At 37.6% G+C, this 64,493-nt stretch overlaps 1 protein-coding gene, 1 long non-coding RNA gene and 1 pseudogene across 4 annotated transcripts in view; 2 read left to right on the forward strand and 1 right to left on the reverse strand.

The window, feature by feature from the left end:
• The first annotated feature begins 230 nt into the window (after window positions 1-230).
• Window positions 231-58,365, forward strand: LOC139983331 (uncharacterized). Of its 3 annotated transcripts, none has more exons than XM_071996840.1 (9): window positions 231-380; window positions 13,930-14,008; window positions 15,934-16,239; window positions 16,845-17,186; window positions 21,154-21,501; window positions 22,924-23,274; window positions 24,939-24,989; window positions 35,368-35,437; window positions 58,163-58,365. In XM_071996840.1, exons 1-9 carry the CDS (start codon window positions 378-380, stop codon window positions 58,191-58,193), a joined length of 1,581 nt encoding a protein of 526 aa, XP_071852941.1. In that variant the 5' UTR covers window positions 231-377; the 3' UTR covers window positions 58,194-58,365. The 3 variants fall into 3 exon arrangements, with proteins under 3 accessions (XP_071852941.1, XP_071852942.1, XP_071852943.1); XM_071996841.1 differs by lacking the exon at window positions 58,163-58,365 and adding an exon at window positions 52,457-53,161; XM_071996842.1 differs by lacking the exon at window positions 58,163-58,365 and adding an exon at window positions 45,264-45,307.
• Window positions 31,399-34,449, reverse strand: LOC139983440 (uncharacterized; annotated as a pseudogene).
• Window positions 58,366-63,845: 5,480 nt separating the features above from the next.
• The window catches only part of LOC139983364 (uncharacterized), a 4,210-nt gene continuing 3,562 nt past the window's right edge, over window positions 63,846-64,493 (forward strand). Inside the window, exon 1 of the long non-coding RNA XR_011798632.1 lies at window positions 63,846-64,493. This exon is cut by the window's right edge and continues 622 nt beyond it. This is a non-coding gene — a long non-coding RNA (uncharacterized lncRNA).

The following is a 64,493-nucleotide window of genomic DNA, read 5'->3' on the forward strand; positions in this document are numbered from 1 at the left end:
TTATCCAGAAAATGCCTGCGATTGGCTGAAACCCTAAATCTTCTCTGAGATCTATTTTGATTGGTGCTAACATTCTGTGACAACGTCGTAGTGCGCCGCACAGCGTAATTTTACAGAGTAACACGCATGCGCGAGGGTCTGGATACGCCTATATATGATAATTACCCCTAACCCTCCTAGGAAAAAAAATTACGCACCCCGTACAGGCTAGGACAGTTTGAGAACGTAAGCGTACAAATTGTCCCAACTGGGTGCCATATCTCCCAACGAAAAGCGCAGATTACCTTAAGCCTTTATTCAGATCGATAAGTTTGTTTCTCTTTTAGTATGGTCACAGCAAGTTCAGCAACAGGTTTGGTGAAGGAGTAAAACATTGAATGGTAAGATTTCTGACACCTTTATCTGCCGATGGCGACTTGATTCTCGCTGAACATCATTAGGCAGTGTTAGTAGTACAGATAGTTTATTATTGTTAGTGTGGTAGAATTCCGTTAAGGCCTAACTAAACGTGCGGGTGATGGTTTTACTACAGTACCAGGGTGGGAATTTTACGGTACGCCGGTACGCTAGCGTACTGGAATGAAAATATGGCTTACCAAAATAAGAAAATCAAATGAGCCTAGTACTACACACCCTTGTAATGAGCGTACCAACAATTCTGACCGTAAGTGACTGCATCGGACTGTAGTAGGCTTATCTGTAATCTGCTTCTAAGTTACGGAGGATTAATTTGTCGCGCAGCTAGCAAAAAGCACCAACGAACAGGTCGCACACAGCTGGCTTCACACATGAACTACGCAATTGCCGACGGCAATTGCGAAAATAACCTAAAATCCTCACAAATCTCCGACCACATGGTAGCCTTACTTCACACTAAGTCAACTGCATGGAAATCTAACCTTGCCATCTGTTTATTCGCTTTAGTTGTGTCGCAAAATAAAAAATAAAAATATCCACGGAAACTGCAATCTTCGACCACATGTTAGCCTAACAACCACACTAAGTCAATGGGAAATGTAGCCTAACCATCGGTTTGCAAAAAAAAAAAAAAATGCGTAGCTTACTTTACAACTTTCAATTTGCTGGAAATCGGCATTTGTTTGGAAGGTACTGTAAGTGATATTTCTTATAGAGGGTATGTTATATTTTATATTGGAGTAGTTTCTAGTTGTTATTATTTCTTTACATCAATCTGGTATTACATTTTAAAGTAATTTTAAACAAGTTACGATGGTACAATTTGCTTTTCAGTTTGATTGGCCTAAGCTTACATTTTCTAATTGAACCTGAATGGAGTTAAATAGGTAACGAATAGGTATGTTTAACTTCAAGTTCGTAACATTTCTATTTGTTCATAAACGGTATAATACTGAAAATAAGTATAAAATAATGTCGGAATGAAGGCAATATGTCATTAAAATTTACACTTTGGCAAAAATTGAAGATGGATGGTTTGTATGAGATACTTTTTGAGATGGATATTTTGAGTAACTATTCTTAGCCCATTTCAAGCCATTAACAGGTGACATTCACGTCGAGGTGGTTAGGCCATTCGCTTAGCACAGTGCTGACTAGGTAGGATGTCATATTTCCGTATTTTGGAAATTTAAAAAAAAGAAGAAAAAAAAACTTTTCTTTCTTTCCGAGAAACTACAGAGGTAATTTGGTACAAACAAAATGATACCTTAGAGCCTTGTATAACAACGAAGCAAAAGGAAACAGGGGAAAATCACAACAATAATTGTTTCTGTCAAACTTTATTGCCAATTTCGTATATACGAGATATTTTCTCATTTTCAAATAATCGGAATCGGTACGATTATGAAAAAAATAATCGGTAATCGGTATTTTCTGTTATGCATAATCGCTTGAACACTATATGAAAGTAAACCTTGTAATAAAATATGTTTTAGGCCACACGGCATGATTAACTAATGCTTAAAATTATTTCTATGTTCTTGTAGAAAACGTCAAGTTCGCAAAATACAATTAGTTGCAAGGGCGTAGGAACCGAGGGGGCTGGGGGGGGGGCGCCAGCCCCCCAGTGAAAAATATGGGGGGCGGAAGTATCATTCCGCCCCCCCCCCCCCGCTCCGCAAGTCAGAAAACCCCTTTTTCATTTCCAAATGAGAAAAAAAAACTCATTTGGAGCACCAAATTGCATCTAAGGCCAGGTGAAAATGCAAAATTATTTACAAAATGGAGTGGGTGTTGAAGTGTGCTATATTGCACCAAATTGCATCTGAGGCCACCTGGAAATGCAACAAAATATTCAAAGGGGAGGGGGACACCCCTCCTCTTAACCCCTCCCCCAGGCCGGCCATCAGTCTTCAGCCCCCCATTCAAATGTACCTTCCTACGCCACTGATTAGTTGTGTTTATGTAGTTACGTGAGATCCGTAACAGACGAGGTGGTTAGGCTATTTGCTATACACTTAATTCATGGTAGGACATTATTTTTTCCGTATTTTTGGAAATTCTAGAAAATACTTTCTTTTCCCCCGGTTAACACCAGATGTGGTCTTACGGTTTATTCATTAATGGGTGTACTAGAGCCTTGTTTACATGACATTAGTTGCATGTAGCACGATATGCCAGTTTTGCGTGAATTTTTCGAGTGTTTTGCTGGATCTTTCGGAAAATTTGAAAGGACCGAACTTACTTTTCGTACACAATTGGTAATTTCTCTACTGATTTTCAGAGTTTTTTTTACGATCTCCAGTCGATACATTTCCATTGATCATGTATTTGAATAACTAATACCAAGTCGAGTGAGTATTCGACCCGGTATTGTCTGGTCGGAGAGTTCAACGTGATGGACAGGGATTGTAATTATTTCGATCGAACTGACATGCATTGACTGGATTATCTGCGCCGCCGCTGTCGGCTCGATATAAAGTACACTTGTGCCTCGAATCAGGAAGTTTTCACAAAAGGATAACAGCGTTCAGGTCATTGTGCTGTGCTTACCGATTCATGAATTGTGCTTACCAACTCAGAAATCTTGGCTCATGTTGGTAAGCACATTTCATCAAAAAATGAAAAAATGCTTACCAACTTTTTTTGCCAAATTCCCACCCTGTACAGTACACATACGAAACAGAATAAGACCGTAATTTGAAATTGTAGAGCCTAACCTGTTCCGTACTTGGATGTATATCGACTGCGTCGATCCATTTACGAAGCATCGTCGGTTATTTAAGCTGTGTGCGGACTATGGTGAATGCTTTTCTGTTGATAACTTGTTACTTACACTGTTAGAGTGATGAAGGCAAAGGTACTGTAAAATTCATTGAGAGCAGGGTGGGAATTTGGCAAAAAAGTTGGTAAGCATTTTTTCATTTTTTGATGAAATGTGCTTACCAACATGAGCCAAGATTTCTCAGTTGGTAAGCACAATTCATGAATCGGTAAGCACAGCACAATGACCTGAACGCTGTTATCCTTTTGTGAAAACTTCCTGATTCGAGGCACAAGTGTACTTTATATCGAGCCGACAGCGGCGGCGCAGATAATCCAGTCAATGCATGTCAGTTCGATCGAAATAATTACAATCCCTGTCCATCACGTTGAACTCTCCGACCAGACAATACCGGGTGGAATACTCGACTTGGTATTAGTTATTCAAATACATGATCAAAGGAAATGTATCGACTGGAGATCGTAAAAAAAACTCTGAAAATCAGTAGAGAAATTACCAATTGTGTACGAAAAGTAAGTTCGGTCCTTTCAAATTTTACGAAAGATCCAGCAAAACACTTTCGAAAAATTCACGCAAAACTGGCATATCGTGCTACATGCAACTAATGCCATGTAAACAAGGCTCTAGAACACCCATTTATGAATAAACCAGTGTATAAATTTAAGAAATTTGAAGTGGTTGTCCCCAGGACAACCAGCTCACCAATTTTTGGTTGTCCTGCTGAAATTTTGGTCGTCCTGTAAAGCTATAGTAATTTATGTTCGGAAAAAAATACTTGTTTGGGACTCCTAAGAAACTGTGAATGTTGAGCGATTTCATGGGTTCTAGATCAAATCCTGTGTTTCTTTCCGCGGCCTTGTTGGATTTTATTTTCTATTAATGCTGACTGTAGCAAAGATTGTGTACATTTGTACATCATGTTTTGCTGCAGGTCGTAACGATACAATAACCATGTGGTAAGCTGTAGGTGCGTCATAGTACTGGTCTAGTGTTTCAGTTTCAGTAATGTTATTAGCGAAAAAAACTTTGCGTCCCAGGGACGCAAGCCCCCGGAAAAGTTTGCGTTCTGTAAAAAAAAGCTTGCGTCCCAATCGAACGCCAATTAAGTTTATTGTATGACCTACTGTACTAATACAAGTGTAGTATCACTGCCTATACTTTGTGAATGTTATACACAATATTATAGGGCAGATGGCTCAGTGTCTTAGCTTCGGTGTTTGACAGGGGCGGCCCAGCCCACTCCTCCTTTCGCCCACCCTGCCGTTTAAAAAAAAAATTACCCCCAGCCCCCTCCTTCATCCGCCCTTGTACTTCCCTACTCGCCAACTCTGCAGTACTTAGCTCCATGCTTTGACCTTGCAGCGCTTCCAACAACCAAACTCTTCAAAATCAATGTACCTTCAGTGTGAATATCTCTTGCTAAATTCCACACTGTACTACTGCATTTGCATAGGCCTGTTCGAACTTCATTTTCAACTACACTTGCGCAAATCATCAAAACCTGATCCAACATTTATCCTGGGTTCTTTGCAAACAATCATCTGTGCGAAAATTACAGTAGGCCTATGTGAATAGATTTTTACGCAATGTCGATTAAAAAATCAAACTTCAATGTTCTAAAGTACAGAAGTTTACACACGAATGTTGCTCCAAAATAAACTTTACTGAAGCACATGGTCAATTGAGCCGCGAAAAAGTTTGCAACAGAAACTACTGTATGGATGCACATTTCACATTAGCAACTCTTATTGCAGAGAAAAGAAACATACTGTGAGATAAAATATCCTTTCAGGATTAGATATGTAAGCTTCCCACAAATGTCATAACATTTTCTGATCAAGCAATGATTTAAATATTACGTGATAGTCTCAGAAACAATTCAAATGCATCTTCGTACCACCAGTGATTGTTGTCAAAATGTACTTACAAATATGAGGCAAGGCCTAACGTTATGATATTTGAGTGCACACATATGATAGCCTTTACCACAAACTTTGTTATCTCTACACAAGGGAAAGTAAACGTTGCAAGTAATTGTTGTTAAACAACTTCGTGTTCATTGAGCACTGAAAATGCAAGAATTAATGTTTGCAGACAATCGGTAGGGACTATTAGCCAATCAAATCACGGGAATCTTGGTAAAGCATCATTGTCTATTTTTAGCATGAAAATCTCTGTAATGAAGTTTTGGTAACCCTGTACCTTGCAGTTGATTGTTATGATATATTTATTTTCAAACAAATTTAATGATCTGTAGGAGTAGGAGAACTTTTGGTTCTTGACAGAAGAAGTTGTGGTTTTTTGAAAAGAAATAATGAAAGTTGTCGTTCAAATATGTGTTTTGTTATGTTGTCCGTTGAAATAGTTGCGAGGGTGTAGTTGGTGGTTGTTTCTCAACAAAAAAAAATGTGGTGGATGGGCGGGGTCTTTGTCTGTGGGGGTAAACCTGAACTCTGATTGGCCTTTGTTGACAAACGGACGGAACAGAAAATACCATGAATCTTACTCAGGCTGTATACAGTACGTCTACGTGTATTATTTATTAGACGAAGGTGGAGTTTGGAATGAGTTTCCTCTTATGTGAAATGTCATTTTTTGCTTTCACGCTTGTTTCCGTGTCTTTTCCGTTTGTTTCACGGAACATTAACCAGCCTTTTCGATAGTTTTTTGGTTGTCCGCCGGGCAACCAGTACTTCACGATTTGACAAGTTTTGGTTTTCCGGCAGGTAATTTGGTCGTCTCGGACGACCGGACGACCGCTAAATTTACACACTGTAAACCGTAAGACCACATCTGGTGTTAAGCGGGGGGAAAAGAAAGTATTTTCTAGAATTTCCAAAAATACGGAAAAAATAATGTCCTACCATAGTTAAGTGTATAGCAAATAGCCTAACCACCTCGTCTGTTACGGATCTCACGTAACTACAAAAACACAACTAATTGTATTTTGCGAACTTGACGTTTTCTACAAGAACATAGAAATAATTTTAAGCATTAGTTAATCATGCCGTGTGGCCTAAAACATATTTTATTACAAGGTTTACTTTCATAAAGATGGCCATAGCTTGATATCTTGTGCTGCGTGTATGAACTGTGCCTCGTGTATCATGGGGAATACTCCATGAAACGTTTCTTGGAAACGTGCCAAAAATGTAAACAAACAGGTGTTAGACAGCGGATGCATGCGCGCACAGTTGTTTGGCAGGGTACCTGGGAAAATTCTGAGCACATGTACAGTATGAACTACGCAATTGCTGTCGGCAATTGCCTAGTTCATGTGTGAAGTTGGAATAATTTGCGATGCATACACAGTTAGTCGTAGGTACGTGACGGTCCAGGCACGATCGCTGAGCTAGCAGCCAGCTGTGTGCGGCGTGTTCGTTGGTGCTTTTTGGTAGCTGCGCGACAAATTAATCCTCCGTAACTTAGAAGCAGATTACAGATAAGCCTACTACAGTCCGATGCAGTCACTTACGGTCAGAATTTTTGGTACGCTCATTACAATGGTGTGTAGTACTAGGCCCATTTGATTTTGTTATTTTGGTAAGCCATATTTTCATTCCAGTACGCTAGCGTACCGGCGTACCGTAAAATTCCCACCCTGATTGAGAGATCAATGTGAATGCCTATGTTGAGTGAACCGTTAAGGGACCTTCCCACTAATGGGACGCAATCTTTTAGCCAGGGACGCAAAACCTTCAAATTGCGTGCGTCCTGCAGACGCAAACTTGTTTGGGGGAAACAAACCCCAAGCACACTCCACAACTAGGCCTATATGTAAAGCATAACAAACACTTTCTTGAATGAATATCTTTCTTTGTCATATTGTATTGCTTATTACTACTAATTCTAGCCAACTACTAAGAGTGAAACAGTAATTACGCATTGCAAATCACAATTTGCACGACATGGTATTCCGGATGTCCTAATTACAGACAATGGACCTCAATTTACAAGTGTTTTCTTATTTGTTTCAATTTCACGACACGTACAGACGATAGTTTTGTAGGCATGTATATATTGTAATGAGGTGGTAAAAGTTTCACATTTTGTTACTTGTATATGGAATATGGAATCTATCAGGTGCTTTGTTTTACCATGGTGTTCCCTTCGCTTGTGTATCTGCTCTTGGGCAGGGCCAAGCTATTTGCACTGTGACGTACGGGACATTTCAGAGACTTAAATGTGTCTAAAAGTTATAAAAAATCTATTTTCCAGAAACTTTTTCAGGTTTTCATATTTGTTATTGCTGCTACTGTATTACAAACTCATGAAGATTTCCTACACTTGCTTTAATTAGGTCCCATCTTAATTAATGTACAGTGTGACGTACGGGACCAGAGAATTTTGTGTTTTTTTTACTAACGAGCAAAGCTGAAATCCCTCTGAAATTAGGAGGGCAGTGATCAAGCTGTTATAACTAGTGAATAGCCTAACCTTCCAAGGGCTAAGCTGTAACATATTAGAAAAATATATGAAGCCATTCCAGTTCAGGGATTACACAAATGATAATTGTCCTGTGACGTACGGGACAATTTGTCCCAATAAAAATTGACTATGAAAACTCATATTTTTATTCCTGAATATACCATAGCAAGCTGATTTCTACATAAAAACATTAATTTGGATATGCCAGAACAATGTCATTGGTAATTTCATGCCATATTTCCTTCTTTCGGGGATCGAAAAGAGCAGTGACTGTACTTTGAGATCATTCCACTACATAAAACATGGAATGCGTAAAGTATAAATCTACTCTACACATTCATCAAATACTCATAACATCAATTTTAGCTTTGTTAGACCACAAATGATTCAAGATGCAAAACTGTTTTGGTGCAAAACTGTTTTGGTATACTGTACAACACTGTATCATACTCCCCACTATTGACCCTCAAGTTGAAATATGATCCATCCCATTCAAAACATATCAAAATGTCCACAGTAATGTCCACATAATGTCCATCTATGAAACTAATACAACAAAGAAAACTCTATAGACCTAACACTGGTTACCAGACCTAATAGTCATAACATCAATTCTAGCTTTTTTGGACCACAAATGATTCAAGATGCAAAGTTTTGGCACAAAACTGTTTTGGTATATACTGTACAACACTGTATCATACTCCCCACTAATGACCCTCAAGTTGAAATATGATCCATCCCATTCAAAACATATCAAAATGTCCACAGTTACATCAACATAATGTTCATCTATGAAACTAGTACAACAAAGAAGACTGACATAATAGTTGAACAAACTCATGAGTGATTGTCCTCTGCAAAAATTGGGCAAGCGAAACTCTACACTTGTAACTAAAAATCTCAATGTCTACTATCTAAGTTCAGGACACAAGAACATTGTTGCACAGTCATGATAGTCACACTTCACAATAGGCCTACAAAATGTTGAAATGCAAACTCAACATTCTTGAAGTCGTCCTCATTCAATGTCAATGTTAAATAGCATTGTAGATGATTCTGTATCCCACATACACACACAATTGACTTCCCGATAGTTTATTGAACAACACCTGGGCAGTTGGTGGTCATCGGTCAATAGTTTATTTGAAGCCATGTTGTGCTCTTCAGGCATGCAGGGATTATAAGTTGCAACTACCAGCTTTCAACAAAATAAATTTGTAAGCATTGGAAGGTTTCCAGTAGAGGTCCCCATTGGAGCCCATGCATGTTTATTATGTATAAATACAGGGTTTCCACCACACTATGTCCCGTACGTCACATTTTGTCCCGTACGTCACATTTTTAATTTTGATAATTATATTTTCTGTGAATATTATTTCAATTTTTTTGGGATGGATTTTGTTGAACAATGTTTTTAATTAGAACTTTACAGAATATCACCAAAAAAAAATTGTTCGTCCATATCAAAACTTGAAAAAAAGTGCTCAAAATTGTGACGTACGGGACATCAGTATTTGGACACTAGCTAATGAGCATATTTAATTAATGAACCCCCAAACATAATATGTCAAAATTATTGGAAGGAAGGGTGTATCATGTCCCACATAACTTATATTCAATAAGTTCATATTGCTGACAGGGAAATAGGATTCCAAATGTCCCGTACGTCACACTGCAATTTGAATTTATGCAAATTAGCCGGCTGTAATTGTTCGAATAGGCAAAAAAGATTTTAAAAATTATGAAAATCTGAAACTTCAATAATTCAGCTTTAACATGACACCAAATTTAGGGTGCTTCAGTAAAGTTTGAAATTTGGCTTCTAGGGATACAATAGCTTGGACCTGCCCTCTTGTGGAGTTGTGACTTTCTGAAAGCCTTATATTATGGCAGCGAGACTGAGACATACCCAAAGCTTTACATTTTGTGGATTTGGTTAATATTGCATTCACTGACTGGAAACAAATGAAGAAATACTGGAGATGTTGACATATTTCACAAGGTAGGCATTTCAATTGCGGCAAGACCTCAATATCATACAGCACAGTATGTATACTGACCTACTGTACCTGTATAATAGCAGCGAATCTTACAAAATATGATTAGACGTTGAGGCAGTTCAACCATAATTTACTTTAATCGAAGAATTGCTACCCAAAATAAGTTAAAAAATGTGTGAACAGTTCTAACAACCATTTCTTTCTCTTGTAGAGCTGCATGTTTATTGGAAGAAGGAAGTTAATAAATGGTTCACTTTCTTACAAGGGTCAATCCGTGCCAAATCAACAGTGGCCTCCACGTCGACCCTCTCAGAATCGCCTGAAATTGATATGGTGTCTTGCCATATGTCTCAAAGGATGAAATTGGGCTAAAAAAAATTTGAAAACTTTTTTGTTGCTAGGATACGGCCCAGCCTAGCAACCAAATCCAGATTGCATTTTAAGAACCCTAAATTTGTGGCAAGTTTAGAGGCATCTTTTGCATAAATGTAAAGTATTTTATGTCTGATATTGCAGATATTGTGGAAGACATGTGACCAGTCTTTGAATTTAGCTAATTTTGAGGAAAATTTACGGTCTTAATTTTACGTAACAGGTATATAATTAAAATTGCAGAAAATGAGATAGGGGCCTTTTCTGGCCCTACTTTGAGCGTGTTCTATATTCACAAGCAAAGGCATGTTTGAGTTTTAATTTGCATAGGATCCTTGTCCATTGGTAGTTGTACGGGAAAAGTGCAAAAAAAAAGTCAAGCGGGTCGTACGTTTTACGAACAGTGCCCTCAAACTTAAGAAATCTCACTTCTGGCCCTAATTGGGGGTCCATTTTGGGCCTGTGGGTACATTTCAATTTTTCTTTAAATACCATTTTTCAAGAGTGTATTGACCCTATTTTCAAAAACTCAAGTCAAAAAGTTGTGTATTTTGTGTATTTTGTTGTATTTTGTTGCCCTCGCAAGCATGTTTCTGTAGAGCTGATGTAACTCTCATATACGCCACTTTAAGCTGCTCATCAGAGCATTAATAACTTATATAAAATATGTTTTAGCTCATTCTTTGCATCATAAATCTACATATCTTACTAGTTTTGTATTAAAAACCAAAAAAAACCCTTTTAATTGTGACCAAATTTGACCTTGAAATGCCCAAAATAGCCCAAAAGATTGGTAAAATGTGATCTTTGAGGGCGCTGATCACAGGCATCGTTGGGCATATGACCTTGAAAATGCAGTTTATTTGTAGTCCTTATGCTAGTGGACCACTCTCTTAATTGTTAAGCACCTGTACAAGAAGTTGTTGTCATTTGAATTACTCAAATCAGCTTGTGCAAGCATTTTCATACATGTATATGAACCAAGTGATTTTCGCAATTTTCGAGTCGTAAATTTGAGTAAATAACTCAATTGTTAATTTTTGGAATCAATTTTTCAATGCAAACATTCCCGCATCAACAGTGACCCGAGATATCCGGTGACCGCATTATGTCACCTGCGTAATTCCCGTTTTGATCGCTGGATTTTTCCTTTCATAGATATTTGTAGAAGCTATTAAGTTAATTTGAAATTCGTCGTACATCATTTAAATGGCATGTGATCCCAGTTTGCAACTGTCCTTGGTTCCATCCACCTTGCCCTCCGTACAAAGTGTTGTTCTACCACCATGGCTGCCGCAAGTACAGTAATCTCTGAAACACTTGAATCATGTAAAGAACATCTTCTTGTCTAGATGCGAAGGACAGCGCAAGTCTTCGCCTTCGATTTTCTTTGTCAAAATTTGAATCCTGATTATCTCGCATGGTACAATATAAGAATATAATATAAGAATCATAAATTTGCCATACAGTACACGTAGCAACTAGCCTTTGAATCTCCATCTTGCTAGTTGAGCTAGTGTTCCTGCCTGTATCGTGCATTTGCTAATTCCTACATAGATTGAGTGTGTGTGGGCCGTGCATAGCGTAGTATTGTCACCCTAAGTCTATGCAACCATGACAACAAAAGTTTTAGAGTATATTACCTACTACACGATCTCGGCTCACATGACACATTTCCAATCCAATCCTTTACCAACATGCGGTGAATAGAGAGTACGACTCAAGTGTTAATGCGTCCTGATCAATGCATTTATAAGTTCACCCCAAGGAGAGATGATCTTCTGATAACATCAGGTGATTTGATCTGGATCTAGTGTAAAAGCACCCAATGTAATGTAAACAGGGAACTGTCATTGAAGTTAGTCCATACCTGTGTTGTCAAGTCATTAATATTAGATATTTATATACATGAAAAAAAAGAGTTGTTTTTGCTGATTTAAATGTTATACAGTATATATTGAAACCTCACTCAAATTATATATGACTGCATCAGAAAAATGGGAGATGTAACATACTGAATGTAAACCTTAATCTGGAGATATTCCCAGGCTTAAGTGACCCTCACTGCATCACTTTGAAATTCCACCACTTGTCGCCACTGTGGCATTTTGGCATTTTCTTGACTTTGGAGGTCTCATTTCTCAGCAATTAAACATCCTACAGTACTACCTTTCTATTACAGAAACCTATAGAGTCTAGCCCATACAACAGGAATATAAAAAATTAGGCTAAATATTGTCTTGTGGAGTTAAGTCAACTTAAAAGTCAAAATATTCGATTTTTGTATTTTTCACTAAAAAATATGCTATTTTTAGTGATAAATTGCCCCTAAACCATTGCTTTAGGGTACTTGATTCTTTCAGAGGTTATTATGTCTAGTACAAACAATACAAAATAATGATGATAATGATTACAGTAATATGTCAGTCACTAATATCATTTTAATTCTGCTTTTAACCCCTTTCAAACTATTTGTTTTCTGACAAAGAAAACTGACAACTTTGTGTCAACACAACAATTCATAACAGGGAGTTTATGTGATATGATTGTTCAAAGAAGATGGTGAGATCATCCTCATACACAGTCTTGAAAGCCTGGTCATATTTTCTTACAAATTGTTGCAGCAAGGGAACAACCTAATATTTTACTCCTGAAAACAATGACCTAAAATCACATAATTTTCTGCAATTTAATATTCAAACTCAGGGACTTTGTAAATGTTGCAAGAATCCAGCTGTTATTCAGCCATGATTCTAAGAAAAATTTGGCTTCAGAAAATTGAACAGGTCGCTAAGCGAAGTTATTTCAAAGTAAGAAAATATTCCAACAGTATCGAAGAAAACATTCTCACACTTGTGACACATTTTATTTTGAAATGTATTTCACTTTTCTTGTACGATGTGTAAAGTTGAGACTAGTTTTTAGCATCTTGCTTACTACACTGTTTACAGGTACAGCAAAATGAGCCATGTCCAAAACCAAACAGCCTACTTTAGACCGGAAAGGTTCCAATTCTTTTTATGGGGATTATAAAGACAAATATGATAATTATGGCGGAAGAAATTCCTTCCGTTCTCATCACTTTTTATTTCAACATAAATTGCAGTACTAAGACCACAGATACAGAACTAACTTGGACGTCCATTGACATACACAGTGAAACACATGCATGTATCTTGGTTTCCTCAGTATATACTTGTTATATTTTACAAACAGTTACTGTAAATTATGATATCACACGTGTAAAACTTTGTGGCCAATGTCACCAAGTGGTCACTGAATTAAAATAGAAGAACCGGAGGGCGTTGTGGTCAAGTGGTTAAGGCAGTGGACTTGTGATCTAAGGATTACAGGTTCGAGCCCTGGCCAGATCATTGCGTTGTGTCCTTGGGCAAGGCGCTTTATCTCCATTGCCTCTCTTCACCCAGGTGTATAAATGGGGACCTGCGAGGTAACTTGTAAATATAGTTGCGTGCGCCGGTTTGTGGCTGCACCCTATGGGAAGTCCCCCGGGGGACACGTGGTTGTGGTGCACTGTGGTGCCCCAGGAGAGATTGATTGAATTGTGCACACTTTGGTGTGTGGGTGTGACAAGTTACCAATGACCAGGGGTTAAGTTGTAAAGTCGTGTGAGGAGGCATTAGCCTCATACAAGACTGTAAACCTTCAACTTTAACTTTAACCCATGTATAGAAGAGCTACAGTACATTACTGTACCAATTAAGTCATAAGATTCTTGTGAGTATGAATTTCTTCAGTATACAGTGTGTGATGCTTGTAAAAGCAATAGGGAATATGTGTGCAGATATTGCATTTTGAAAGCGGCTGCCCCAAGATGATGTATCTTTTTCATCTTCTTAGGAAGTCATTCTCATCAAATAGAAATGAAGTATGATTTAAATCTTTTCTTTTTCGTTTACTGTACAGTATATACAGAACATGGCACAGAGCAAGGTTCGATTGTGTATCTTCAACGTTGTTCTCCTTTTTCAATTTGTGAATACAAGTAAGTACAGTACCTTTTTATTTTAAACCATCTGGTATGAGTTACAGATGACATGAGCCCAGGCATCATTTCTAGAAGTATGTTCATGATGATATTTGCTATTGAGGTTTGGTTGTACAAATACAAAGTCTGGAATTTTCTATTAACTGTCAGGGTAAGACCAGTAATCATGTCATTTAAAGTGGTTACATTTGGCATAACAAACTTCACATACCCCACACCTCAACAAAACTTTGAAGATATTTATTAATGTAAAATATGAATGCAGGTTCTCTGACACACAGTATGGGTATAATTTGGACGAATGAATTTATTAATATGAGTTGCTTGGTGATGTTGTCCATCATGCAAACTTACTAGCTATTAAAGATGGTAGCAATGAGAGTGGGAGTTTAGAGTCACATTTTTTTTGTTCATATTGTTTCTTTTTTAGTCATTGCAGTATAAATATATAATATTTATATAGAGGAGTCAAAAATACATTAACAGGAAGAATAACTAATATAAAAGCAACATAATAAAATAGTTAAGATGATAGGATATCATTTAAGATACAGCTACACTTACAAAAGTCTATACATAAAACAATAACAACATACTATAACAAAGATTTTAAGTGCTTGGATTGAATGTATAAAGCAGCACATTATGTAAAAGAGTATCACTACACTTGACATTTACAGTGTGAATTGCAGTTTGACTCACTTTTCAACAATCATGCATGCTAAAGTTAGAAGCATGAAGACAACAATAACATCAAGAAGGAACAAAATGTTTCAATAACAGAAACTTTGCAAAGAGCAGACTTTAGTATTAAGTTAATTTTACATCTGCAACATTGTATAACTGTATAGCTATCATACCTACTGTACATTGGACACCAATGATTCTGCATGTTAATTCAAAAGGAAATACAGTATATTGGGAAAGAAATTCAGAACTGTACGAAAACTCAAAATTTGTTAGTTTCATGAATATGCAAATAAAATAATGTTGGTAAAGGTTATACTATTTTGATATCACTGAAGTTAAAACAGGTCTGTCCACCGGGTGTGAACAACACATTCTCCACAAGTTGATCTGGATTGAAGACCATGGTTAAGAAAGGGCCACTGATTATTTGCTTTGTTATAGTCAAGGAGATGTAACCTTACAGTACCTTTGTTTAATTGGCACTGGATGTGCATCAATTTGTGCAATTTACTGTCCTAACCATTTGAATTCAACAAAAATTAAAAATTTCTGTAAACAGTATTAAATTACAGGTTCTAATAGAAAATGTGGCAAGGAACCACTGAGCATGTTGGCCAAGAAACGGGGAAAATTTTGTTAATTTGTAATTATAGATCTTTTGAAATTCCGCAACTTGTCGCCACCCTGGCATTTTCTTGACTTTTGAGGTATCATCTTTCAGCAGTAAATACTGTACATCCTACTACCTTTCTATTACAGAAGTCAATAGACTATATCCCATAGAATGGATAATAAACTGAAATAGGCTATAAAAAAGCATTGTCCTGTGGAATTAGGTCAACTGTTTCAAAGTTGTTTCAAAGTGTTCAAGTTTGAAATTTTTTGCTAAAGCATGAGCTAGTTTAGTGATTAATTGCTCCTAATCTATTGCTTCTAGGCATGTGATTCTTGCAGAGATAATTACTGTATGTAAAGTCCAGTGTGATTAATCGGCCAATTTTGAAGCAATTCAACTGAAATTTTGATTATTTCTGCATGCTCCAAGCATGCAATAAATTTTAGAATATTTAAAAGAGGTCAAACTACACAACATACTCTAGAATTTGGTAATTTTGTGTGGAATGTCCCATTTGCTTACCAGTACTACTAATTTACTTCGTTCCCCACTTACCTGTCTCCGCACAACCTATGCACCACATTCTACCAGTACTACTATTCTCCACTTCTTCTAGCTGAGTTTTGTGATCAGAAGGAATTATACCTAAGACTGGGATCCAGGGGTCTGGTATCATGTGACTTTGGAACATTTCGAGTCATTGGATGGCTTATAGGAGAGGATGTAGATGACAGAAGTCCTTTCATTTATGTGGAGAATTCTCGAATACAAGGACCAGGTTATGAGAGTGGAGAATATGACATGTTTCAAAATGGTTCCTTGATAATCAACAAAGTAGCACTCCAACATGAACAAATGTTTACTGCTAGGATTCTAAGAGGTTCAGATGTGGAGCACTACACAATTGAAGTTAAAGTGTATGGTAAGAATGAGTTTCATATGGATTAATTTTGTTTTATGTTTTTCGGTTCGTCGTTGGTCACATGACTCAAGTGACACTTTCAGCAACTAAGTCTATCACTGTTGGTTACTTAAGCCAGAAAATCTATAGCCTTGAGTCTGCTCAGTATTTGTGTTATCAATTTCCAGAATACTGTTAGTATCCCTAGTGCTTTACTCAATCCAGTACTTTGTACACACAAAGGTGAACACAAAAAGATGAACACCTTTAAAGGCAAAACTGATTGGAAAATATTGAACTTTGCCCTATAGATCACAAAAACAAAAAAATGCTGCATTACTTAGCATTAGAAAGCATACCCAATGAACAGTGTTATATGGAATATTTTGCATTTCTCATTATTATGATTCTGATGTTTGTAATTTTGTACTGTCACTGAGGGATATATTGCTGTTTTAAAACATTACAAGGATGGATGACTGCCAAACATTAGACTTCAAAGAAAGCATTTCATGAATGTGAGCAAAGGTTTTTGAAGAACCTACGTAGTTGTTCTTTCACAACGTGAACCTTTAACTGTTTTGTCTACTTGATTATTCTTTCCATTTTATTTGTTATAATTCTAGTCCTTCCTGTTCCTGTCTATCCTGTGGTCAATGGACTAACCAACCAGCAGCACGTTGTGATTAATGATTACAGCGGTGGTCAGGTGAACTGTGCCATGGACAGAGTCAGACCTAACATTGTTCTTGAACTAGTTTTTCTGGACCATGTCCCACAAGATGTTTCTTTGAGCAGTGTCCATTCCAGTATAAATAACACAGATGGGACATACAATGTTTCCCTGGTATCTAATCTTGCAGTCGGCAGCAATTTAATTGGAAGGCTAACACTGCAATGCAGGGTTGCTGGTCAGATGACAAACTATTTACCATCAGTGACTCTTATTGATGTTCTTGTTTTAAGTAGTAAGTTGAATTGTTTTAAAGCTAAAACTTGCATTTGATTGATTAGCTGTTTTACATACAGTAGCTTTGTCTTCTTATGTCAATTATTTACACCCTGTCCGGGACAAAAGTGATAAGGAGTTACTTGTGATGCAGATGCCAAACATAACTTCACCATTGGTGCAATTGATATAGTACTGATATTTAAGGATTAAAACATTTAACACACATACAGTATATTCTCTAAGTACATTAGTCTGATAGATTGTGGATTATATACTACTAGTGTATGTAGGCTTGCACGGTAAACCGGTTTTAGTATCGAAACCGGTTTTTTCGGACCGAATTTCGGTACTATTTTTTATTTTAAGAAAACCGAAAAACCGAAAAAACCGGAAAAACCGAAATGTGAATTGCAAATACTGGAAAAAAAAAAGTTTGTTGACTTTGGTTTCTCCTATATACTGTTCTTTTTGCAATATGAAAGTAAATTGCAACGAGAGAAAGCTTTTCTGATAGCCGACATTGTCAGCTAAGATCGGCACACGCCATGACCAGTGCTTGAGGATGGATAGCTAGGCCTAACATTAGGCTATGCATCCCTTATATGCGTGCATCAGTTAGGTACCTTGTAGTATTGAACTGACCTTGGTGGCCAACGTTAGTAGTTGTGAGAAGTACACACTCAAATGACGAGATGCAGTTCAAAACAAATTGTTATATCCAACGTGTTTGTCCTCTTTGTGTTGTTCTTATTATTTAACTTTGATTTAATAGTAGAGGATACGGAGAAAATCTTTTCAAACACATTGATCACAGTTCGTGTTCAAAAAATGAACGTTAAAACTTGAAAGGTACATTGCGCAATCCACAATACCATACGACATGTACAGTCGCAGGAGGGGGGCTCTGTGAGTTTAACAACTAAGATGCAACAAGTAACATCAGAACAATCACGGGGGGGGGTCTCTGAGTTTAACAACTAAGATGCAACAAGTAACTTTAGAACAATCACGGGGGGGGGGGGGGGGGCTCTGAGTTTAACAACTAAGATGCAACAAGTAACATTAGAACAATCACAGTCCGTATTCACAAGAGACACCTGGCGTCAGGCTTGAGTCAAGGAATATTAAAGGGGTAAAAATGTTGCATACATGGCTGGAAATTACAGATGTTGCTGTTGGGACAATTCTTCTTTGTACGCTAATAGATTTTATTTTCTTTGTAAGTTTCCTTTAAACATTTCTTCTTATCAGTTATCAGACAAGGCGTCTCTCAGTTGGTTTTTCGTTTACGTTGAAGAACACATGTTTCCAACTTAAACGTTAACAATTTATATTCTTTGCCGACCTAATCCCCGCTTTTGCCAGCGATATTTTTCAACTTGTACTTGAAAGTGTAGACAGTAAATTCTCTTCACTCCTTGAAGAGAAATGTATTTTACCGCCAAGATACCACCCGGGAACATGGCTAGAGCCTCGTGCAATTTGGTACTGTACCTTCATTGGACCAATCATATTGTAAGGCATTTTTGTACGATCTCAAATTGGTCATAATGAGGTTTACGCTCGGCCCTCATCTCCGAAAATAAAACATGTAATTTAACATGACCGTTAAATTTTTTTCTGAACACGAATTTGAACTTTGTGAAGTACAGTAAACACAAGACAAACAATACGTGTACGTGATGTTAAAACTTTAAGAAAATATTTCACTAACACATTTCTTTTCGACATATTTACTTCAGTTTAGTTAACGTGGGTTATAAAATGAGAGTCATGAAGGCAGTAACATTTCTTGAATTTATTCTTCTTATTTTCAAACAATTTACTGCGAACGAACAGACTTGAACTCGCTGTTGGTAAAGCTTCAAAAATACGCATCTTAGCGATCGAGATTTGGATATTTTCAATGCAATTTGGGAGGGGGAAAAAACCGGTTTTTGAGCCAGATTCGGTTTTTGGCTAGAGAAAAACCGGTTGTAAGTTTTTACGAAACCGTGCAAGCTTAAGTGTATGCACACTGCGCTTGAAAGTCTCAAACATTAAAGATTTTTCTTTCAAACTTAGGCAAATTACCCTCCTGAAATTGTTTTCACACACAGGATAGTACTAGATTGCTTTCAAAAAAATATGATTGGTTATTTTCAACCTCACCCATTTTGACTTTTTAGCTGTCAAAGAAGACCTCTTTTGCACATCAGATCGACTTTACAGCCCCATATTAAACTTATCATGGAAAAAAGCGAGAACCCTAAAATTTGGTATATAGTTAGAAGTTGAAGTTCACAACTATCACATGGTTACAGAATGTCGGCAACAAAAACCCTCCATTGTCCTGAAACACAGTATGAATTAGCAACTTCGGAGAACTCTGAATACAAACTTAGCTTAAAAGCAAAAACAGGACATTATTGTAAACTTGTGATTGTATGGTATGGTTAATGCATATTGATAACCTGAAGCAATACTTTAGGATCAATTAATCACCAAAGTATGTCACATCTATTCCTTGATCTGGTATGTACCTTTAATGATGGCTGTAGAATATCTTCTCGGTCACTGACATGACCACAACTCCAACTGGAAACGAAAATGAAAACATTGATTGATAGGCTCCCACTGACCAAATTCATCACTTTTTGGTTTCCATGATAATTGTAACCTTTGCATTCATGATGGCGTAGAGTATGTGTGTGTGTTTGTGTGAGTGCGTTTGTGACGCCCAGCTATAAAACCCGATATCACAGTAGGGAAGTGCAGACCAATTTCATATGTAGTGTGTAGAAGTACAACATTGAGTACAAAAAGCCTCTTGCTTTTGTGGACGTTAAAGGTCATTTGGGGTCACCAGGGGTCAAATTATGAAAACCTTGTGAACACGATAGCTCAAGATGGGAATCATGGGCAGACTTCATATTTAGTGTGTAGAAGTACCACATTTAGTAAAAAAAGTCCATTTTTTGTTGTGGTCAAAGGTCATTTGGGGTCACCAAGGGTCAAATTGTGAAAACCTTGTAAACACGATATCTCACAAAGGAAATCTTTCGAAGACCTCATATTAAGTGTGTAGAAGTACCACATTGAGCACAATAAGGCTATTGTTCTTGATGGAGATCGAATGTCTTTTGGGGTCTCCAGGGGTCAAATTGTGAAAACCTCGTAATCACGATATCTCAAGAAGGGAATCATGGGCAGACCTCATATTTGGTGCGTAGGAGTACCACATTTTGTAAAAGAAGCCTTATGTTTTTGGAGGAGGGCAAAGGTCATGTGGGGTCACCAGGGGTCCAATTGTGGAATCTTGTAATCAGGATATCTCAATACTGGAAGCTTGGGCAGACCTCTAATTGATTGTGTACCACATTGAGTTAAATAAGCCTTTAATGTTGTTGATGGAGGTCATTTGGGCCATCAGAGGTCAAATCGTGAAACACTTGTAAACATGTACTGTTACACCCTCACCATACATTACGTCAGATTCATGAGGAAAACTGCTCAAGCTACATCATCAAATCCACAATGCATTTTCGCTTTCTGGTTTAGAATTCCATACATTCCTTGATTAGGATTAATACTTCCTGATGGCAGCTAAATTACCAGCAGGTAAATGACAGGTAAATTACAGGTATATGAACAATGGTCATACCAAGTGATCAAAAAATTGACATTTCTTCATGAATAGAGATGAACTCTCACAGGTAATTTGTTCTTGACAATCCATTGAGCTCCATGTCTTAACTCTACAGGCATGATATGTGTACAATCATATACATGTACAGTATGTAGTGATGTACCCATGTGTGCATGTGTTCTGCGTTACACTACTTGACTACTGTAAGCCATGGTCGTTACTTGTAAAATGTTACTATATCATAAAAAAATTACATACTTCATGAAATTGTTGCCAAAATTACTCAATAATGCATCCTTTCACTTGATTCATTAAATCTGTATTTAACCAAGTTTGGAATTTTTTTTTCTTGTAGATGGACTTTGGCAAAGTTATCCTACAATTAATGGATTGACCAATCAGCAGCATGTTGTCATAGATATCAACAGAGAGGATGAACTGACTTGCTCTTGGAATGGAGTACCAAAATATGGGTATCTGAAATGGGACATCATCAACCCCTCATCTGATGGGATCATCATGACTGATCATCACACTCACACAAGAGACAATGGTGATGGGACATATGACCTCGCACTTCACTCCACGCTGAGTGTCCCCAATCCATCAGTTCTACGTGTTACTGTCCATTGCAAGGTAGCAGCGCCAACAGATCAATGGTACCCAGAGATCACCACAGCAGAGCTGCTTCTTCCAGCAAATTGTAAGCTTTATGAAAACCTATATCGATGTAGATATAATCTGTTACTTAGATTTAAACACAACAGCTGCAGTTTTTTTCCATCCCCAATAGACTTAAGTTAGGATGCAGTGTGATTTATCCTGTATTAATGCTGATAGTTGTCATTAATTAATTACCTGTAGTAGTGATTACACTTTGGAAGTTTGATTAATCGCACTCAAAACCTAAGTTGCGACTACTCAACTACAAGCTAGCACTGTAGACACATAATCTCCTTTTGAAAATTGGCCTAACCTATCAAAACAACACTAAAGCAGTTTTTCGGCAAGCACCTGCTCCGGTTAGATTCATGCGTTTGCTTGTCAGTAATATGCTTGTTCTGCAATGCAACATTCAGTCCTTGCAATGTTTGATCATTGCGCATAATCGCAATTTTGCAAGTCCTTAATCATTTACAATTGCCAAAGTATTTGTAATACATTCAAACATGTTTACAGTTACTTCTTTCATGGCCTGGCTCACATTTATCGTATGTCTTACTGAGAGTGATTGTACTGTAGTTTAATTTCAATGTGAAAAATGTGTGCCTGCTATGGCGCTAGGCTAGAGCCCAACCTAGAAATTTGAACGTCCTTCTACAGAAACTCTTGCAAACTAATCATCACACCGCTGGAAGGTGTTTGCACATTCATTTTCATTAGTGCTATTACTGTAGTTGTAGTAGCCTAGTAGATTCATTTGAAAGTTTTTGATTTACAAGGAAGAATTGTAAGAAATGTCATAGATTGAAACTTGTTTGAGCACAGATTTGTTTGGTAGATGTTTCAGGTAGATGATATAGAAAAATCAAACATATGTATAACAATTTAAAGATAAATATACTCTAGATAGTGAAAGGAAAATCCATTTAATGGAAACACTGTCGGTTGCATAAATTTGCACTCTGGCAGTAGCCCTCCTCTGCTCAGACACTTCTGGGCACCTGACAAGTCTGAGAAGACATCACTGTTTCCACAGTAACAAGTCTGGCATCAATATAGAAAATGGTAAATGTCCTGGGCAGTGTCTCCTTTTGCTAGCTTTCTGAACCTTTTTATTTTCATATGTTACTGCATTCTAGTTAAGATACATGAAGAGGCAAAGTACTTTAATTATTTAATATTTTTTCGACATTAGATGGTATATTACCAAAATAGTGGCCTGGTGGTGGTCTTGCAGATGTACCATCCCCTTTTGGTTGAATTAGTGTGAAGTATCAATTAGATAAGTTATAAGAGAAGTTACAAGACCTTGTACTTGATAACATATTGAAGATAAATAAAATGGAATAATTTAACTACAGATAAACAGTATACTTGCATTTGCAGTTCTACTGTCATGAATTGGATATGTAATCACTTTTCACTTTCTTCAAGAATTGTTTTTATCGTCTTGTCCATTTAGCTGACTGCCTTCCAGCATTCCCAGTGATAAATGGATTGACTAGTCAGCAACATGTAGTGTTGGATGTACAGAGAACAGATGTACTGACTTGTTCCATGCATAGAGTCTCACAAGAAGTTTCTATTCAATGGTTGATCATCACTCCTGACTCATCAGAAGATATATCTCTGGATGATCAACTTTTCAGGAGCAATAACGAGGATGGAACTGTTAACATCACTCTTAAATCAACTGTTACAGTTACTAGTCTTTCAATTAACCATGTGACTCTTCAATGCAAAGTATCTGGTCTTCCAGCTGACTCCCCTCAAGTGTCTTCAAGTCAAGTAGAACTTCTATTACCTTCAAACTGTAAGCAATATCTACTATTACTATACGTGTTTTTTCCTCATTCATCTGATATTGTAGGCAGGCTACATTTGATAGGCAAACATAATCTATTCAGCATTAATGGTGTGTATATCCTTGGCATGTAAACCATAAGGGACACAATGAGTACATGATGTATTTAGTGCCCGCTCAATATGTGCATTCCTTCTTAAGGTTCAAGGTCCGTATTGGTTAACATAGGACTGAAAGGTCACACAAGGTTTCCAGGAGAAAAACAAAAACAAATCTTGTTAATGTAAAGAAATTTTAAGTTAAGGTTGGGAAGTGTCTGTCTTAGTCATTAACAGACCTTTTGTCTTTGTAGAGTAGAAAGGTCATCTGAGGTCTCTGGACACAATAAATTAAAAAGTTAAATTTGATCATCATCATACTGAATCTGTGGATCCAATTCTTCATGACAAATATGGTATTGATTGTTGTAGAGGTCATATAGTTAGTCATTTGAGTTCACCAGAAGTCTGAAAACCCTGTAAACATTTTTACTTTAAATCTTGAGCTTCATAATTAATTTGGGTATCCACATTATTAGGTAAATAAATCCAAATGTTTTGTAACAATGAAGGTCATCTGAGGTCACCACACTGGTTATCTGAGGTCACTGTTGGTCGAACTTTGAAAACCTTGTAACCAGGACCACTTGAGTGCGAGAAACTTGCTGATCATGCAGATTCAGCAATGACCGAAACTTGAAGTCTTATCAGCATGTTGCATTAAATTCTCAATTTGCCAAGGCTTTAATCCTTGTTTTTGATTTCTTGTCGAAGGCAAAAGGAATCTATGTGATGGTGATGGCATATATTTGTTTGTGTGTGTGACGCCTTGGCATGTAAACACTGTAACTCCAAAATATAAATTTGTATGAATTCCATATTAGGTATGTTGATCCACCTTAGTACAAAACTTCTATCCTTCTTTGTGAAGGTCCATGGTTATGTGAGATTGGTAGAGGTCAAATCTGAAACCTATTAAAAAGCATCAATAGCAAAGGTTTGATGAGTCTCAGTGAGTATAAAAATACTACTTTTTTGGTAAAGGTCATTGGTTATATGAGGTCAACAGGTGAAACAAGATAAATAAAAAAGTACAGGTTTAATGAACTTCACACTTGGTATGTGGATCCACCTTAGTCAGAACCATATAGTTTCCAGATTGTTTTCTGGAGAAGATTCTGAAGAACCAGATTGTTTTCTGGAGAGGTCAAAAGCCATGTGAGGTCAACAGGTGTCAAAGGCTGAAATCCTTGTAAACATGTTATAACTTTAAACTTGTATCAAACATCTTTTATAAATTATAAATATATGGTATGATTAAAGGTAAAACCATTTAATAGAAACAGTTGCATTGGGGCACACTCCAATTTAAATTTATGCACGCTACCTTGCTAGACATGCAGTTCTTATAACTTATTACACAAATGTTTTTGAGCATATTATTTTCATATATATGAAAATACCTTGTTTTGCAGAGAATGCTTTCTCTTCCTTGGAAGTAGTATGCACCAATATTACTTAAGCATGAAGAAATGCTTTTACTATTAATATGCATTCTTATTTGTTTTAACTTGTAGTTGTCTGCCATTACTTTGAGCCACCCTTTATCAGTATATGTCATGTTGCTCTCTGCAGGTAAAGATGACCACTCCCAGTCAAATGGCACATCACTGTACTTGCTGATTGGTGAGTAAATTGCTAAATAGCATGGAACTGGTTGTGGTGGTGGGAATGCTTGATTTGGAAGTCAATATAGCATTAAACAGAGATTCCAAAGAAACAGTAAGATTGTTATCAGTGACTGCATGTTACTGTAACCCCTCCTTTCCTTCGGTCAAGGTAATTAGGACAATGGGTCAGCAATATGTGTATCAAGTGGGCCTAGGCTTCAAGACAGGATAAAATTGTCTCCATGTCCGAATGGTTCAATGCTGATATATTCAAAAACAACTGCTGAGTCAGTTCTACACAGGTTTACAATGAGAGACACAAAACACAAAGAAATGTACCATGAACTACTTATATTTTCAATCCTCCAATCGTGAGAAATGGGGACGTTATAAGGCTATCAATGGCACAAAACAATAAAAAGTATCTACATTACAAAATATGTCAACTCGACCACACTCTTAGATATTAATTCTTGCAGTTACATAGAACATACTGGTTACTGTGGTACTGAACACTGTACATCAAGATGCAGCACAGGTGGTAAAGACAATAATAACAATAGTAAGGTTACAGTGTGCACTGTACTATACACTGAACATTTAGAACTTAGAAAACTTAAAACTTATTGTCTATGGCCATGACAAAGGTTACAATAAAAGAATACTTAAACTTATCTGGTTTTACACTGGTGCTGTCGCTAACTGCTCGCTTTCTTTCTTCAACGCGGAAAGTTCATTTTCGCGAATTAAGGTTCCGGTGTACATCAGTGTGCTCCATAATAGACTCGGTAATATACTGCAGTCCAGCGATTTACAAAACGGTATGACAATTTAATAAAATAGTTAGGGTTATAGTGACGTCTACAGCTCGGTGGTAGCATCCGGTTCCTTAGATAAATACAAAGTACAGGTAGGCTCCAAGAACAGCAATTAAGTAAAATATGAAAAGTCCATGGTAACCATCTCGGCAAGATCCAGAACAGTGGCCACAAAGATACTAATATGACATTCTCATCATAATTTAAGAATATAACTTTACATGATGAACATCTTAAAACTCCCTATTTATACAACACTTTTTCCTTTAATAAAAATATTACAAGTACAATAGATCAAGCAAGAGAAGTCTTGCTCTCTCCAGGTGAAGAAACGAATTCTAACTATATCAAGATACAATGTTACCAGAACTATGTGACAACAACGCTAGGCCACATGGCTTCCCCACATCCTATTCGTTACTTCTAGCAAAGATGCAGTCCCAACTAATATGATGACCAATCAGTAATTACATGATGGATTAGTCCTTATAAATATTCATGTCACCATGTGCCTTCCCTTCCCCAGCACTGGGCTATTTTGTAACCCTTTCCCACCATACACTGTGACTCTAAATACTATTGTCCCAGGTATAAACCACAAGCGCTATTGTCTAGCAGGCACAGTTTATCTCAGGAGAGATAAGCAGCAAAGATACATACAAAAAGGCTTTGTGAAAGTAAAATAACCATCACTAATCTGCAATATACTCAGCAGAGGCAGGAAGTATCTGTTTACTCTTTTTAATTAAAACTATCTACACTATTGACAGAAACTGCTTCTACTAGCAAGTGAAAACAACAAACCCACTGTGTCATTCATGACACCAGGGTTACACCTTCCTCTTCTGAACATAACATCGTCCCGATGTTCACATGAATATATCCTCAAAACGGATTTACAACAAAACAAATAATAAAATTAATACATGCATAAAAGAAAAACAGTAAACAAAACATACGTAAGAATTAAACTCAACTCAGCACTTGAATGAACTCCAATGCACAACAGAAACTTAGATGCCTGTAATGTTACATACACACCAGAAATGGAATTATCCATTTTGCATAACATTTAGTATTAACTTGACATAAGGATCATCAGGTGACATATGTGCCAACTTCTCTTTCACCATTAATATATAATCTACTTGATGTTGCCAAGGTAGTTTATCCTTACAAACAGTAGTAGCCTGATGAGAATATGCCCATCTATCAATCTCTTTGGTTTTCCTACTAGATCTTCTAACATATTTACAAGTTTCATCATCATGCTGTTTAGCATCATCAGTATCAGACTCTATAAGTTCATCATCAGCTTTGTTGTCAGTAGATATGACAACAGCCTCCTGTGGAGCTAGGCTCACATCAGGTACATAACTTACATCCCCCTCAAGAGGTTCACTTTCAACTCTCTCATCTGCAACTATCTGCTTACTTTGCTCCAGTGAGCTGCTTAAAGAGTCTTCCTCTTCTGACTGGGACAGAGGCAGCTCTTCATCCCTAATACCCAAGACACTAACTATCTCAGAGGGGGAGTTTGGGTACTCCTCTACGAATGGTAGCTTTTCCTGGTGAGGAATAAATACTGGGGCTTCTGGATTGAAGTTAATAGATGGACAAGTCTTAATCTGATTCTCATGTGTCGGTTCATACCCTATAGCCCACAGAGGAGTTTCTTCTTCCTCAATACTGTGAGGCACTTCCTCCATCAGATCAGAGGATCTAGAAACCACCTTTCTGTGAGTACCCTTCCTGGTACGGGGAGCAGGTTGGGGTGTTAACCTAGGTCTGGGAAGGGACTGTAAAGGGAGCAGAAGATTCCTGTGGAGGGTTCTTTCAGTACGATGGGAATTTCCCTCAGGCCTTACAACATAGACTGGCATGTCTTCCCCTAGCCTTCGTACAATTCTATACACCTCCTTCTCCCACCTATCTGCAAGCTTATGTTTCCCTTGAAATGCTACTTTCTTCACGAGGACTCTATCCCCTGGACGTAACTGCATTTCACGTAACTGCTTATTATAACGTCTAGCATTACTATTTCCCTCGCCCTGTGCTTTCTCTGAAGCAAGCTTGTAGGCATGTTCTAACTTTTCCTTGAGGGAATTAGCATAATCCTTGCAAGTTCTACCCTCACTAGAAGTCGTCTCTACCCCTAAGTAGAGATCAACGGGTAACCGTGGATGCCTCCCAAACATAAGGTAATAAGGTGAAAAGCCTGTTGCATCGTTTTGTGAACAGTTATAAGCATGAACAAGCGGTGCCACATAGGATTTCCAATCAGCCTTCTTCTCCTCAGGGAGAGTTCCTAACATAGACAACAATGCTCAACGCTCACACTGCCCATTTCCCTGGGGGTGATATGGTGTTGTCCTGGATTTGATAATTCCAGCCATTTGACAAAGGTGTTTGATAACAGAGGATTCAAAATTCCTACCTTGATCAGAATGCAATCTTGCTGGGAAACCATAGTGGACTATAAAATTTTCAAATAGAATTTTGGCTGTGGTTTGGGCTGTTTGGTTCCTAGTTGGGAACGCTTGTGCATATCTAGTGAAGTGGTCGGTCAATACAAGAACACTTGAATAACCTCCCTTAGACTCTTCCAAAGATAAATAATCCATACAAATTAGTTCCATTGGTTCAGTGGTACTAATGTTTACAAGAGGTGCTTTGTGATATGGAGGCTGAGTAGCTTTTCTCCGTAGGCACCTGTCACAATTCTTAACATAATTTTCAATATCTTTTGCCATACCTGGCCAGTAAAACCGTTCCCGGGCAAACTGAAGGGTACGTTCTAATCCCAGATGACCCATGTCATCATGTAACAAATATAACGCTTTCTCATGGTAGGTGGAGGGTAAGACCAACTGGTAGGATACAGGATCGATTCCCTTTTTCCTGTATAAAACACCACCTTTGATACTAAGACGTTTCCAATCCCTAAGGAGAAGTAGAGTTTCATTAATCTCTTCCCTACGTTCTGCCTTATTGGGACATCTCCCAATCGTCAAGTAATGTAATACCCAAGTAATCACTGGGTCTAACCCCTGATGCTCCTGCCATTCCTTAGGTGTAACCCCTGGGAAGGAGGAGTCATCAACACTATCTAACAATACATCGGGTACTGCCCCTTGTCCCATAGCTACAGCTTCTACAACAGGCCAATGAAATGACTGTGTGTGGATGTAATCAAGATCCACTCTATGAAAACTACATATTGCCTGTATAGCCTCTGGTGTCACTTCTGTAATACTGTTGTTGACATTGCTTTGTTCATCAATGAACATCCTAGAAAGTCCATCAGCATCACCATTCTTAACTCCTGCCCTATAGTTTATCTTGAAGTTATATGCACCAAGTGCAGCTAACCATCTATGACCAGTTGCATCTAATTTGGCTGTACTAAGCACATAAGTAAGGGGATTGTTATCAGTCAGTACAGTAAACTCCCTGCCGTACAAGTAATCCTTAAATTTTTCTGTTACTGCCCACTTTAGGGCAAGAAATTCTAACTTATGAGCAGGGTAATTTCGCTCTCCTTTTCTCAAGCAACGGCTGCCATAGGCAATTACCCTTTTCTTTCCCTCCTGGATTTGGTACAAAGCTGCCCCGAGTCCACCTAAGCTGGCATCGGTATGCAGTTCAAATGGGATTTCATAATCCGCATATCCTAAAATTGGGGGTCTTGTTAATTTCTTTACTAGTTTCTCAAATGCTTCTTGGTGTTCCACACCCCATTGCCATTCTGGTTCGTTTGTAGTGTGCATACGCTTTCCTCTTTGTTGTTTTGGTCTGTTACCAGTGAGCCCATGGAGTGGTGCTGCAATATTGGCGTACCCCTCTACAAACCTACGATAATACCCAGTGAAACCTAAGAATGACCTCAATTGTTTGACATTCTGTGGCACAGGCCACGATTTGACTGCCTGGATTTTTTCAGGATCAGTCTCTACTCCATGTTCGGAAACTACATGCCCCAAATAGGTGACACTATTTTGAAGGAGGTTGCACTTCGATGGCTTAAGTTTCAGGCCAAAATCAGTCAAGCGTTTCAAAACAGCTGATAACCGTTCTAGGTGTTCTTCAAATGTCTGTGAAAAAATGATAACATCATCCAGATAAACAAGACATTTCTTATAGTTCATGTCACCCACACAATGCTCCATGAGCCTTTGGAATGTTGCAGGTGCATTTGTCAAACCGAAAGGCATACGATTGCATTCGTAAAACCCCATTGGTGTTGTGAAAGCAGTTTTTGGTATATCTTTCTCTGCCACCTCAATCTGCCAGTAACCTGATTGAAGATCTAATGAACTGAACCACTTAGCCCCCTTCAAAGCATCTAATGATTCTTCAATACGTGGCAAGGAATATGAATCTTTAACTGTATCTTGGTTCAGTTTCCTATAACCAATGCAGAGCCTAATTGAGCCATCCTTTTTCTTTACAACAACTATAGGTGAGGCATAGGGGCTATGTGATTCTCTGATCGCCCCAGATTCTAACATATCTTGTAAACATTTCCTTACTTCATCATACTGATTTGGGGGTATGCGTCTATATCTGTCTTTGAATGGTTTATTGTCCTTTAATGGAATTTCATGCTTTACTACATTGGTATGTCCCAACTCATTTTTGTGAAGGGCAAAAGCCTGAATATGACTCTGTAGTAAATCTCTCAACTCTTTTATCTGGGTTGGAGTGGCTGGAGATTTGTCTATATTTAGTTTCTCCCAAATTTCATTGTACCTATCATTTATTGGTGAATCCCCACTATTGTTAATTACACTCCCAATGGTGTTCATGGAGTAAACTGACGGCCTAGCCAAGTGGAGATCTGCAATTATACTCTTTGGTTCTAATGTAATGGGTACATCAGACGAATTGTGAATCGAAATTGGGATCTTTGACCTTGCCCTTTGTTCAAGATGCATAAAGGCTGAATTAACACTTAAGCCTGTGGGAAGAGGGTGATTAGGTCCCTCAATAATTACATGATAGGCCCCCTTTTCTCTTACTCTTACTTCACCCCTAACAACCACCGACTCATTAGGTAATATAGTGACAGGATGCTTGATTTTAGCCCTTACTACTCCAAGTATTTCATTTCTTTTTGCAATCCTGTCCGTGTCACAAAGGCTTGTAAATGCTAAGCGCCAAGCAGTAGACAAATTGGCTCGTTGCATACAATGTACTGCATACCAAACTTTACAATCCTTCCTACATTCAGTTATTAAGTTAGTTCCTACAGTGATAGGCACTTTACTGTTGTATGTGGTATCTGGTACAAGTAGTGCTACTACGTCATACACTTTCTTTCCGAAGGCTGGAAAACTTATTTGAATTTCCAAATAACCTAGGTAAGGCACTTTCTGACCACCTGCCCCTTCAATGTGCAGAATATCATCAAGTGGGTATATCGGAACATTCTTCAAGTACGTCTCATGAAAATACTGGGAGACTGTCGTAATTTGTGAGCCTGTGTCGACTAGACAGGGACACAGATTATCATTAACTAGGACTTCATCCTCATTAGGGGTACCAAGAATCCTATCGAAAATGTTTTGACCTTTGGAGTCGTCAAATACTCTAGTTGACTTTTGAACGTGGCACCCTAATGTTGGTCTACCTTTAGGGTGCCCTGCTCGTTTAAATAGGCCCTTTTTGTTTGTTTACGAAGCCATTCTTCAGTGGGGGGATTCCTACACCCTTTCACAATATGGCCTTCCTGCCCACATCGATAGCATACAAATTGTCCCCTTGGACTAGCTTGTCCTCCCATTTGCCTAACTGGGTTTCTTTTAGCAGGGTGCACCTCTTCCCTTTGTTCTAGTTTGTCCAACCGTTTCATGAGGCGGTTCATGACATTAGACGAATCATTAGGTTCTGAGCACTTGGGTTGTTTTTCAGTATTTTCTTGCACAGATTGGGATTGAATACGCTTTGGGGCCTGCTTAAACCTAGATTCATGGAATTTCTTAGATTCCATAATTTCTTGTTCAGCCCCCCGTATTATACACATAACTTCTCCAAAGTCCTGAGCTTGTTCTACCTTATGTCGAGTGACATTCTTAAGGTGCTCATCATTTAAACCTTGCCAGTAAGTCATTCTAAGGGTGCTGTCCTGGGCCTCTTTGGTGATACCACCCCTATCACAAGCTCTTAAAATGAGCAATTGCAGTCGACGGCCAAAGTCAGAGGCACTTTCGTTACTTTCTTGCCTACTTAAATAAACCTGTTGAAGCAGGACCGCACCACTTTCCACAGTTCCATACAATTGTTCTAATTTCGAGATAATTTCTTCAATTGTGGAATCAGGTCCTAAAAATCTGACCACCTCCCCAGGCTGTCCTCTAACTGATCTCCTCACAATGGGAGTAAGAAGTGACGGTGAGTACAACCCCTCTTTACTAACTCCAAGGACCTCATATTTCCAAGTTTCAAAGGAAACCTCACCAGCCTAGGCTTTGATTCTCCACTAAAAATGGAAATCCTGGGAGGTTGAAAATTAGTTTGGGGGTGGAGAGCTTTTACAGAATAACCCACAGCTGAGCTTTTCGTTGTTGATTCTGAAGAATCACTTACATGAAAACCAGCTTGTTTTAACTTATCAATCATACTTCTATATCAATACTACCAGCCTGAGCAGTACTAGTTTCAGGTAAGTTATTTGAAACCATAGGTTGTTTGACAGGTGCAAGTTTAACACTAACCACCTTCCCTACAATCTCCGTGTCATTATACATTGCAACTGCTAACTCAGACTCAGAACTATAAACAAATTCACAAATGGCTGATCCAGTTTTCTTATTAGTTAATGGGTCAATGCCAAATTTCAAAGTTTGTACATCGCCAGCCTTGCTTAATAAGTCCCTAAGTATTGCCTCTTCCAAATCTGAGTCCAGCCCTTCAATCACAACTCCATGATGAGCCATGATGACAATAGGGATTATTAAATACTACAAAATCAAGTCAAGTAGCCAAATACACTATAACTATAAAGAAAAGTATCAAACACTGAAAATCTGTGACGAATATGACTCAGCAACTTTAACAACAAAACTACCAGAAAACAAATATCAGCAAATAAATGATTTTGGCCTAGTCAAGCCCCAGAGTTGGGCGCCAGTTGTAACCCCTCCTTTCCTTCGGTCAAGGTAATTAGGACAATGGGTCAGCAATATGTGTATCAAGTGGGCCTAGGCTTCAAGACAGGATAAAATTGTCTCCATGTCCGAATGGTTCAATGCTGATATATTCAAAACAACTGCTGAGTCAGTTCTACACAGGTTTACAATGAGAGACACAAAACACAAAGAAATGTACCATGAACTACTTATATTTTCAATCCTCCAATCGTGGGAAATGGGGACGTTATAAGGCTATCAATGGCACAAAAACAATAAAAAGTATCTACATTACAAAATATGTCAACTCGACCACACTCTTAGATATTAATTCTTGCAGTTACATAGAACATACTGGTTACTGTGGTACTGAACACTGTACATCAAGATGCAGCACAGGTGGTAAAGACAATAATAACAATAGTAAGGTTACAGTGTGCACTGTACTATACACTGAACATTTAGAACTTAGAAAACTTAAAACTTATTGTCTATGGCCATGACAAAGGTTACAATAAAAGAATACTTAAACTTATCTGGTTTTACACTGGTGCTGTCGCTAACTGCTCGCTTTCTTTCTTCAACGCGGAAAGTTCATTTTCGCGAATTAAGGTTCCGGTGTACATCAGTGTGCTCCATAATAGACTCGGTAATATACTGCAGTCCAGCGATTTACAAAACGGTATGACAATTTAATAAAATAGTTAGGGTTATAGTGACGTCTACAGCTCGGTGGTAGCATCCGGTTCCTTAGATAAATATAAAGTACAGGTAGGCTCCAAGAACAGCAATTAAGTAAAATATGAAAAGTCCATGGTAACCATCTCGGCAAGATCCAGAACAGTGGCCACAAAGATACTAATATGACATTCTCATCATAATTTAAGAATATAACTTTACATGATGAACATCTTAAAACTCCCTATTTATACAACACTTTTTCCTTTAATAAAAATATTACAAGTACAATAGATCAAGCAAGAGAAGTCTTGCTCTCTCCAGGTGAAGAAACGAATTCTAACTATATCAAGATACAATGTTACCAGAACTATGTGACAACAACGCTAGGCCACATGGCTTCCCCACATCCTATTCGTTACTTCTAGCAAAGATGCAGTCCCAACTAATATGATGACCAATCAGTAATTACATGATGGATTAGTCCTTATAAATATTCATGTCACCATGTGCCTTCCCTTCCCCAGCACTGGGCTATTTTGTAACCCTTTCCCACCATACACTGTGACTCTAAATACTATTGTCCCAGGTATAAACCACAAGCGCTAGATTGTCTAGCAGGCACAGTTTATCTCAGGAGAGATAAGCAGCAAAGATACATACAAAAAGGCTTTGTGAAAGTAAAATAACCATCACTAATCTGCAATATACTCAGCAGAGGCAGGAAGTATCTGTTTACTCTTTTTAATTAAAACTATCTACACTATTGACAGAAACTGCTTCTACTAGCAAGTGAAAACAACAAACCCACTGTGTCATTCATGACACCAGGGTTACATTACATAAGGACATTTTTGAAGTGGGAGTGAGCATGTAATGAGTGGGCATGTGGATTTATAAACTATACATCTACAATGCATTTAATAATGTAAAATGCTAAAGGCCACGTGATCACATGGTCATGTTTATGGAAATTGAAACCTACAAAACATTGAAACTCAGCAAAGGATCTTCAAAAATTGCTTCAGAGAGGTACCTCACAGTAGTTTAACAACCAAGATGAGGTTATAGCTGTGTATTACTTGATGTTGCAATTGCTTGGAAAGTAGGTCAAATCCCACTCACCTCACATTGGCCAAACCATTTGGATAGAAATGTATAGTTGCACTAGTACTATTAGTTAATTGTTGCTAGGCCTAGATTATGACAGTTGAAAACCACTTTAACTTTGTACGTTCAAGAATTAACCAACAAATTACAAAAGGACAGTTTTTAGCAGATTACTCCATAAGTTCTATTCCTTATGATCATAAATTAACTCAGATGAAACCCTGATGACCATACCTTAGAGAACTATGTTTTTCTTTTGTGTAAGAGCATCAGTGACTGGAAGAGTTACATGTCTGTTTATTATAAGTGTTGCTTCCTCCCACTACTTGTTCTACTTGCTGGACATATGAGCTTCTTGAGAGATAAAGGGAGTGACCCAAGGATTTGCACACAGGAAGTAAGCTATAATCCTCAACTCCTTGATAAAAGTGAATCTGTGTTAGAATGATACTATATAAGCCGTATGCTGTGAAGGTATTGTACAGTGCAGCAGTATGTCATAAAATGTACAAGGTGTGTGGAGGGAAGGGGAAAGCTGACTATGTATTCAATGTTCACTCCACTACAATATGAAAACATTCATAACTACAGTACATTGAATGTTCATGATTGTTTCATGTTATTACTTACCCTTTTGTTTTGCATTTTACCTGTTCAGGTTTCTTGATCATCATCATCATCTTCTGCATCCTCATCTCTATCACCTGGATTAGACTAAGAAGAGACAGGTTTGTATCTTAACCATTTTTTGTCATCCCTTGTGTATGGATTCAAGTATGTGTTTGAAACAGAAAATCATGACACTCATCCACTAAAATGCAAAATGAACAGACTTGAAGCTATTGTTTGTATTATTGTACATGTAATAGAACTCTTGTGTGACCAATTTCAACATTGGTTTCTGTGCATTATGCTCTTGGCAAAATGTCCTCTAAAGCACACAGGAAACAAACAACACAAGTTTTGAGCTTATTGAAGAGAAGGACGAAAGGTCGCTGAAAGTTCAAATTGTTGAAAAGTTACACAGAGCCATCCCTTGAATCTCCTAATTGATGAACATTTCTAACTTCTTGAATGTAATTTGCCATAGATGTGGGATCAAACAGTATACTATGAGGGAATTTGGAACTACAGTACCGCCCAGATTAAATCGGCCGTGGCATCGTGTATCGTAACAAAATATGAGGAGACTTGAGGAGTCTATCGTGATATCGTTTCCATTACGCCTATAGCAAGTACCTAACGTGATATCGTGCGTCGCATCGTGGTCGTAATATCGTGATAGAGTGTTCATCATTTCACTGGCACTTTATACTATCGTAATGTTATCGTTATAGCGTGAATCACGTTGCAGAAAGATCGATCGTTTCATCGTGATTTGAAAGAATTGGGGTAGGCTTCTTCCCGCAGTAGATGAAATCATCAATTCAACGCATTGTGCAATAGATTTATTGCAAATTCTGATCAAAAAGTTCGGTTTGTCACCAAAATTAAGTGTCAATCGACATACAAGTTTCATAATCGCAAAACTAGTACGATAGGCCTAATGAACACACTGTAGGCCTTCTCATCCAAACTCCTTCATACAAACCCCTTCTTTAATAAAAAAAAACAGCGGTCGCAAAATATTTTCTATTCGAACAAAACATTCGTTCTGAACTTCTTGTATGCAAGAATACCAGCCTAGGCTTTAATTGCACTAGCAAATCGTCCCAAATGTTACAATAGGGTTAATATGCATTGTAACGCTAAATATAGGCCTACAGTAGCTTTTTCACCGTCCGGGATGCATAGGGTGGCATACTTTAGTTTGTTTGAACATTGTTTTCACGAGAATTTTGCAAGATTTTCGAGAAAATTGTTTGCTTGAAGAATGTTTTTCCGCACCATATGATATGCTCAAATAAGCAGTTTCTTTTGCATAGCATCAGTAATCAATATGATCCTGATGGCAACCCGTATTGACACGCACATTAAAAATTATACAAAATAGGTCATAACTTCTGTTAGAAGCTTTTTTTTTTATTTAAATGTCATAAAGTCATTTAATTGCTTTTGGCCGGACAGTTTTGTATGGTAGCAACCTTATTTTCTGAAAATACTAGATATGGTCAAGTTGATCACGAACCTCGTAGAATTTTCAAACCAGTCCAGACATTTTTGGTTTCACCAAATCCTCCATACCATGCAACAAAAGTATATTTTTTTAATATTTATGTGGTAATACTTGAATTTTTCATTTTGTTCAAACATGTGTTTAAGCATCATGTAACGTAGTTAAATATACATTCGCCCAAAATGCAATGATTAGGGGTAGACCCAGTATATTTTATGGGTTCCGGCATGTCTACGTTCCGACAATTGTTTTTGACTCTGAAGTTCTTTTGACCAATATTTTTGACCAATATGTTTTTGGACCAAATTTTTTTAAGACCCATATTTTTTTAGACCAAAATATTTTGATGAGACAAATTTCTTTTACTCTAAAATTTTTGTTGACCAATTTTTTTCGAACAAGCACTATTTGGGTCATAAAAAACTTTGGGCCCTTTTATTTTTTGTTTCGTAAAAAAAAATTGGCGCGTCCAAAAAAAATGAGTCCCCCCAAACAAATCAGGTCAGGAAAATTGTGGGTCCAAAAAAGTTGATTCCACAAAAAAAAATTGGGTCCAGATAAAATTGAGTCCCCCCCCCAAAAAAAATTAGGCCGGAAAAAGTCCCCCCAAAAAAATTGCGTCCGAAAAAAATTGAGTCCCCCCGAATAAATAGTTAGTGAGATAAAATTTGGGTCTAACAAAATTGATTCCACAAAGAAAATTTGGGTCCAAAAAAATTGAGTCCCCCCAAAAATAACTTAAGCCAGACAAAATTTGGGTCAAAAAAAAAAAAATGAGTCCCCCAAAAAATTGGGTCCGAAAAAATTGAATCCCCCCAAAAAATTAGTCAGACAGAATTTGGGTCTAACAAAATTGAGCCCCCCCCAGAAAAAAATTGGGTTCAAAAAATTGAGTCCAAAAAAATTGTCGGAACTTAAAGAGAAGTCGGAACATAGAGACGTCGGAACATAGAGACGTCGGAACATAGGGTATGTCACCCTCTTAATACATTGAGAAAGTACTAGTCAAAAATATTTTCTGAAGAAAAACCGTACGATATATTTCACAGATATTGATGCTTAGATAAGTGCTTCCTCACAATCAACGAGCCGCCCCGAAATTCACTCCGCTTACCTAAAACTTCTATATATATAACACGTGGAAAAACACGAGTTTTTACACACATAATTCCCGTTGACATTGTTTACAGAACATAAGTAGGTCAACGACATTCGAACTTGGCAACTTGCCCAAGTTCATTGCACCGTGGGAACGACACAACAAATTGTACATGATTGTACATTTTCCTGCCATCTGGATGCCCGAGTGTAACTTTTGATGTAATATGCAAATTATTAATGGTACTGTGCGGTTAAAACTTAACCTATTGCGACACATACAAATTTTGGGAAGTTGTTGTAGATGTTACTTTTGTATCACATGTAAAGTACTGTATGGTACTATAATTTATAAAAGACGCTTTTCCTCAGGTGGTAGGGAAAAGGGGTGTTTCGGTGAACTGATCTCTTTGTATAGTATTTGGATACTTAAATTGACCATGTACTGTACATGCGGCTTCAATTCTATTTAGTAAGCTGTACTTCGCATTTTTGGTTCCTTGCTTTAGCAAAAGGAACCTATGTAGTCAGGTTGGCGTGTGTGTGTGTGTATGTGTGTGTGTGCATCTGTGACACTTGCTTGGGTACGCTCTATCTCAATAAGGGAATGTTGGATTGAAGCCAAACTTGGACTATAGATCCGCCATATGGAGAAGGTGTGCCCTATTGTTTTTGGTGCCCACAAAGGTCACCAAAGGTCAGTTATGGTCCAAAAACCGAAAATATTAAAACTGCAATAACTCCCAGTGCCAATGTGTGACAAGGTTGATATTTTGGGACAAGTTGTGAACTGGTTAGGGGAACATTTTCAAACTTAACGGTCATGTGATCCGAGGTCACCAAAGGTCAAATAATGATAAAAAACTAGTATTTTTGCGATAACTTGAGAACGAAATGTCCGTTAGGGTTGGGAGTTGCCTCAATGTAATCCAATTGTCGACCCGCATCTGGGTGACCCTTGACCTCAATTTGACCTCTGGTGACCTTTACATGTTTTGGGGGATTTTTACAGTTTCGATGCTATTTTCAGATGTCAAAGGTACCTTCTGATCATAAATGTCAATAGGTTGACCCCGTGTGACCTTTATGTGCGAAGTTATATGGGGTCAAAGTTTTTCGGTCGGAGTTAGGATGGTTGTACAGACCTGTCATTTTGTTTTTTGGAATCAGGAGATTAAACTACATCTGAAACCAAGGTCAAAGGTCACATTAGAAAAAATGTGCTTATTTTGGGAGGAAATGAGCAAAAAAGAAAATGTTTGGTTTTGATGCTAGATTTGGATACCAAAGGTACCTTCCGATCAAAAATGTCAATGGGTTGACCCCTGTGTGACCTTCGTGTGCGAAGTTATACAAGGTCAAAGTTAATTTTCAGACATTTAATGCAATAACTCCCAGTTCCAAGGTGTGATATGGTTGATATTTTTGGACAAGCTGCAAATGGTATAGGGGAATATTTTCAAACTTAATGGTCATGTGATCCGAGGTCACCAAAGGTCAATAAATGTTAAAAAACTAGTATTTTGGGAGGAGAAAATGGGCAAAGAAAAAAATGTTTGAATTTGTATAGTTTGATGCGCTATTTAGGTCTCACTGATCAAAAATGTCAATAAGTTGACCCAAGGTGACCTTTGTATGTTAAGTTATGAGGTCAAAGTTAATTTTCAGACATTTAGTGTAATAACTCCCAGTGCCAAGGTGTTACACGGTTGATATTTTGGAACTCGTTGCAAATGGTATAGGGGAATATTTTCAAACTTAAGTGTCATGTGATCCGAGGTCACCAAAGGTCAATAAATGATAAAAAACTAGTATTTTTGCGATAACTTGAGAACAAATTGTCCGTTAGGGTTGGGAGTTGCCTCAATGTAATCCAATTGTCGACCCGCATCTGGGTGACCTTTGACCTCAATTTGACCTCTGGTGACCTTTACTTGTTTTTGGGATTTTTACAGTTTCGATGCTATTTTCAGATGTCAAAGGTACCTTCTGATCATAAATGTCAATGGGTTGACCCTATGTGACCTTCGTGTGCGAAGTTATACAAGGCCAAAGTTAATTTTCAGACATATAATGCAATAACCCCCAGTGCCAAGGTGTGACACGGTTGATATTTTTGGAAAAGTTGCAAATGGTAAAGGGCAATATTTTCAAACTTAACGGTCATGTGGTCCAAGGTCACCAAAGGTCAATTAATGATAAAAAACTAGTATTTTTGCGATAACTTGAGAACAAATTGTCCGTTAGGGTTGGGAGTTGCTTCAATGTAACCCAATTGTCGACCTGCATCTGGGTGACCCTTGACCTCAATTTGACCTCTGGTGACCTTTTTGTGTTTTGTGGATTTTTACAGTTTCGATGCTATTTTCAGATGTCAAAGGTACCTTCTGATCATAAATGTCAATGGGTTGACCCCCGTGTGACCTTCGTGTGCGAAGTTATACAAGGTCAAAGTTAATTTTCAGACATTTAATGCAATAACTCCCAGTGCCAAGGTGTGACAAGGTTGATTTTTTTTATCAAGTTGCAAATGGTATAGGGGAATATTTTCAAACTTAATGGTTATGTGATCCAAGGTCATCAAAGGTCAGCTAATGTTAAAAAACTAGTTTTTTGGGGGGGAGAAAATGGGCAAAGAAAAAATGTTTGAATTTTTACAGTTTTGATGCTATATTAAGGTCTCACCGATCAAAAATGTCAATGGGTTGACCTATGGGTGACCTTCGTGTGTGAAGTTACGTATACAAGTTCAAAGTTAATTTTTAGACATTTAATACAATTAAATCCCAATGCCAAGGTGTGACACGGTTGATATTATGGGACAAGTTGTGAATGGGATGGTGGAACATTTTCAAACTTAAAGGTCATGTCATTTGAGGTCACCAATGTTATCATATCTGTTGACCCGCTTGTAGGTGAACTTATTCTTACATTTTCGACGCCATATTTAGATCTCAAAAGTGCCTTTTGATCAAAAATCCGATCACATTTTGTGATCACAAAAGTGTTGGCTATAGTGTTGGTTACTTTATGGGTACATGTAGGACCACAATTACTTGGACTATTTGAGCCCAATCTTGCTTGATAATATTATGTGTATTGTCATATAACCCAAGCAAGGAACCACAGTGCCCTTAGGCTCTTGTTATCCTTAGTGGATCTTTATTGGAATCAATACGAAATGTATTTTTTGACGCCAGAATTTAACGGTAAGCATTTTTTAAATTGTTGACTGAGCTTCAAAATCCATTTTCTAAAAAGTCGGCTTTCATGAAGGTTTTATAAAATATAGCTAGGGTAGGAAAATATTAATTAACCACATTAAAGAAAGTTTTTCTATTATCCAAATAAAATACATGTTTCTCGTACTGAGATCTGAAAAAAAAAACAGGCTGATGTTTTTCTTCTTTTCATGCGCTAATACTAGTTTGGAATATGTGGCAACCTTAACAAAATAATTTTTAAGGTTAGTTATATTTCTTGAATCTGAATAGAGACTCGGGAATCAGGAAAAGGGAGGCCCCTTGCGCAGACGATAAACATGTTTTGTTTTAACCGGCCTTGCTTCAAAGTTGTTGGGTGGAATTTTTTTCCTTTTCATTCTGTTGGAACCAACGATAAATTATATAAAAACTTAACACAAGAAAGGCTTAGTAGTACTTTATTATTCTTCAAAATGTTGCCAACTATTCAAAGTAACGTGGAACATAAAATCTACAACTCACACTAGTAACAGAAAAGTCGCTATCCGTACGTAACGTTACTGTTGTTAAATAAGAAGTTAAACTTGTAAAGTTGTGAGCTGACTTCAAAAAAATTTCAAGGCGGTACTCCTGTAAAGATCGATTTTCGCACAGTAGAGTAGGAATTTCCTGATACACGATATTATGACCTAACGAAATAGCGTGAATAATAAAAATCCAAAGCCCAAACGAAGTTACGAATCGTGACGCACCCGGCTTGAAATCACGATCTCACGATATAACGTGTTAGCGTGAACATAGCAGTCATGTTTGCTATTGTGAAGGCTTGGTATCAGGATATAGCGTGTGATCGTGGTATATCGTTACATCGTTCTAGCGTGTACAAAAAATTTACAGTAGTCAGGTTTCACGATAGAAAACGATAGAAAAAGGGCATCACGATACACGATGCCACGGCCGATTTGATCTGGGCGGGACTGTAATTTAGTAGATATAAGATAGCAAAACGTGTGTACCTATGAATGTGTATCTCAGAGATCATAGCAAGATTATATTTCCAACTGTATCTATACTTAAAAAACATTTTAAGCACAAGTTTAGAGTAAACATACAGATTTGAATATTAGTACAACGGTATGGCAATGCTAAGTGTACCCTGGATAGCTTTAATTATAAATACTCTTGTTTATGTCGTTGCCCCTTTTCCGCATGGGGGGGTTGGGCAAACAATTAGGGTCTGGGGCACTTATCTTGTTAGTGCTGGCTTATAAAGGTTAGGGACAACTTCTCTATTAGGAAGTTGATTTAGATCAATAGCGAACAAAATTTGGAATTGATAATATTATAAAAAATGCAAATTATATGCAAATTATAATATGCAAATTAGGATGCACATTTGTTTTTAATGGAAAACACCAAAATACAATAAAATCACTAATGACTTCAAAATTGACTTCAAAATATATGATAAAGGTTCTTCTGGGGTTGTTCTTTCAGATGATACCAACTTTTCTGAAATCTGTTGAGTACGGCATGCCATACGTTTCAAAAATGTCCAAAGCAATATAAGCATGTCCAAATTAATATAAGCATGTCCAAATTTATATAAACATGTCGAAACTAATATGAGTATGTCCAAAAATAATAAGAGCATGTCCAAAATAATATGAGAGTGTCGAAAGACTATATGAGCATGTCCAACATATTAAAAGAATGTCGAAAAATAATACAAGAGGGACAAATGTAACTGCCTAATTCAATTTTGTTTTGAACATTTTGGCGTTTTAAGTTACGCCATATGTTGCAAAATATCCCAAAAAATATAAGCATGTCCAAACTTATATGAGCATGTCCAAATTTATATAGACATGTCAAAACTATATGAGCATGTCCAAAATAATACGCGCATGTCCAAACACATATAAGTATGTCAAAATATAATATGAGCACGCCCAAAATTATATGAGAGTGTCGAATAATAATATAGAAGTCTCGAGTGTAACTGCTAACTTCAACTTTGTTATGAACATTTTGGCGTTTGAAGTCACGCCAAATGTTTCAAATATCCAACTTTTATATTGGTATGTCGAAAAAAATTAGCTTACAATACCTTCTTTAGAGGTAATTTGTATCAACTGACACAATGGTTATCATTATGACAATATATTATTGAAACATTCTTCTGTTTTTGTGACGCAAATAATTCAAAATATGTAAAAACAAGACCATCACCTAACATTTTTCCTTTTTACATCCCTACGTAATGTGAGTGGTTTCGCCCTGCCTAGAGGTGCTGAGATTATTCATATATTGTTGCAAAGGCAAAGAAGTTCACGTGCGAAAGTACGTACAACATGCACAAGCGCTAACAACGTACAGTAGTTATCACACATGCGTACGTTGACAGTGAAAATGAACTACTATACTGTGTTACTTTTTTAACGGAAAATTGTGACACTTAATTACGGTTACCAGGCGAAGTCGGACACTAGCCCAGAATTAAAAAAAAAATAAGCCTAGGTTAGGGGTATTCAACGTTTAATCTTCACTCTCAACTTTTAACTAAATTTCAAGATGGAAACGTGGGAAGAACTCGCCAACTACATATTATTGATTAAACCGCGTGGAATGTTGGACACAGTGGTTCTTCGTATTAAACTCACTGATAGTTACAGCACCTTGGGGCCAGGTTGATCACTCGCGCTACGAAACAACTCAACTAATATTTCCTCGAAAATAAAATCGTTCTTGATCGAAATATCATTAAAATATTAACACACACACTAATACGGTAATGGATGAACTGTATATCGTCTTAAGTTACGCTGGATATGGTGTTTTTGTTTTCAGCATACCAAAATAAAAAGTTTGATATTTGGAACATATGGCGTAAAATTCAAACGCCTGACTGTTCATTACAAAGTTGAATCGAGCAGTTATGCTCTAGGCTTTTGTATTATTTTTCGACACTTTTTTATATTTTGGACATGCTCTTATAGTCTTTCGACACTCTTATATCATTTTGGACATGCTCTCATTATTTTTGGACATACTCATATTGGTTTCGATATGTTTATATAAATTTGGACATGCTTTTATATTTTTTTGGATATTTTGCAACAGATGGCGTGAATTCAGATGCCAAAATGTTCACTAAAAAGTTGAAGTTAGCAGTTACATTTGACATGTTCATATAATTTTTCGACACTCTCATATTATTTTGGGCATGATCATATTATTTTTGGACATACTTATATTAGTTTCGATATGTTTATATAAATTTGGACATGCTTATAGTTTTTTGGACATGCTTATATTTTTTTGGACATGCTTATATTATTTTGGACATGCTTATATAGTTTTGGACATTTTTGATACATTTGGCATTCCGTAGTTGAGGATTGACAGAGTTATGACTGATTTCATTCTAGTACACATGTTGTTTTCTTTGTTTACATTCTACAATTACAGCCTAACGTTGGCATAACGTTAGGCCTAGCCTAGCCTTTGTTGTAAACAACGCTATTGACTTACAATTTCTGGATCCTCCAAAAGGACAGAATCTTGATAAACTGGTTCGACCAGAACGTCCTGGTCCTCATGATCAATGGTATCGGTATCTGACCAATTGTCCCACATCTCTAGGACCTACAGTACTACTAGTCCTACTTGAGTCATACAAACGAAAAGCACACATCACAGTCCTGGCTAGGCTAGATTACAGACGCACAACTACAGCATCAGGCCAACATTAATAGATCCTTCAATTAAATAAAGTAGGCCTACACATAAAATGACAATTTATGCTTCACTGATCTTTTCAGGTTTGCCAAAATTAGTTGTACCAGAGATCATTGTATTAAACTCCAGAAGTTACATAGGCCTAGTAGGATTAATATTGGGCATAACTTTTTCTCTAAAGTCTAATACAACTTATACAAGGGTTGTGAATGGATGGAATGGTTTGCCTGAGAAGGTTGAATTGCAAGTAGTGTGAATGGGTTTAAGAATACTTTGGATGAGTACATTAAGCATTGTAATTGGGTATGACATTTGATGTCCAAAGGTACTGGAATGCAAGCTCTGTTGGGTGAATTAAAAAACCCTCATTGTACTCTTTTATTATGGTCGGCGTAGCTGGAACCAGCAATGATGGTGATGTGGATTTGACAGTACCTAGAAAAGTTTGTGTTGAAGTGGGTTCAACTTGCTCAAGGCCATGACAGGATGACGACTAGACATCAGGATGAATTATCTGTTGCAGAGCTCTATAAACCAGGCAGTTGTTAAAACATCCATTGGGTGACCCTCACAGTCTACTAGGCACTGCATCGCAGAAGCAAAATGAAGTGTGTGTGATACCTTCATCTTATGAGAGTGGAATGGTATCAGTGTGGCCTCTGTCAATTTGGCTTCAAGTCTTTGTTTTCTTGAAAGCTGAGAAGATCTTTCAGTGGTTTCACACTGACCTCTGTACTTGACAATTCATGTGTATTTGCCAGCTCAGGAGGAAGCCAGATTTTAATTACATTAACCAATGCTGACTTTTTTTTGGACATGTGGTACATCTGCAAGGAGGTGAAGGAAGCAGTTGGAGTTGCATGGATGTGGAATCTTGTTGATAGTCTGGCAGTCTTATCCACAGATTATCCCAAAGCTTCTCCACATTGCCACATTCAGAACTTATTACATTGATAAACTTGAAAATTGCAGGAATCTAATGAAGCACCCATCAAGGGAATTTGTTTGTATAATTATTGAAAGCTGTGACCTTCTGATGTGACAGACTAATGTGAAATAAAGGGCAGTAGATTACCTTGTAAATGAACCTTGTTATTGTTTGATTGTATCTAATGTTTGCAAAATTTTAAGTTGCATGCTACCAATTGAAACATAATTCTTTCTCTATTAATGGGATATAAATACTTCTCCTTCAAGGGTGTGAAGACTCCCGCACAAAGAAACATCTCATGCCGGTTATCTGACCTAGTTTCGAATGCGGTGTAACAGAAGTGTTAGACACCACCATTGATCCCAGAAAATACACACACAGCTTGCTACCATCTGTAAATAGACATTAGTGTACAGTCAGTACATACAGCTGCGGTCAATACCCACAGCACAAACAAACAATACAGCGATGGACATCTCAGGTCCAGCTAAAGATAACAAGGTATCAGGTTTCATTACTGTCTGCATTTTGTAGCGACACAAAAAAAACTTCACTTGCAAGCAACGGAAAGTAAACTTTTTCAGAGCGCGGCATGCGGTTTAGGGCGAGTCTTCAATACCTTTAAATATACTGCATCGGTTGTTGTCACTAGATCATTTGCTTGTGTGTGAGCTAAACAGCTTAAATAATATGTAAAAAAATAATACAAACTTTCAAATTGCCAGATATTTACTTGCTCAAAATCATTATCCAATCATGATTTGTTGCCATCCTTGAGTCCATTATTCAGATGATGAGGCAGATTCCCTTCAACTCTCCATGATGAAGGTAAAACCTTATATCTTAACCAACTGCCATTGAGTGTCCATTTGAAGGTTTCAAACACACAAGTGCATTGATTAAAACAAAGACTTTATTGCTGTGGTTGCAGGAACTGGATTTCAGTCTAGTAGTCACTCACCAGGTTCGTCTTTATCACAGTCTGCTAACTGTGGCTTTTTGGTTCCTTGCTAAAAGCAAAGGAACCTATGTATTCAGGTTGGCGTGTGTGTGTGTGTATGTATGTGTGTGTGTGTGTGTGTGTGTGTGTGTGTGTGACGCTTAAGCTTGTATGCACGATAACTCAACAAGGGATTGACTGATCATGATCAAACTTGGTGGGTGGGTGGCCCATAGTGAGTACATGAACCCTATTGTTTTTGGTGCCCACAAAGGTCACCAAAGGTCAGTTATGGTCCAAAAACCCAAAATACTAAAACTGCAATAACTCCCAGTGCCAATGTGCGACAAGGTTGATATTTTGGGACAAGTTGTGAACTGGTTAGGGAAACATTTTGAAACTTAACGGTCATGTGATGTGAGGTCACCAAAGGTCAATTAATGTTAAAAAACTAGTTTTTTTGCGATAACTTGAGAACGAATTGTCCGTTAGGGTTGGGAGTTGCTTCAGTGTAATCCAATTGTCGACCCACATCTGGGTGACCCTTGACCTCAATTTGACCTCTGGTGACCTTTTCATGTTTTGGGGATTTTTACAGTTTCGATGCTATTTTCAGATGTCAAAGGTACCTTCCGATCATAAATATCGATAGGTTGACCCCCGTGTGACCTTTGTGTGCGAACTTATATGGGGTCAAAGTTTTCGGTCGGAGTTAGGATGGCTGTACAGACTTATCGTGTTGATTTTTGGAATCAGCAGATTAAACTACATTTGAAACCAAGGTCAAAAGGTCAAAGGTCACATTAGAAAAAATGTGCTTAGTTTGGAAGAAAACGGGCGAAAAAGAAAATGTTTGGTTTTGATGCTAGATTTGGATATCAAAGGTACCTTCCAATCAAAAATGTCAATGGGTTGACACCCGGGTGACCTTTGTGTGTAAAGTTATACAAGGTCAAAGTTAATTTTCAGACATTTAATGCAATAACTCCCAGGTCCAAGGTGTAACAAGGTTGATATTTTGGGACAAGTTGCAAATGGTATAGAGGAATATTTTCAAACTTAACGGTCATGTGATCCGAGGTCATCAAAGGTCAATTAATGTTAAAAAACTAGTATTTTGGGTGAGAAAATGGGCAAAGAAAAAAATGTTTGAATTTTTACAGTTTTGATGCTATATTCACGTCTCACCAATCAAAAATGTCAATAGGTGTACCCCAGGTGACCTTTGTGTGTGAAGTTATATGAGGTCAAAGTAAATTTTCAGACATTTAGTGCAATAATTCCCAGTTCCAAGGTGTGACACAGTTGATATTTTGGGACAAGTTGCAAATGGTATAGGGGAATATTTTCAAACTTAACGGTCATGTGATCTGAGGTCACCAAAGGTCAATTAATGATAAAAAAATAGTATTTTTGCGATAACTTGAGAATGAATTGTCCGTTAGGGTTGGGAGTTGCTTCAATGTAATCCAATTGTCGACCCGCATCTGGGTGACCCTTGACCTCAATTTGACCTCTGGTGACCTTTTCATGTTTTGGGGATTTTTACAGTTTCGATGCTATTTTCAGATGTCAAAGGTACCTTCTGATCATAAATGTCAATGGGTTGACCCCCGTGTGACCTTCGTGTGCGGAGTTATACGAGGTCAAAGTTAATTTTCAGACATTTAATGCAATAACTCTCAGTTCCAAGGTGTGACACGGTTGATATTTTGGGACAAGTTGCAAATGGTATAGGGGAATATTTTCAAACTTAACCAACGGTCATGTGATCCGAGGTCACCAAAGGTCAATTAATGATAAAAAACTAGTATTTTTGTGATAACTTGAGAACGAACTGTCCGTTAAGGTTGGGAGTTGCTTCAATGTAATCCAGTTGTCGACCCGCATCTGGGTGACCCTTGACCTCAATTTGACCTCTGGTGACCTTTTTGTGTTTTGGGGATTTTTACAGTTTCGATGCTATTTTCAGATGTCAAAGGTGCCTTCTGATCATAAATGTCAATGGGTTGACCCCCGTGTGACCTTCGTGTGCGAAGTTATACGAGGTCAAAGGTAATTTTCAGACATTTAATGCAATAACTCTCAGTTCCAAGGTGTGACACGGTTGATATTTTGGGACAAGTTGCAAATGGTATAGGGGAATATTTTCAAACTTAACGGTCATGTGATCCGAGGTCACCAAAGGTCAATTAATGATAAAAAACTAGTATTTTTGTGATAACTTGAGAATGAACTGTCCGTTAAGGTTGGGAGTTGCTTCAATGTAATCCAGTTGTCGACCCGCATCTGGGTGACCCTTGACCTCAATTTGACCTCTGGTGACCTTTTCGTGTTTTGGGGATTTTTACAGTTTAGATGCTATTTTCAGATGTCAAAGGTGCCTTCTGATCATAAATGTCAATAGGTTGACCCCCGTGTGACCTTCGTGTGCGAAGTTATACGAGGTCAAAGTTAAAAAATATTAATGAGGTCACAGGTCAAACGTGAAAAACTCCCAAGTTGCAATAACTTGGCTACTATGTATTGGAATTTCGTCAAACTTGGTATGATATTGGTAGATAGTCTCCACACACTGATGTGTGTTGCAATTGATATCATGCATGTTTATAGGGGGGGGGGGCCTAGCATTATTTTGTTATGAAAAGTTTGTATGCACAATAACTCAACAAGGGAATGACCAATCATTACCATACTTGGTGAGTGGGTGGCCCATAGTAAGTAGATTAACCCTGTCGATTTTGGTGCTCATTTCATGAATATTAATGAGGTCATGGGGTCAAACGTGAAATACTCCAAATTGCAATTACTTGGCTACTATTACTAGTCAGAATTTCGTCAAACTTGGTATGATGATAATGGTAGATAGTCTTCACACACTGATGTGTGTTGCAATTGATATCAGGGCTTAGCATTACTTTGGCAACAAAAGTTTGTGAGCATAAATTACTGTTGTTGTATTAGGGCTTTGTTAGAAATTTCCCTATGAATGGAACTAATGAACAGCAGCAAGGAACCATGAAATGTTTTCATTCTGGTTATGTTAGGAGTTTTTCTTCAGAGCACATGTCACCTTTGATTTGTGAAAAAAGTCCTGAAATTCAGGGAGTTAAAATTTACTGTCTAAAGATAATTTAAAAAGATTTTTTTTAACTTCAATCATCAATGTGGGTGTCAATTAAGGGAATAAGGAGGTACTGATGCAACTTTGATAAATGATAGTTGACTGCATCCAAATTAAACCAAGGCCTAGGCTATACTTTTGAAGAAGAAGAAATTAGGCTGAATTCATGTTAGCCTAAAAAGGCTAGGCCAATGCTGACAATTAACACAAACCAAGATCATTTAACCATTTGGGCACTTGTTTATGGCATACTAAAAAGGGTCTATATAATTAGGCCTGTATGTGTACACAACCCACAAGTTGCCAATGAGTATAGACCTAGCCTAACTAGTTTAGGCCTAGGCTACTTTGTTTTCCTTAGACCTAGTTTAATTGGGCCTTATACTGTGCCATATTATGTAATGTGCTATAACAGTTGTAGTAATAGAAGGAATGGTCCAGGTCTAACTAAGCCCAGGCTTAACTTATACTTCGGGCTTAACTAAGGATTAGGGCTTTATGTGATGCCTAGAGGCTAGCCCACCCTTTTACATTAAACTAAAAGTGATACTTTTTTAGGCTAGGCATAGCCTAGGCATACAATAACTAGGAATTAGGATAACTATATGTGCGACTGAAACTGCCATGCCTATGATTATGAGAGCTGGCATAATGAAATCGAATTTGTGGATCGTAAAATGAGAGAGAATAGCCATGCATGTAATTACAGAAACCAGTCTGAACGTAAAATTCTCGCATTGCTTGTACATTACTCGTATTACACTAGGGCCTATGGCTAGTACGGGCCTAGGCTACACAGACTTTTTTTCATTAGATCTCCATCTAGTTCTTTCTACTTCCAAAAAATTCCTCTTCTTTTATGGTCAGTCGGATAATCAAACAACAATATCCATGTTCTGACCGATTGCAGCATCCCCAGCACCATTTCTCTCATAATTTCGTACTTTTTTCGTTTACACAAACGATAGTCTATACACTGTGAGTATGCGTGTCGTCTGCTATAAAGTTCTCAAGTGGACCTATTTTACCACCCTGTGTGGGCGTTTTCCCTCTCGACCAATCCAAATCGGTTACATGGTTGGCCAAACTCTCTCTATATACGGCTCTGCTTACATTCAGAGCCGTATATAGAGAGAGTTTGGCCAACTGGCGATTTGTGACGTCACACGCAAACCATGGGCATCAAAATAGGTCCAGTTGTCGTTACCAGTTGCGCGAAACACGAAAAACACGACACACAATATATAGCAGCTTTGCACACTGTGCTCGTTGCGAACAAACGAAGCGACTCAGAATGTCAGATTTTGACAGGCATACGAGGAACAAAATGGATATCAGGTAATGAATTAGAGTATGCGTTAGTTAATGACATTTACGTTTATCTTCACACCTGAAATGCATAGAAAACTAGCTGAAAACCTGTCATTACACTTGTTTTATTTTACGCCTCATACTACTAGTCCTACTTTAGTCATACAAACGAAAAGCACACATCACAGTCCTGGCTAGGCTAGATTACAGACGCACAACTATAGCATCAGGCCTACATTAATAGATCCTTCAATTAAATAAAGTAGGCCTACACATAAAATGACAATTTATGCTTCACTGATCTTTTCAGGTTTGCCAAAAGTAGTTGTACCAGAGGTCATTGTCTTAAACTCCAGAAGTTACAAAGTAGGATTAATATTGGGCATAACTTTTTCTCTAAAGTCTAATACAAGGGTTGTGAATGGATGGAATGGTTTGCCTGAGAAGGATGAATTGCAAGTAGTGTGAATGGGTTTAAGAATGCTTTGGATGAGTACATTAAGCATTGTAATTGGGTATGACATTTGATGTCCTCGGTTGTATTCCTCTCATATAGCCTTAGGGTCCTTAATGGGGACTTGAATGTCTCTCCTGGTCTTTTTTTCTACTAAACTAAACTATATACTTGAATGTAGGAGTTAGCAATAGTTGGGAGTCTGTGGGCAAACCTAAGACTGATATTGTGGTGTTAATTTCTCAGGAATGTACTTACTAGGCTATAGTAGGTGCAACAGATTGAATGGGTCTGTCGAGAAAAAATAACCCTGCAACAACTGAATACTGGTGTATGTTGTAGCTTATGTATTTTCCATTAACATATATGCTATACGGTCATGTCCTTAATAAGGTTTCATGGATCACACTGACATAGTGTGCCTACTTTTCAGTGTTGTCAACTGAGCACAGGGCTGATGACATCATTCAGTTTGTTGTTATGCAGACAGCAAATGGCCATAATGATAATTATTAATTGTTACTTATTCTTCATACTGCCCTTACCTGAACAGTGATGTATAAAAACACAAGAAGTCGTTAAGCTTTTCATTTAAGAATCGTTTCAGCCTGTCCTATTTCAAACATATGATTGGCAGGTTTCCACGTTACATAGCTTATCAAAATGGAGCTGTTCTGTAAAGCAAGAAAATCACACATATGCATGCATACAAACACACTCATATAACAATTTCTGAATATCTTTTCAGCTGCCCAAAGGTACTGGAATGCAAGCTCTGTTGGGCGAATAAAAAAACCCACATTGTACTCTTTTATTATGGTCGGCGTAGCTGGAACCAGCAATGATGGTGATGTGGATTTGACAGTACCTAGACAAGAATTCAATAGCTGCTTTGTGTTGAAGTGGGTTCAACTTGCTCAATTCCATGACAGGATGACGACTAGAGATCAGGATGAATTATCTGTTGCAGAGCTCTATAAACCAGGCAGTTGTTAAAACATCCATTGGGTGACCCTCACAGTCTACCAGGCACTGCATCGCAGAAGCAAAATGAAGTGTGTGTGATGCCTTCTTCTTATGAGAGTGGAATGGCATCAGTGTGGCCTCTGTCAATTTGGCTTCAAGTCTTTGTTTTCTTGAAAGCTGAGAAGATCTTTCAGTGGTTTCACACTGACCTCTGTACTTGACAATTCATGTGTATTTGCCAGCTCAGGAGGAAGCCAGATTTTAATTACATTAACCAAAGCTGACTTTTTTTTGGACATGTGGTACATCTGCAAGGAGGTGAAGGAAGCAGTTGGAGTTGCATGGATGTGGAATCTTGTTGATAGTACGGCAGTCTTATCCACAGATTATCCCAAAGCTTCTCCACATTGCCACATTCAGAACTTATTACATTGATAAACTTGAAAATTGCAGGAATCTAACGAAGCACCCATCAAGGGAATTTGTTTGTATAATTATTGAAAGCTGTGACCTTCTGATGTGACAGACTAATGTGAAATAAAGGGCAGTAGATTACCTTGTAAATGAACCTTGTTATTGTTTGATTGTATCTTATGTTCGCAAAATTTTAAGTTGCATGCTACCAATTGAAACATAATTCTTTCTCTATTAATGGGATATAAATACTTCTCCTTAAAGGATGTGAAGACTCCCGCACAAAGAAATGTCTCATGCCGGTTATCTGACCTAGTTTCGAATGCGGTGTAACAGAAGTGTTAGACACCACCGTTGATCCCAGAAAATACACACACAGCTTGCTACCATCTGTAAATAGACTTTAGTGTACAGTCAATACAAACATCACGGTCAATACCCACAACACAGTGCACATAGCAGCGTGGACATCTCAGGTCTAGATAAAAGATAACAAGGTATCAATCACGTTTCATTACTGTCTGCATTTTGTAGCGACACAAAAAAAACTTCACTTGCAAGCAACGGAAAGTAAACTTTTTCAGAGCGCGGCATGCGGTTTAGGGCGAGTCTTCAATACCTTTAAATATACTGCATCGGTTGTTGTCACTTGATCATTTGCTTGTGTGTGAGCTAAACAGCTTAAATAATATGTAAAAAAATAATACAAACTTTCAAATTGCCAGATATTTACTTGCTCAAAATCATTATCCAATCATGATTTGTTGCTATCCTTGAGTCCATTATTCAGATGATGAGGCAGATTCCCTTCAACTCTCCATGATGAAGGTAAAACCTTATATCTTAACCAACTGCCATTGAGTGTCCATTTGAAGGTTTCAAACACACAAGTGCATTGATTAAAACAAAGACTTTATTGCTGTGGTTGCAGGAACTGGATTTCAGTCTAGTAGTCACTCACCAGGTTTGTCTTTATCACAGTCTGCTAACTGTGGCTTTTTATGTTAGGAGTTTTTCTTCAGAGCACATGTCACCTTTGATTTGTAAAAAAAGTCCTGAAATTCAGGGACTTAAAAATTATTGTCTAAAGATAATTTAAAAAGATTTTTTTAACTTCAATCGTCAATGTGGGTGTCAATTAAGGGAATAAGGAGTTACTGATGCAATGACTTTCTGGCATAAGTGCATTTATAATGTGTTAAAACTTGAAAGGTGTATCATACTGCATCCCCCCCTCTTAATTTGCACTCCGTTGGAATGCACAGACAGTTTTGCTTATTAATGAAATACCAGTTAACACTAAATTTTAAAGTCTTCCTTTAAAACAGTCAAACGAAACCGTGCATTGTCTAAGCTAGGCCTATGCAATAGTTTGAACATTTCTTTATCAACATGTGGTGACAGGGCTCTTATGATAATTCAGTGACCAAGACAAGAGTGTAGGGTAGTCTTTGCAATAAGCATGACTAAGGCTAGGCTACCAGTACCATAATTAGCCTTGGCCTAGTGGTCTTTGAAATGTAGCCTAGGCCCCTGCTACTTTGATAAATGATAGTTGACTGCATCCAAATTAAACCAAGGCCTAGGCTATACTTTTGAAGAAGAAAAAATTAGGCTGAATTCATGTTAGCCTAAAAAGGCTAGGCCAATGCTGACAATTAACACAAGCCAAGATCATTTAACCATTTGTGCACTTGTTTATGGCATACTAAAAGGGTCTATATAATTAGGCCTGTATGTGTACACAACCCACAAGTTACCAATGAGTATAGACCTAGCCTAACTAGTTTAGGCCTAGGCTACTTTGTTTTCCTTAGGCCTAGTTTAATTGGGCCTTATACTGTGCCATATTATGTAATGTGCTATAACAGTTGTAGTAATAGCAAGAATGGTCCAGGTCTAACTTAGCCCAGGCTTAACTTATGCTTCGGGCTTAACTTAGGATTAGGGCTTTACGTGATGCCTAGAAGCTAGCCCACCCTTTTACATTAAACTAAAAGTGATACTTTTTTAGGCTAGGCATAGCCTAGGCATACAATAACTATAGGAATTAGGATAACTATATGTGCGACTGAAACTGCCATGCCTATGATTAGGAGAGCTGGCATAATGAAATCGAATTTGTGGATCGTAAAACGAGAGAGAATAGCCATGAATGTAATTACAGAAACCAGTCTGAACGTAAAATTCTCGCATTGCTTGTACATTACTCGTATACACTAGGGCCTATGGCTAGTATGGGCCTAGGCTACACAGACTTTTTTTCATTAGATCTCCATCTTGTTCTTTCTACTTCCAAAAAATTCCTCTTCTTTTATGGTCAGTCGGAAAATCAAACAACAATATCCATGTTCTGACCGATTGCAGCATCCCCAGCACCATTTCTTTCATAATTTTGTACTTTTTTTGTGTTCACAAACGATAGTCTATACACTGTGAGTATGCGTGTCGCCTGCTATAAAGTTTTCAAGTGGACCTATTTTACCTCCCTGTGTTGGCGTTTTCCCTCTCGACCAATCCAAATCGGTTACATGGTTGGCCAAACTCTCTCTATATACGGCTCTGCTTACATTTAGAGCTAACTTATGTTCTACTTACATTCAGAGCCATGTATACCTTTTTGTTTACATTAATGTAAGATACATAACCTGTCATATTTCAAAGCTAGAAGCCTTAAACTGTTGAGATTTTTCATCCTATCAGACCAACCTTTGAGAGGTTATTGATCCCCCCCCCCCACTCCCCTTGGCAGTAGTATACTGCATGATGTTGGTGCGAAGAAGAGTTTTGCCTGACCATTGCCTTTTCCAAACTTAAATGATCGGGCTGTTGTTAGCATTATAGGAGTGCTGTTGTAGGTGCAACTTTCCGAGTTTTCCCTACGAAAACACTTGGGTATGGGGGAGGGGGCAAAGTGGAAATGTTATAAATAAATCAGCCTCCCTAGAGAGATAGTCATGTTTTTTTGTGGTAACATTAAACATGGACCCTCACACTTGCAAAGTCATTCACATCCAGTGTGAGGGTATGACAGATATGATAGACGCAATGGCATATTGTATTTTGTTTCGACATGTTCATATGGAGTTGTAACATGTTGATATCGAATTGTAACATGTTGATATCGAATTGGACATATATATATTAACTTGGACACTTCACTTTCTTTTTCGACATTTATGGAACGTTTGGCTCTCCGTAACACTGGCTATGCCGAATAAACTTGTAAGGCACACTTGGCTGTAGTTCACAAGTCGGACGTGTTCCGGGACAGATTCTTCTCAACTTTACGTTTTGTGGGAACAGCAGAATACATTTTTGGGGTTATTTTATTTTTTAGATACTATACATCTGAAAATCGTATACATGTGAGTGTTTTGGGGTTTCCTAAAATAGATATCGTTCATCAAATCCGGGCGTCAATTACCAGCCCACCATGCTACATGCTATAGTACTAGCCTAGTAGGCCTAGGCCTATACTAATTACTATAGACTAGTGTAAGTAAAGGGCCTTATTGTTATGGTGTGCAGATGGGCTACAAAAGTTGGAAGTAGTGTAGGCTAAGCCCTAGGAAATAAAAATAAATATCATTGTCACAATATAGTTCTCATTGGGAATTGTATTTGTGGTTTACAGAAAATTAAACATATATTTGGTCACTAGGAATTCCATTTTGCCACCAATCTTTGGCCTGAAAATTAAAAGCTATATGTTAGTGCCTCAGTTAGATTTACTATGGCAATAGATTAAGAGAAAGAATACCTTTTTACAAATCTTGTGTATAACAAAGCACCATGAATATTTAGCAAAACACTTAAGTCCAAGGATAGTTTAAGGCCAAATTTGAGCCTGACTTTAGAATCCGTACCATATGAATGTGCAAGCTTACTTCGAATCGGCCGAAGAACAACTGTATAATCCGGCTGAACGTGTGTGCTCACACCGGCTTGGTTCAATAGAATAACAGTCGGTGAATAGGTGCGTTGCATGAATGAGTTAAAGCGGTATAGTAGGAAATAGGGAAATAGAGAATAGTTAAATCCATCAATGTACGTGAAGAGAGATACGTGAAGAGGGTTAGGAAATATGGTTAGGAAATAGGGTTAGGGTTAGGAAATAGGGTTAGGAAAAAATAGGGTTAGGAAAAAATAGGGTTAGGAGAGATACGTGAAGAGGGTTAGGAAATATGGTTAGGAAATAGGGTTAGGGTTAGGAAATAGGGTTAGGAAATAGGGTTAGGAAATAGGGTTAGGAAATAGTTAAATAGGAAATAGTTAAATCCATCGATGTACGTGAAGAGAGATACGTGAAGAGGGTTAGGAAATAGGGTTAGGAAATAGGGTTAGGAAATAGTTGAAATATTAATCCATCGATGTACGTCAAGAGAGATACATGAAGAGGGTTAGGAAATATGGTTAGGAAATATGGTTAGGAAATAGGGTTAGGAAATAGGGTTAGGAGAGATACGTGAAGAGGGTTAGGAAATATGGTTAGGAAATAGGGTTAGGGTAAGGTTATTACCTGTAGCCTTTCATAAACACTCCCTTGGACATTTACCAAGCTACAGTCGTCAGCTTCTCCTTCGTGGAGTCTGTCATATCTCATTGGCTTGGTTGCATTTGCTATTGAACGACTATAACTTGGATTCCAAGAGGGCATGGAACTTAACCCATTTTATTAGTTAGGAACTTGGCTACACATTTAACACTAAGGTGTGTCTTTAAACAGCTGCTACAAGGTAGGATTATTGGGGTATAAGCATCTTAATGCAGTAGACCATCACAAAAGAAGACGTTTCAATGGAATTCGTTGTCAATTAGAATGTTTATTGATCGTAAGTTATTACATATTCATTATGTTCTCTTATTTGTGTGAAATATTCATGTTATTATTACATATTCATTATATATTCATGAATGTCTTGCATATTCATTATTTTGCTTTTGTTATATGGTAATGAATATTCAAATATGGTAATAAAGGAAAAGTTAAGGTTTCTATTTTTCTTCCAAACGCCAAATCTTCATCCGGCTCACAGCCTGATCGGTTAGGAGTATGCGCTATTATTAATTCGCATCCTAACATCCTGGGTTCGATTACTGCTATGTGTTACTCATGTTATTAATCATGTTTTCTCCTCTCTTCTCTTCATAGATATGTAGGTCTCATCCGAGAAAACGATTGAGGAAGACAGAAAGAATAGAGAGAACTACGGTTGAAGGTATGGGGGATGTGAAGTGGGTACAATGAAGGGACATAAGCGCTGAAGCGAGTTTACTATTTTCATGAAAACCGCCAAACTCTTTTAGTCCCCCAAAAATATCCAAGCCCCATTTAAAAACGCTCACCCCATCAAAAAGAGCGCCCTCTTTTAGCCTGTCGGATATCGGATGGTACGGATTCTAAATTAGTACCCAAATTTGATTGTTGTGAGCTCTAGGAATATTAAATTAATATATTAAGCTAGTGTTATAGTTCTACCCCAGGGTTCGGTTTCTTCCGGAAGAAACCTATTTCTTCCGGGGACGTGGAAGAAACTGGAAGAAACCTGTTTCTTCCAGGTTTCTTCCAGGTTTCTTCCAGGTTTCTTCCAGTTTCTTCCGGAAGAAACTGGAAGAAACCGGAAGAAACTGGAAGAAACTGTGAAAATTGGCATATACGCAGCACAACCCACATACATGATAAAGAGACAAATAGTTTACCACCATCTGACTGAAATGCATACCATTGAAACCATCAAAATATGATATTTTTGTTTTGATTATAATTTTGGGTTGTTTTTCTACACCAAAAGATGTTTGCTTTATATCACAATATTGAAGGACTACTTATCATCTCGCGATCCCCCCATCATCCAGAATTGCATAACTGGCCATACTGTATGAATGATTAACCTGGATTGGCCCATGAACTGAGGATTTAATACAATGAACACCAAGAAATAGCGGAACAATATCTGTTAGATTTAGGCAACAGTCTAATTTCTGCAACTCCCTAAATTACAACTTGTAGATAACAGGAGGACTTGTCATCCCAACAGCAAAAAGAACAAACATCCACAATTAAACACAGCTGGCCATGAGCCAGCCCTCCCCTCATACAAATTAAAGCATGTAAACTGCATGTAAATTGTATGTATCTTGTATGAAAAGGCTAAAACATGCAATTTGCATGCATGTACATGCTCTACACATGCTGTTTTCATACAATTTACATGCATGCATCCAGGAAGCATGTATTTATGCATGCATGTATTCGAATACATGCGTGTAAACCTTACACTAAGCATGTATCGCAGCAATATAAGTGTCCATTGGGCATGTAACTTGGTGTATGCATGCATGTAACCAAACTGTCAAGCATGTATTTGGACTTAGTTGTTTTATGAATGCTTGTGAAGCATGTATTTTGGACTTTGTCAAATTCATAGTGCATGTATTCAAATTTACAGTGCATGTATTTTGGACTTTGATCAATTTACAATTGCACACATGCAATTAGTCAATTTGGATGTAATTTTATGGTATACTGTATATAGGATGATTATATCATATTTTATCACAATAAGTTTTGGTAGGAATGAAGAGTTTGATTATTTTTCTTTTCCAGATGAGCTCTTGACATCTTAAGATGCAAACAAGCATTCATTTTTTCGAATTTCAGCTAGCTGGTTGTTTAAAGTAACCTCATGCATTGGTGATATATGTTATTAAATGGAGCATCCTGAAATATAAAGCATTGATTTGGTAATCTCCCATGAGTTATAAGGAAATGCCATTGTGTATTTAGCTTCTGTACATGCTTCATACTGTGCCTTGATTCCAACTTTACATACTGTGATGACAAATTTAAAAACTTTATAAAAACTACAGGATGATGCGGTATGACTTTTTGAAGTTTATATTTGGTATTGCCTGCACTCTCAAAATAATTATTTTACCACTTATACATTCACTAATGCATTACTACAATAAGTTGGTGAAAGTAAAGTGGACTAGTACTCTATGTTACACCCCTGGTAGTCAAATTGGGGTCACAACCCTTGTTATGGTCACCAAATGTTTTTGGGGTGGCCAAATGTAAACAGTTTTTAGTTTACTAGGAATTCAAAACGCGCGTTCCAGGGACGCATCTGCCCGAAAAAGTTTGCATTCCGCAGATAAAAACTTATGTCCCCCAAGACAAACCTGTGTTAACAGCACAAGCCAAGCTATGACCTTTACGTTCTTTTGAAGTCAAGTATAACATCCCTAGATCACAATTGCTTGCACTTTGAGACTAAATAGTATGGTTGAGGCCTATATATACACACAAACGAATTAAAAAAGATAAAATTAGTTGCAGTACATTTCAAGAAAATGTACAAATTTGAATGTTCACCAAAGCTGATGTTTTCCTGTTCTGGTAGAGTTTGCCACAGCTAAGTGTAACATGCACAGTACGACTTCCTTGAGTACTGTAGACAAAAGAAAAAACTATATTTGGCATTACTTTACATCGTGACTAACAGCAAAAAAGTCTTTGGATTGTTCTTTGCAAAACAACTTCTGTCATCAACCCCTACCCCCCCCCCCAAGAAGAAAAAATAGAACGGCACCTAAGTGTAATTGTTCTCCCTTCTAAGCACTGAACACGAGCCCTTTAATCTAATTATTCAGGTAACTCTTGCGCCGTAGAATAAAGCGGTAAAGGTTTGACAAATTTCCAAAGAGATACGCAATGCCCTCTTGAGTCAAAAGTGAACGACAGCCATTAAGACAGAAAGAAAGATGAGAGGCTTACCACAGCAATTTACAACAAATACTTTTCAAATTGATTTTACCACTGTACAATGAAGAATAACATTCAGATTACTATGAAATTCCTTACATATAGGAAATGCTTGTTGAAATTATTGTTTCACAACAAAAAGGTCATGACCTAACCTTATGGATTTTGTGTACAAAAATATTGCAGCTTATAAATAGAATATAAACGATTGGTGTCTTTACACAGTAAAAAACAAAAACCACAAACAGCTCATTCACTTGAGCCTAAAATGACTGACTCTTCTAACTCATTGGGGTTAATTACATTCAAAATTTTGCAATTTTATGATAGGCAAATATTAAAAAGGTGGTACATGTAAACAAAAGTCTAGTATACCCATAGATGTTGTTTTACATAGCCAGTGGTATTTTGAGAGAGTTGTCAGAGCTGGTAAATATTGGGTCTCCATGCAAGCAAAAAACCTTCGACTACCATACCATTTACTGTACTCATGTTTATACAGTACTTATATTATGCATCTCTTCGACTGGTGTGTACCGTTCAATGAACACAATTAGTATATATAAAAATTAAATAACTATCAATAGAGTTTGAAAATCAATTGTGAACAAGAATAAAAATTTTCTGCATTGTACTGAATTCACAATTTTATTCACATAGTCATTTATATCTACAGTGTTCCTGTTGTGTTAATTTCTTTCTTACTCCAAACAATACTGATCAGAATCAGCTTTCCAATAAAAATATTATGTTATACGTAACTTAAACAGGGCCCTCTGTTTCAATCACTTTTAATCAGATTGGGAACCTCAGCAATGTAACTAATATTCTTTGCATCAGTGAAATCCATGCACACACAAACAGCAACCAAAATCATACACAGAAATAAAATATCTTTGGTTGGGTGGTGCAACGTCAAGATTAATATGTGTTAATTTATTGTTGGATACATCATCCTTGGTCAGAGAAATTGGCAGTTTTTTTCCACGTTACACACAAGCGCTACATACCTGCTACTGCATAAATAAAACTTCTGCTTTACATCGTGACTCACAGCAAAGAAGTCTTTAGATTGTTCTTTGCCAAACAACTTGTTTTCCACCCCTACTCCTCCCCTCCCCCAAGAAAAAAATAATAGAATGGCAACTTAAGTGTAATTGTTCTTCCTTCTGAGCACTGAACACGAGCCCTTCAATCTAAGTATTCAGGTAACTCTTGCGGAGAGAGAAGTAAGAAAAGGTTCACTGTCTTACGAGAAATACGTGGAAAGTCCATTGTGATTGCGGTAGGCTACACTCCGCACAATGACGTCACAGAGTGACCTGTACGTTCATGTGCTTTTTGCACCACGTTTCTGGTCAGTTCGAATCTGCTACTGTAACTTTGACATCAAATAATGACTAAATGGGAACCACGGTATTGTTTGTGTACTAATTACTACTAAAACACTTTAGACTAGTATGATCTAGCCCCCCAATTTTTTTCCCCCGCCTCCAGCTATGCATTTTAAGGGCAGTTCCATGCTCCTAACTTTAAAGAAGCTTAATTGTATACCCTGCACATGTAATTTTGGTGGACTAGGCTAGACTGTACACTTTACTACAAAAATACTGTAGACTAGTATGATGTAGCCCCCAATTTTTTTTTTTTTTTTCGCCTTCAGCTATGCATTTGAAGGGCAGTTCCATGCTCCTAACTTTAAAGAAGCTTAATTGTATACCCTGCACATGTAATTTTGGTGGACTAGGCTACAGGGCTAAGCCTAGGTATGGACCAAGACAGTAATAGTAATACAAATAAGATATACTGTAGCCTAGGCCTATTCAAAATATTACCCTACTAATAAAAAGCACTAGGTTTTCTGAAGGCAGCCTATAGCCTTACCAATACCACAGGCTGTATACATTTTTGTTCATGGTGGGAAAAACATCCTGTGCCATCATAACTGAAGTAAAAAAAGTCATTTTAACAACCTTTCAGCTCCATTTCCTTCATTGATTCCTTCTGTTGGGAGTTGAGTGGTACCAACGTTAGTAGTATTCAGACTAGTCGTAGAACTAGTACCAGCTGGGCTAATGGCAACACTAACATGAGTAGTGTCACTAATATTGGGCCAACGTAAGGCATTTCATCACCATTGTCTAAATCGTCTAACTGAGATGAGCTTAGTCGCCACCGTGTGGCTCGTGGCACACATTTAAACGGGTTGCTTGTCCTGAAATAGTCTCTATATTTAGAAGGCATTGTAGGCCTCAATATTGATCGACAAAAGTTCCGGAATTTTCTTAGAGCATTGAAGTAACGTCGTCCGTACTTACTCAAGTCTAAGGACAAGGTCTATACTGTACATATCGCGCGATATGCACACAGTAGCCTGCAGTAGTAGGCCTAGTAGAAAGTTGAGTCTCGTGTATCCGACATGCTCAGTGATTAACCTCCGCCATGTATCACGATCTTGCGCAAGGTTTATTGCTTCTTCGAAATTGTTAATATTAACGTCCTTAAATTGCGACTTTATTTTTCCAAGCAAAGTAGTCACGGGCCTTCCTACTGGTTTAGTACAGTACAATATATAGTCAGTATTGCGAAGTTCGCCATACTGCGAAGTTCGGGCACCCTAAGAAATACACGATTTTCACCATGAAAACCTACAGGAAGAGCCAAATTTCACCAAAAAGTACGAAGCTACAGTTATTTTCTCTCCAAAATGACCCGTGTGCAAGAAATTACTTACATATTTGTCAATAAAATGACGAAGATCTATGAAGTCTGTTATAATTACTGAAAGAGCAACAGCGCCACCAATTTTTACCAGCGCCACACTGTAGGTTGCGTGGCCGAAATTCGCAATACTCTAGCAAGAAATACCAGTTCCACAATCACGAAGAATCTTCTTGGAAAACAACGTGAAAACAGTTTGCAGGAAAGAAAGTTTGGCCGTGTATCGTACTATAACAAAATTCTCCCACCATATGAAGTATATTTTCAAATGATTTATACCAGAAGATTTAGTTTTGGGGTGTTTTAAGTCTTAAGTGGGCGAACTTCGAAGTCACCATCCTACTATTTTACGTTTAGTTGGTCGAAGTTAAGTTAACGTTGCTGTCGACAAAATGAATATGCATAATGACCGACCGTACCGCAGACGGCGTGCCGGGTACGTTTATTTATTATTTTTTAATTTTGTCTGGTCTTCTAAAGCGGAGAAAAACGAAACCAAAAAAAAAAAAAACCCACAATTTCTAAATAAATTTTTTTTAATTAATTACACCTGTCCTGTTTCACCCACGAAACACGAACCAAATAGATTCGTTTCGTGTTAAATGTATTACAGTTCACATTTACAAGGAACATTACTCGGGACTCTATCAATTTCGGCGGTAAAACATACACTTTCAAAGATAGTTACAGTATATAGATATCGGAATACATCAGTGGCGTGTTGTCGGTATCATCTTTCTTCGGAAATTTGCTTGTATTTTGCTCAGTTTAGTGAACACCTCCTGTCGCGTTCACTCTAGTATCAAGGTTTATTGTTTCTGTCAACGGATCTAGTGTTTAAGCAGTTTGGATTCATTATTTCCAGTGATTTAGTTGAGTGCATTTTTCGAATATCAACTTTTCGGTCATGTTGTAGTAGCCTATACTATAGCCTACCACTTGCATTATACCACTTGCATTGTACGTGGTTCAGTACGTTAGTCGTTTACCAGCA

Source organism: Apostichopus japonicus, chromosome 16 (genome assembly GCF_037975245.1).
Source record: "Apostichopus japonicus isolate 1M-3 chromosome 16, ASM3797524v1, whole genome shotgun sequence".
Taxonomy (NCBI): Eukaryota; Metazoa; Echinodermata; class Holothuroidea; order Aspidochirotida; family Stichopodidae; genus Apostichopus; species Apostichopus japonicus.

Coding starts and splice junctions, on each gene's coding strand:
- LOC139983331 (XM_071996840.1), top strand. Junction 14,009..15,933: donor TTTTCAATTTGTGAATACAA/GTAAGTACAGTA, acceptor CACTTCTTCTAG/CTGAGTTTTGTGATCAGAAG. Junction 23,275..24,938: donor ACTTCTATTACCTTCAAACT/GTAAGCAATATC, acceptor TGCTCTCTGCAG/GTAAAGATGACCACTCCCAG.